The sequence below is a fragment of the Acanthopagrus latus genome, chromosome 13, assembly GCF_904848185.1.
Source record: "Acanthopagrus latus isolate v.2019 chromosome 13, fAcaLat1.1, whole genome shotgun sequence".
In the NCBI taxonomy this organism is placed as follows: domain Eukaryota; kingdom Metazoa; phylum Chordata; class Actinopteri; order Spariformes; family Sparidae; genus Acanthopagrus; species Acanthopagrus latus.
In genome coordinates this window covers 2,067,944-2,126,184 of record NC_051051.1, presented here as the reverse complement: position 1 = coordinate 2,126,184, position 58,241 = coordinate 2,067,944, and the positions used below count along the sequence as shown (strand labels likewise).

At 43.1% G+C, this 58,241-nt stretch overlaps 1 protein-coding gene across 1 annotated transcript; it reads left to right on the top strand.

Moving 5' to 3' along the window:
* Positions 1–2,424: 2,424 nt before the first annotated feature.
* nsg2 (neuronal vesicle trafficking associated 2) lies at positions 2,425–41,788 on the top strand. Its single transcript, XM_037120236.1, has 5 exons — positions 2,425–2,765; positions 3,104–3,286; positions 14,337–14,447; positions 37,122–37,232; positions 40,372–41,788. Exons 2-5 carry the CDS (start codon positions 3,158–3,160, stop codon positions 40,567–40,569), a joined length of 549 nt encoding a protein of 182 aa, XP_036976131.1. The 5' UTR covers positions 2,425–2,765; positions 3,104–3,157; the 3' UTR covers positions 40,570–41,788.
* The last annotated feature ends 16,453 nt before the right edge of the window (positions 41,789–58,241 follow it).

The window sequence follows — 58,241 nt, the reverse complement described above, 5'->3', positions numbered from 1 at the left end:
AGTTACTCTGTAAGGTGGAGCAGATATACACAGGAGCCTCTGATGGCTCTGATAAATAATTATGGACTAACTGAACAGAAGGGTGGAGACCACAGAGTGATGCGGAGGTCACATGACAAACTCAGCCAGCAGTTACTCTTTAACATTATCTACACTTTCTCAAGTTAGTGAATGAAAAGTTCAGACACTTAATCATTCAATCAATTAATTCTGGTCCCATTGTTACAGAGAAAATCCTGTAAATGTGTCAGCTGAACTGAAGGAAAGTCTTTGGAATAACTCTGATGTAGCTCCAGATCTTAAAGAGGCAGTAAAAGAAAATAAACACTCACTTTCATCCTGATTCACATTCAATAAGAGAAATTAACTTTTAGTGACATGAGAGGTTAGAACAGCTTCAGTGTCAGTGAGCTGCTGGGTCGGGAGCGGAGGTGTCGACTGTTTGAGAAGATGTGCTTGTTTCTATCACAGACTGGGAGCGTTTTGTTAAACAGCAGGTGGCGCAGTACAGGCGGGTGGGGTCAGTGGATGAGGTTTGACAGAGATAGACAAAAGTTTGTGGACGGCTGAGAGTGTTTGTTAGCAGCGCGTCTGGATATCTGTGGTGATTAAAGCTCAGTTTATTGTCCGAGGAACTTAAAGTTCTCTTAACTATTAGCTTGTTTTTGTATTTGATTCTGTCTTTGTATTCCAACATTAATGGAAAGTTCTCCTGCCATTGAGGAAACAGCACATCACTGACTAGTTGTGGCTCTGATCGACACTTTAATTGACACTTTCTAGAGTCTAAGGATTGAAATAAACAGCTGACGTTACCAAACACACCTCAGCATTTCACTTTTCACACTCTTCAACATGTATTCTGTAAAAAATGGTGTAGCTCACTGAGAAAGATGTGTGCATCTCACGATGAGCTCTTCATTTAAAGGTTTTCACTTTGCAGAGTCATTCACTGTGTGGATCCATAAAAACATGTCATGCTATCTTCTGAGTAAAGCAACAGTGCTGACTGGGGTCATGTGCTGTTTTCTCAAATTCCAGGAAAAACTGAGCAAACAGCCGGATGGCTCAGTAACACCACCAGCTGGTGGCGCCTTGTACTGTTGAGGGTGAGTTCAAGGAAGTGTGATCAGTATGAGTCACTGAAACATTCGTCAGTCTGTTGGCAAGACGTGTTACATTTATTTATCAGAGTAATCCTGAAAAACGGAGTCAGATTTATTAAATGTGAAGATTTTAATCGTCTTACAGTAAACTGATTATATCACACCCAGTAATGTGAACGCAACCATGACACCTCTTGCCAGAAGACAGAACTTCATGCTTAATGTCCACTTCAAGGTTCATCAGCATAATGTTCATAAGGAAACAAAAGCCTGTGGCAGGAAATGAAGGACATCAGGTGCTTTAAAGAACAAAATAACCAGAGGAGGATGTTTCTCCACCGCAGAGATGCAGATTGATCAGGCTGCCTGGAGGAAACTGTTAAAAAAATAAAAATTCAGTCATCATGTATTCGACCTCGTGTGTCCACAAAACATTTCTGGAGCTTAACAACAAAACAGAGTTGCAGCGTTCTGCTAAACAACTGAAGCAGATGGAGACTTGATTTAAAACAGAGAAACAAGCAAAACTAACTTACAAACAAACAAAAGAAGGACGGAGACATGGATTGTATGGAAACACGTCCCCATCAGCTCCAAGTTAAAACAGCAGAAGACAACATGAGGAGTGAAATGTCACTGGACTGAGAGAGAAAACGACAACAGATTCCTCTGATCTTCATCATGTGACTCACAGAAACCTCATCAGGTGAAAAAGAAAGAACAACTACAAGCGTTCAGCAGAGAACATGCTGATTTCTCAGGTACTTTATAGAACTGTATTTCTATTGTTTCTGCCTCAATCACTTGGACGGATGATTGTATATTAGACAGATTTATCTGATCACTGATTCATTCAGAGAAGCAGTTTATCCCACACAGACCTCACCATTCAAACACCTCAGCATCTGGATTATTGATGTCATTTCCTTTATTTTACTGGTAAATCTGAGTGGGTGCGAGTCGCTGATCGGACCACCAGATGGCGCTGCAGGACCAAAAGAGACAATCTGGCTGGCACATGGTAAATGCTGCGTTCAAGTGCTGTGAAATCCACGGATTTCCTTTATCTGTCAAACTTCCTGCAGGAAAAGTTTGAGTTTTCAGCTACAGGAGGCAGAAATAATCATTGGCCTCATTGTTTGGGATGGTTTTCTTTATTACCAAATTACAACATCAAGCTGCTCTCCTGGTGACACTGCAATACAAGAACTCACACTAAAAACGGATATGATTCCGCCCTCTCGCGTCAGCTTTGGATTTTCCGAGCAGCTCTCAAAGGCATCATTAATTCGTCTCCCACTTTAGCCCAAACAAACGAGACTCCCTGAGAGGACAGAGCCCCCCTAGTGGCAGCTCCGGCGGCTGGTGTAGCAGCAGCGGCGGGCGGAGGAAGAAGAAGAGGCTGTGTCTGGATTAGGGGGTTGGGCTGCCTGCTGGAAGGAAACCTGCCGCCAGACATCCGCTTCTGTCTCCGGCGGTGCAGCGTTGCTTTCCCGCATCAGCATCATCATCAGCATCAGCAGCAGCAGCGACACCGCAGCGCAGCCTCCAGCCAGCCTCACCTGCTCCTCATCATCTGCGCTCCCTCCGCCTCTGTGACCAGCCTCAGACACTGCAGCAGCACGGAGGCATCGGACGGACGGACAAGGACGAGCAGCTGTAAGTTGTAAATGCATCATGTTGCTGTGCATGTTTGTGTTGTTGTGATGGAGACAGATGAGGCGGTGCTGCTGCTGGTGGTCCAGGCTTCTGATCTGAGATTCATGTTGAGTGTGATGCTCTGCTGATCATTCTTAATCCCACGTTTTTCAGTGTTATTGCCATGTCTCTGAAGTGAACAGTCATGTTTTTTACTTTAAAAGCTACAGTCAAGTTATATATATATATAAAAAATCTCATCAATACTCCATCTAAAAATCATCTCCATCACATAATCTGCCAGCTTGCATTGACCTGAACTGCTGCGAGGTGAAACACATCCTCTCCCTCTCATCCAGGAGCAGCAGCAGTCTTCAGGGAAATAAGGGAATATAACGCACGGCCGGTGAAAGATGGTGAAACTAGGGAGTAATCTTCAAGACAAAGGGGCCAAACCTGTGAGCGTGGAGGACGGCTTCCAGAACGTGCCCCTCATCACTCCGCTGGATGTTGGCAGCCTCCAGAGCCAAGCACCTGACAAGGTGAGAGACGAGCTCAGAGCCGACGGCTGCTGAGTGTTTGTGGGAGAGTTTCACCGCTTGTTTGTGCATCTTTAATCTCCTCCTGCCTCTATTAACTCACTGCTGTTGACCTACAATGTCCTCACACCCTCTTATGCTGAATAACACACACACACACACACACACACACACACACACACACACACGCTTGCCCTTTCATTCATTCACATGTTCATTCATCTCAGCTGTCTCCCAGACACGTCCTTTGTTTTCCAGCTGAGATTAGGAGACAGATTTGGTGCCAGACAGACTGTCATTTATCATCCCGACATCCCATAGTAACTGCACTGCTGCTCGTTAATCCAGTTACCATGGTGGCAGGGCAACGTGGCGAGCCCATTGGTGTTTCTGCAGGGTTCGGGACAGAGAGCTGCCCTGATTGAACGTGATGACAATGAACAGAATTGCACTGATTGTGGGGCTCAGTGAGCTGATGCTGATCAGTGAGGTACTGTAGAAGCCCACCATCAGTCAGAAGGATGACATCATTATCACAACCAGTTTCAAACAGCAGCAATGTTTAAAAGCTTCATTTCATTGGATGGAAAAAGCAATTTCCAACCCTTTTGTTAAATAATCAATTGTTTGAACCATTTTCAAAAAAAATAAAAATTTTTCCCTGATTCTAGTGACTTAAAGGAGACCTGTCGTGCTTTTGAATATTATATTTTGTGCACATTAACAATCTTAAAAGTTTGCACCAATTGAAGCTCCTCTTTCCCACAGGAAACACTGCTCCTTAAATGCCTCGTCAGTAGTCCCGCCTTTGATTCCGTGACTTTGTGACATCACACTATGTCACTGAAAAATTGCCCGATCTCGCCTAGATGTTAGATTGGCATGTAAGAATTGATGTAGCACAGCTGCACTGTTGCTGTTAGCGGTGCTGGCTCAGGCGTGTGTGTGCTGACCAATCAGAGCAGACTGGTTATCTAGGAGGAGGGGCCTTAAAGAGACAGGAGCTCAAACTGAGCGTTTCAGACAGAGCGCAAACACAGAGCTGCAGCGCTGCACAGAATCAAGAAACTGATGTGATTATTGAACATTAGAGCTTGTAAACCTGTTCTAGTAGTGACCCAAAATAAAATGATGAGCCGGAACCTGAGCAGAACATGTTGTCTTTAGGTACGAGTCTCTTTGTAAATTTAAAGGAATAGTTACAAATCTTGGCAGATAAGCTCACTTAGCTTCTTGGTGAGAGTTGGATGAGGAATAGACATGGAGAGTTTTTTTTTTAATCTCTCTCATGCTGCAGTAGTGACAGTAGTTTCAATAATTACTCTAGTTAGAGGAGTTACAGTAGTTGGCTTTGTGGTGTGTTCAAGTGCAGACGCAGACAACTGGAGATGACACAACAGCTTCCTGTAGTGCTATAAGAAGGTGAATTATAATGACAACTGCTGCATGTTGATTTTGCATTATAGATATGAGCTTCATAGAAAATGTTTACATTCATTGGTAATGAATAAAACAATAAATACAGAGACAAAGTAAAATATAATATCAACTAATGCATTATAAAATTGATTCATGTCTACATCAATTTTCACTATTCCTTTTAAAGCTTTAAATGTCTTTTGATTTATTTATTGGGACATGTATGTTATTTCTTTATTCATTTCTGATGTTGGTAGCTTCAGTCTGAGTCCTCACTGTGTTCTGCTGATGGAGGCACAACTTCTTCTTCTTCTTAACTGGACCTGTCATTCACACAGGAAGACAATCACTGCACTTTGATTCACGATGTGCATCCTGAACATGTGAGTGAGAGTGTGTTAGTCCCAGTAGACTGGAGAACGTGGCTACACACTGTTTGTGCTCTAAGCTAACTCACATGCTGTATGTCGTCACTGCACTGTGTGGCTGCTGAGTTGTACTGCTCACCTGAACAGGTAGAGCGACAGGGAGGATGACCTCAGAGGAGTGTGAGATGTTCTGCTGTGTGTTTTGTTGTTGGCATTTGAAAGGAAAGCAGGTCAGAGAAGACGACTGGCTGTTTGGTCGACTATCAGTGGATTCTTTCATGCCCGGGAGACGCAGACACAAAGACTTCTGTTGCCTGTTGCTCTCGCTGACAGCTGATGCAGATTTGTTTTTTTTGGGTTATGCTGTTCACTTGTAAACAGCTCTGAGAGATTCTCAGCCCAGCTGCTGCAGAACCGCTGGTGGAAGCTGTCTCCACCCTCACGGACATTAAGCACAATCGTCTTTCTTATATATCGTTATGCAAATGAGACGTGTGCATTTGTTTGTACATGGGACGGTTTGGTTTTAGTTTTAAAGGTCAATTTGCTGCTAAATCCGTGATTGTGTCTCCGGCTGTAAGTGTGGGGATCCGTCTTCATGGCAAGTGATGCATGAACACAAGCGAGGCCGAGAGGAATAATAATGAAAACTGTAATTAGACGTCAGCGTGCGGGAAGTGTTGATGATGGCTATTACGGTTCTTTTAATGGAAATCTGAACACTGTATTTAACAGACTTCTTCACTGTATGATCACGCTGCTCTGTCCTCCTGTCGCTCGTGGCCTCATCAGGCCCGCTTCCTCTACTGTAATCCTGCTTTAATATATAATCCTCAAAAACGGACTTTTTATGATATGGTGAGCGCTGATGGAATGTAAATAAGTACGTCATCAGAGCCAAAGTAGCACATTTTTGAATTAATTCCAGATCAGATTAAAGAAACTCTGACTCTGATTTGCAGAGAAATGCTGAATATAAGTTCCAATAATTGTTTTCTCTTTACCAGGTCCAATACCAATACTGGTACCAGAGAGTAAAAACATCCGATATTAATATGTTCTTTATATTAATTTACAATTTTGCAATGATCCCTACAAAACGGTTATCAAATACTTGTGACAGAGACTTGAGGCAGCATGTTTTACCATTTAGTAATTAATTGAATTGTCTGAAATTACATCAGTGCGGCGAAACTATAAAATTCACTGGGGAGTTAATAATTATAAATATCACAAACATACTTTCAGCATTATGTTCCGTAAACAAACATTTTAGATATCGGTGGGTAAATGACAACATGCTGGCTCTAATTTTTAATCTGCAGCTCTGTTTTTAGTCTCTGATTCCTCTGAGATGTTTTGGCTAAGTAGCTGCTAGACGCTCCCTTTGTTCACAGTTAGACACTGAATGTGTCGTCTGTTCGGTGACGAGTCTGATGTTTACAGTCTGCAGGTCAAAACCACCTGGTCAGGTGTGAGTGACTCAGAACAGCAAACAGCGAGCTGAACGTGTCCACAGAGCTCCATCACACCGAGTGCAGCCGCAGATTCACATGATGAATGTTTTTACATTGTAGTTTGAAAAATAATTTCAACGAAGTGTTGATTAAAACCACTTGAAGGCCGGCGACTGTGATGCAGGATGTGATACCTTTGTGTGGCTCCATCTCTGAACCTGAAGATACGGAACAGCGATCAAACCTTTGTGAGGAAAATCTCTGTAATCTCACTGAATTCAAGGTTGTTGTTGTTTTTGCTAGCCGCCACGCCCAGAAGGAGTTCACTGTTAATCAGCTTTCATCTACCTCTGAGTCTGATCTGAGACCAGTTCTGCTCTTTCAGTCCTTTAAAGCTGAAGCGAGGTTTAGCGGGTCACGTGACCCGACTCGTACCCCAGATCAGCCTCAGAGTTCTGAGCAGCTTTACGAACTCGACCCCAGCTGTTGTCACCCTGATCCTGCCTGATGACTGTGTGACCTCCCCGACTGCAGGGTTACCCTGCGACACACAACTACACACACACATAACAATGCTGCCGTGGCCCACAGAGGCTGAGGCATTAGAGAGGTATTAGATTTGATTCCATCTGGGCAGCGACGCGACACAACCACCGCTGGGTCACCAATATCTTGATTGGATCGCTGGTAGAAAAAACAAGTGGAGGAGAGTGGAGAGACGTGGAACCACAGACGGATCTGTTCTGTCTTTTGTCGTCTCTGTGAGATCAGAGCTCAGGTACACCTGCTGCAGACCTGCTGCAGAGGCTGCGACGCCTCCTGCCCGTCACGTCTCCTCCCATCCTCTCCTGGGAGGAGACGCTCGTAAGGCTCATTCAGTCTTCACGCCTGCGTCTTCTTATCCTCATAAATTAGGGAGGAATCCCTCAGAGCAGGAACCCTCAGTCAGCATGTTAAATCAGTAATGGATCGATGAATGATTTCTTACGTGCAGCGAGAACTCGTAACCAGACGAGCCATCACCATCCAAGTTTAATTTTACAAATGATCACAAATTATACATAATGTTTTCTGTCCTATCCGTCTGGCGGTGCACAGAGACAGCGAGAGCAGCTACGACTTCTCAGGGAAAATAAATGTATTATAGTCGTGACTCAGTATCGTGTTGTCATGAAGAGGAGAAGCTGCACACTGAAAGAGCCCGTTAGCTCCCGAGATGTCATTTGCCAAAGGTGTCTGGTGTTCAGCACAGTCAGGATGTGACAGCACACATGCAACACACTGCACACTGATCAGTGCTGAGGTGAGTCACACATGAGGCTTTTTATACTGTAGACTGTTGTAGTCTGGCTTTCAAATGACTTTCTAAATTAAAGTAGACCACAGGTTTATCTCATAACATGATGAACAAGTTGAATGGAAAGATCCACAGCTCTATGTCAGATGAAGATACACACAAACCTTTTACCATATTATCACAAACAGACACAACTGAAACACTTCTAATAAAATTGAAAAACTCAACAATTTAGTTGAGTTTAACTGACATAAAATGCTGCTTGTTCACTCTAATATAGGTAAGTTTTTATTCAGTGGCTCTGGGTTTGTTATTTGACTGAATTCCTATTTAAATGGGCTGAAAATTGACCTGTAGATGTATTGAAAGTGGCTGAATGCAGTGTAATCACCAAACTCCAGCTACATCTCAACACATATTTTTGATTGGCTGTCCATTTATTGGTCTATGTGATGCCATGACATATGAAAAAGAAATTAGAAATACAAAGTCTCCAGCTACATCGAGCCCAACATGTTTGCAACTGAACATTTGTAGGAAACATAAAATAGATCAGTAGGACTCAGTAACATCATAACTTCATATTTCTCCTCTCCATGCCGCTCTGTATCCAACACACTGTGTGATCCAACAACACTGCAGAGGTGCCTGTCGGCTGGTTTTCAGGTCTCTCCTCAGGACTCTGAGCCCTGCTGGTTTTTATTCTGGCTGTGTACTGGCTGGATATCGATTTACACCGCAGATGTCAGGAGAATGCAAATAAACGCTCGTACTTACCTGGATGAAGAGAGAGCCAACAGTGGGCTTGAGCCCAGTGATTATGTTTATTTTTAATGGTATAAAGCTTTTATTTATATTTTTAAGCTCCTATCATCTTTTTTTTAGATATATATTTATATCTCAGCTCATAGTTTGGTTTTAATTCATTTTCAGAAGCAGCAGGCTGCTGCTTTTAGAAAAAAAGGCTCTTACAGACACATTAGTTGGGGAACACAGCCGAGAATTATCAGCTTAAGAGCCAGAAATTGTTGGTGAGGCCAAAAGAAAAATATTGTGAACGTAGGGTTCGTCAGGTGGGCGAAAGCACGACTCCAAACAATTCCTATTGTTGTTAATTGATGTGTAAGTTGGCATGTGGGTGGTGCTGGGTGGTGGGTGGTTGCTACATCACACAGTGTTGCTTTAATTGTCCATGTTACAGGTACATTCAGACCAAAACAGGCAGCGTGTCACTCCACGGTCCGTGTGTGTGACGTGTTGTTGTGCTACTGGCTGGTTGTACTAGTGATTGTTTGTCCTCATCAACAGATTAAAAACAACAGGGAGTGAAAACACAAGACTGATCACCAGCTGATGTGATTGGCCAACACATCGTGACATCAGGCTGTGTTTCTCCAGAAGTTGAAGTCCGTTTCATCTTTTTCACAGCAGCTGGCTATGTTTTTTTTTGGGGGGGGGGGGAGACTCCCTGCAGTTAGCACCACTGCAGCTAAAATGGAATACTTTCAACTGAATTGCATCTGAAGACCACTGTTTACACTGCACCGCCTGATGTGATCTGAGTGTAGCCTCGTTCTCACCATCTCGCCTCCCCTTTCTGTTTCTTTCTCCAGACAACATCATCTGCTTCCTCGGTCAGAATTAAACTGAATTGCGAGGTGCCCTCAGATGCCCACGCCAGTGTTATTGGATAATTATATCCTCTGAAATAATAATATTCATAAATAAAAGTCTACATTTTATATTTCTAACCAGATCCATGAGACAACAGGACTCTGATTTCCAAATAGTGCCCATCTCTCTCTTTTTTAAAATCAATTTTCATTTCTGTTCAGTCTCCGCAGGGGTGCCTGATTTAAATCAACCAAATATCGAAGCACTTGACGATGAGTCGACTGAACAGCTCTCACCTTTGATCATATCATCGCTTCATCCTGTTAGATCTCATGTTGTACCAATCGAGCTGCCACAGAGATGGATTCCCCCTGCTTTTTAATTTTTTTTTTTTTTTTGTGGAATTCATTCACTGTTATTTTCACAAGGAAAAAAAAACGAGAATCAGATGTGTCAAAAAAAATGTCTGCAGCTGCCTTCAAGGCGGAAACTGCACCAAAGCCCAACTCTCTCGCAGCTCAGTCTTTGGGGATTAAAAAATGAAACAACAATCATCGTGATAACAGGTCTGAAGAATAACATCATGGGGAGGAAGGGGCGGGGAAGAAAAGTTTTGACAGATCTTCTGTAGGGAATATCAAATCAAAAAATTAAAAAAAAACCCTACAGTGACTGAAGACAGACGGAGAGATAGTAGCAAACTAAAACGGACTTTTCTGAAATTTGCTTTTCTGCATCATGCAAACTGTTGCTCATTCACTCTGATATACAACTGAAAAAGCTCTGAAGTGCTTTATACATCGAGTCCATTAGATTTAAACATCCAGCGTCACAGTGCTCACAGCTGTTATCACAGCACACAGAAGTAAATTGTGGATTTCGATTCCAGATCTAAAAGTGACTCTGCATCAGTTATGACGATATTAAAAGGTCACAGTGAATCAAGACGTCTCGTTAAAATACACATGACTAACTGAATATCTTTGAATAAATTTTCACAGGAAATTGAGGCGGTGCTTTTATTGTGTGTACTGGACACATTTAACTTCCTGTTACTGATGTAGAAGTCGCTGTCAGTCTTGATGACATATTAAAAGGTCACAGTGAGAGAGGAAATTAATTAATTCATTCAAGTCAGTAGTCATGATATGAGGCTGTTAAAAGAAAAGCAAATTGCAAGATGGATAAAAGTGGAAATCAAAGAGTCAGAAGATAACTTGTTATAATACAGTCAGCCGTCATTGTGTTGTATTATCAGGGAGCAATAAAATAAAACTGCTTCGTGCTGGTTCTAAAATGCAGGTATAGTAGAAGAAAACAAGACTATGAGGTAATAGTCACAGTGAAACTGGACATTTTAATGATATTCTCTGAGAGAAATTATGGTTGAATGTATTTCACAGTTACAGTATAAAGTATGAAGAAACAGTAAGTTCCTGGAAAATATCTTGAAATCCGTCAACGTGGTCACTAACCAACGCTGGAGTTTTGGGGGAAGAACTCAGGATTTCTGAGGTTCAGCACCGTCCTGCTGCAGATGATTTATCCTGCCATTAACCATCTCATGTTCTCTGGGTGGACTCAGTGTTTGTGCTGTTCCTCGTAGTGATGGATCAAGTACAATAAAAACAAAATGCTTCTGTCCTTTGCTCATGGAAGCACCGGGACAAACTGTAAGGACCAAACTGTGGACAACTAAGACCTTGGTAACCTGCCATAGTCGAGGTAGTTAACAGGAGACAGTGACATCACACCCGTGGTGGACATGAATGTAAAACATTTCAAAACCATCCTTCCAAAAGCTGCCAAACGGACTGTTATTTTCATCAGTGAGTAAATGGATGATTGTTTTCATGATTAATAGCAGGGAAACAAACAAAGACAGGAAGTGGAGAGTAAAACATGACGCACAAGGATATAATCTACAAAATGAATCACAAAGTGACAAACTCAGATCATTTCTTTGAACCAAAAGACTTTTCATCTACTGTCGTACAGTGAACGACAAACAAAAGCATCAAATCCTCACATTTAATAAACTGGAACCGAGATCATTAAATCACTAAAATAATCGATGGATCAACATCTTGATGACAGAAAAGTCAGATTGATCCTCGTGGCAATCCAGAGGTGTGAGATGTCAGTCCGGACCGACGTCGTGGGCTGAACACCTGATGATGATATCTCTAAAGTCACGCTGCGCAGAAAACAAACTAATAGATTGTCACGAGAAATCACAAGTGAAAAATGAAGTGCGACCTCGGTGGAATAATAAGAAAGCCGGTTCTAATTATATTTTCATTGATTCTGTCACGACTGTTGATGGCTTCATCATTTATATGATGTTTTCTTTTTGGTTTTTTTTCACACCAGGCTTTGTTAAACAAGATTTAATTGTCCACATATTAATGGTTTCTCACAAAGTATTCGGACCTGTCTAATCAGAGAAGGTGGCACTTTGTCCAGTAGATTTCTATGAGCTGCTGATCGCTAAGGGGCCGTGTAAATGAGGCAGCGTTGATTGATCGGCCCTTCATTGGGTAATATGGAATAAAGGAGCGAGAGGTACGAGAGGGAGGAGAGTAATGAAGCAACATAAAGCGCCGCAGTGTTTGAAGCTAGAGGCCCCTCAGCAGCACGCTGTTGTGAAATGAGTCAGAGAAAGAGAAAGTTGAGGCGAAATGAAGACATTAGTTACGACTATGACAAGCCTGACGCCGGGTGCTGCTGCACCGAACGCCGCGAGGCTCCGGAAGCCTCAGGGGTCCAATCAAACGCACCGTAGTCAGTACACCTACTGCGGCCTTCAACGCTTAGATAAGAGCTCTCTACAGTCAGCTGACAGCGTTGTTATTCAGATAGTGGAGCCCATTTGTGTGCACAGCAGTTCCTGGCTTTGTCTCAAAGCGACAGAGAGCTGCTCAGAGGCAGAGCAATTAGCCACAAGGACACTGAGACATTGTTCTCTCTCTCCATTCAACCTCTCCTCAGACTTGTCATTTGTACACCTTCCTCTGTATCCGCGCCGTCCGCCGGCCTGCGTTAATATACAGTCAACGCACAAAACAGCAGGGACGCTTTCTTCTTTAGGCAAGAGCAGTGACGAGATGAAACCTGGTGACTAGCAGCTGTTCAGTTAAGTCAGAGCCAAAGAAAATGAGGAAGAGTTAATAAAGGTTGTAAATGTTACGGCACAATCTACATATATTCATGAGTCAGGTTTAAAACAGTCTTCATCTCTGCACCACATGTCCATAACTCAGCAGTGTTCAGCCTCAGAAGCTTGAAGCTGGCGAGGATGCTAACCTAAGAAAATGCAGTTAACCACAGCAGGACACTGGGTCTTCTCCCAACACTTCAGAGTTTTGGTCTTGTCACTGTCTTGTCCTGCTTTGGTCTTGACTTGGTCTCAACCTCTTAAAGTCTTGACCTGGTCTCGGTTTAGGTGTTCTTGACTACAGCTGGTCTGGAGGAGTACTCAGTTTTCATAACCTCTAGATTATTGTGTTACTGACATCCACACTGATTGATTGAAGCCCTTCTCTGACGTGACTCCCTCATCGGCAGCACATAATTTGTCTACACCTATCAAACAAAATTATGAATCACCGTTGGAAAATTAGATCCATTTTATGATCTGGCAACAGATTTGGTTAGTTTGGGCTCATAATGACAAGGAAAATATCATGTTTGGGATAGAATTACTGCTGATTAAGGGTTAGTGGACAGTCTGGTAGGAGACGGTGATCTCTCACCTCTGTCCATCGTTCTGTTGAACCACCAGTTCACCCCGACTGTCCCGTGCTTCTGACCGACGGCGGTCAGAACGCTTACAGCTGCTTGAGATCTTTGTCAGAGTTTAGGAGTTTCTGTCTCTTTTCCCCGTGTCCCTCCTCGCCCTCTAAACCTGTTTGCTTGAGGAGTGTTAGACTGACAGTACTGGGGCAGAGCCGGAGCGCCCTGCCTTTGTTTTTCCATCTAGCTGCCGGCACAAAGCCCAGTGTTTTCCCCTCGGATCGAGGCTCTCGGATTCTGAGCAGCGGACCTTATTAAAGTACAGCCGAGCTCTCACAGATTCGGTCCTGGTGTTTGCTGCAGGACAGTTTGTAGCCGTGTTGGATGTGATTTATCTTTGTTTGATCTTACACCAAAACAAAAAGAGAGTCCATGAACTCACAGTAAACTCACTGATACTGTATATTTACAGTTCTGGTTTTATATGAGCACCTTATGTTTCATCCAATAAAAAACTTATGGCAGAAATATTAATAGTCCACCAACGGACAAATCAAACACCGACTCTTTCTTGTTTATTGTGTTGAGGATGAGTTGAGGGAGGGTTAGTTGGTCACAATCAAGGCTGGGTGCCACTAAAACTTCCACACTTTGAACAGTGCAAAGTGCAATATCTGTAAATATAAAACCACACTGAATAAGTCCATACAGTCAAACACTACATCAGACATGCAGAGAGCACTTAAACTTTGCATTTTAATCATTTACCTGGAATTTGTCACATTACAACATTCTCATTTTGACTGAGACGGGAAAAAACAAGACTGATGTTGAGTTATTAAAGTTGTGATTTGCATTTGGACCTGCAGGCTCGTTGTGTTGGCTTCATACTGCACATCGTATTTCATTTATTGACGACGGTATCTAATAAAACCTGTGACTGACGGAACTCGCACTGGCCCTGTTCACTCAGCTTTCTCGTCTTCATGTTTGATTTGTCTTGCTTTATCTTTTACATGCCTTTACATCTTGTTGTCCAGATCCCTGACACTACTGTCTGTTGTTGTGAGGTGTATTAACAGTTAACAAATCCATCCATCCACCGTTCGCTGCCGTCAGATTCCCCGACGATGTGACTGATCTAATGGTTTCTCTTCCTCCAGGTGGTGGTGAAAACTCGTACAGAGTACCAGACAGAGAAGAAGAGGCTGAAGGTTCCCAAGGTGGAGGAGTTCACCATCAGCTTTACTGACGGGGTGTCAGAGAGACTCAAGGTAAGAATGTGTCCAGCGCTCTCTCCAGCACTAGTACTGGATCGGAACATGCTACCGGCTGGTAACCGGACCTCTGTTGGATCATTGTTTTCCTCCAGAAAACCTTCTGCACTCGATCTGCAGTTTGAAAGTACGACAGCTCTGCAGGCGGAACATTTCCTGCATGTGGGTTGAGGAAATACTTGGCTCCAATTAGAAGCAAGATATTTATTCATCTAACATTTCCACTCGGCTCACCAAAATTAAATCAGTTTGACCAGGCTGAACTGACAGTCTGGTTTAGAAATGCACCTACAATTGACTTAGAAATGTCCTTCAGAGGGCTACTTTTCATGTTTATACTCAGACTACATTTCAATCAATACTTCTACTTTTGCCAACGTCTTTGTACACACAAGTATCTGAACTTCTACTTGACTAAAGAGTGTGTGTACTTTTGCCACCTCTGTCTCAAAGCAGGGACACTGTTAGGACAGATGAAGACAGATTGGACCAAGTTGTCCCGGTTCCTTTCCAGTCTTGGTCTGCTTACCCAACTAGGATCTTGAATGCAGGACTTGGACTTGGAGTATTTTTATTATAGTACTGAATTCTCCTTCCACCACTAATCCTCCCTGGCAAAACAGTAACTGTGTGTGTGAATCACCGAGTTACCTCTCCAAAAACATCGACATCGTCCAGGTGTCGCATGTCAGAGGAGACCAAAGAGAAATCACATGACGGCAGCAAAGAAAACCTCCGTCCATGGAAACCGAGAAAGAGACCGAGTGCTGAAGCAGAGGTGTGTTCGTGTGTGCAAACGAGAAGTGTAGCGGTGTCTGGAAAGATCCCTCAAAGTGAAGGAGAGCAGAATAAGATATCAGACACCAGAGGAGGCTGTGAAATCTGTCTGGATGACACACTGTGTTTACATGCTCACATATTCACACACCGCTACGCTGAAGCTGTGCCAGAGCGAGTCACAAAGGTTAAGTGGAAAGCTGCATCACTCGGGCCTCAAAAGCGAAGTGACGAGCTCGGTGTCTTTGAAATGTAAACAGAGTGTACAAACATTTGAGGAATCTGAGGAATATGAGGGGAAAGAACCTGAGCAGGACGTGTGCCAGCGTCATTTGAGCCAAGTCTGAAATCACAAGGACTCCACTCCTTCTCCTGCCTCTTCTGCCAAGGTGTGTGATATGAATTCTTCTGAAATACGTGATACGTGTGATAATCAGATGACAATGTGTGTTTCTGACTAGGGGCACAAAGTCCTAATCTAACTACAGTATTGTTTGAATAAGAGTTAGCACTTGTGAGACGTCAGGTCTGTGTGCTCTGTGCTGAGGTTAGCTGCTGCAGGAGTCTGATGCTGCAGCAGTGGTTCTGCTCTTTGGCTCGGCCGCTGAGTGCTTTGTGGTACCTGGTTAGCAGCTGAACGACAGTCCGTCTCTGCTCACTTGTTCTTTGGTTCTGTGTGTTTTGTGCTACTGAGTTAGCAAACAGCTGAACAACAGACTCGGCTGCTGTGGCGCATCGTTGTCGTCGCTAACTGTATCCAACTACCTCATGTCTCAATCACGTGATATTATCATCATGATCGTGAACAATGAGCATGGCTATTGTTAGCTGCTGTTAACCTAGCATGTTAGTAGGAGGGAGTTTTTGGCACGCTTTCTTTGAATTTCTCTCTTGTGTGACTATAATATCTTTTAGAAACACATCCACCGGCCCTGTGAAAGACTCACACACACACTGAGTGCTCAGTGTGAAGAGCAGTGTGTGTGCAGGCAGGTCGGCAGGTGTGTAGTGAGATAGACAGGTAGCCTGTCCATCTTCTCATACGGGGTGAAGGAGGCGAGTGGATACTGACACAAGATCTTTTTTCTTTTACTTGTCAGAAAATGGGATTTATTGATCGATGTTTCTTTTTTTGTTTTGTTTCTAGAATAACTCACCAGCTTTAGCTTAGGTTCAGTGGTTGAGTTGCATTGTGGGTAATGTTGGAGCCAGGTTTTTGACGACAAAGAAGGCAACAAAAAAGACCATGTCCTCTCCTCACAGTGTTGTACAGTAGGACTGCGATGTTAAATCAGCAAAGAAACACTTGACATGTGTTTTGGAGACGTGCAGGAGGGGAAACATATCAGGAAACATTCTTAAAACACACACACACCACTCTGCAGCAAGGCTTGGATAACTGGTCGGAGATTGCTGCTCACCAGCGCCGGCCCAAAATGTTGCCGCAGTTGACTTTGCTGTCATCTCCGGCTCGCCACACCGTGTCAGCTTTTGTTAGGCAGAAATGCATTTCAGTCTGTGTGCGATTTTGTGTGATGTTGGTTGGTTTTGGGTGCCTGACTGAACCGCTTGCTTTGCTTGACTGACAGAGCTGATTCTGCAGGCGAGCACACACACACACACACGCACACACACACACTCAGAGTGCTGTGCAGTACCGAGCAAACATTTCTGGATGAAACGCTTGCATATCTCTTCTCTCTTCAAAGCTTTGCAGATTGTGTTGATGGATGAAGAGCTCAGAGTGTAAAACGCTCTCTAATCTGCCCTCCCTCACCGCCTTGCTCCTGCTTACCAGCTCTCCATCCTTTTCTCCACCTCTCATCTCCTCTCCTCTCCTTCCCTTCCCTTCCTCTCCTGCATGGTTTTGCTTACTGCATTGCTTTTTTTCCTCCCCCGTTTTATTTTGAAACGCTGCGCAGCTTGTTTTTGTCAAAGACAGGAGTTTAGTTGCAGCTTTTAATCCGACACACACGTCCTTGACGGTGTTACTGTGAACACAGAATGATCCTTCTGCAGGGAGAAGGCAGAAATAAAGGGAGCAAATGGGGAAAAAGGAAAAATAGGTGATTTTCTTTAGAGACATGTTAATACCCACAATGCATTAGGGATACAGATTATGACCATCATATGTCTGCATGTAGGAAAACTCATTTTGTAAAACCGACTTCAGGAGAGACTTGATGTTCATTTACTTACATGGAAATACTGAAAATCTGTGCATGTATCCACAAAAAAATCCAATATCACATCATAAAAATGAAACAAAGAATATGAAATACAGTTATAATGTGTAAGTAGGGCGGATATGATGATGGATTCTCAGGAGAGATCCCTCCTCCCTCTCTGTTTCCCTAGTTCAGGTTCACGTGTCGTTGCTTCCCCGTGTCCTGGTCCCCTACTTCTTCCTTCCCTCCTCCTCTTCTGTTCTGTCCCCCGCCGCCTCCCTCCTCCTCCTCCTCCTCCTCCTCCTCCTCCTCCTCCTCCTCCTCCTCCTCCCTCACCCTCCTCCTCCTCCTCCTCCTCCTCCTCCTCCTCCTCTGTCTTTATGATTACTCGAAGCAGAACTGAAAAGCGGTCCTTGTTTTGTTCCATGAACAAACCGAGGAGTGCTGGTTTCATTAACTGGCTAAAGTAAAGTCAGACTGAAGCTCCTGAATGTTCACAGGTCTCAGTGAGACTGTTGACAGATAAAATGTCCGTCTCATGTCGCTGGTTTTACATTGAGAGAAACAAAAGATTACAGTAAATTAGGAATGCATTAAATTCATTCTGCAGAGATGAATTAGTCCCTGGTGACAGTTGATTTTAAATATAAAATGATATCAGGTCCACACGTCACACAATCTCATCTCAGCGATTTTCTGTTTTATTGGTCCCTTTTTTAATGTCAGTTATATTGTTAACAATGTTGCTGTTGTATTGACTTTAAATGTTTTTACAAGATTGTTTTTTAATTGAAAAATGTCCTGCTGTCGGGTTCTTTGGACCCAAATCATAAACCCTTTTTACTCCCTGTCACATAAACACTATGTTTTTATATGATGGGAAAGAAAATCGGTTCACAGTGGAATAGTCTCTTAGCAGACCACACGTTTGTTCATGTCATCACGAGACGATACAACACTAACGGAGCGGAGCAGCAACAACTGATGGAAGCAGCACGTTCATCTGCTGCACCTCTGTGACGGGGTGACGGTCAAGGCGGATGGTGGGCGTAGAAAGTCTGTCTGTGGCTCCATTTAGGCAACAAAAGCACTTTGGTTCCGGCTCGGAAAGCTTCTGTCACACTGTCACTGCTCTGAACTAAACTGGACCGTGACGTCTCCTTAAACTTACCCTGGTTAACATCAACATAAAAAAGATGTGAATGTTAAAAGTCAAATGTTGAAATGACTCATCTCATTATGTTTCCTTTCAATGGAAAAACAGATGATCTGACTCATTGTTACAGCTGATTCAGACATCAGAATGTGAGTAACCCCCCAAAATCAGAATATCAGATGTAGGATGAAATGAAAGGTTTGTGCAACGTTTTCCATTTAAATTAATCTCGTGACCTTTTCTGAGAACCATCTGTTCTCTTCCTCCTCCATTTTTTGCCACAATAAGAAACGGCAAGAAAGAGCATCTCTGAGATGAAGACGTGGACGAGGAAGGACTAGTTTGCAAAGAACTGGATCAGTCTGGGCGCAGTAGGATGGAGAGATGCAGGTGTGTGAGATTGATGAAAGGGAAATTTAATTTGCGTCGTCCTGCTTGGCTTCTGGCACGATCGCCGTCCAGAAAACATGGTGTAACTTGGCCGCCTCTCGCCCAAACGCACGCACTCCAAACCCACGTGCACACGCCCACTCCTGCAGGAGGGACTCGCTCACACAGCCGGACGAAATGCCAACACAAACACACACACACACACACACTCACACACACAGTCAAACACACACACATGCTGACTACATGACAGCGCCGTGGCTGCCAAGCCGAGCCCGCCTGATGCCAGCAGAAGTTAGCAGGTAACAACGGGAGAGGCAGCCATCGGCCAAAACAATTATCCCATTATTACCTTCACTTCCCCGTCTGATAAAAGCTTTGCTGCAATCTGCCGCCTCCACAGACGGCCTCCTCTGTTTGTCAGGTTGGAGGTAATTACGGCTGTGATTCGAGAACCTTGCAAGGCCTCCTGTTCCACGTATTGTTCTTCCCTGTTTTGTACGGATGACTAATAGTACGGTGATTGTAGGGAGTGTTCATGGCTGTCGTCTGCTCTCTGTTAAACACCCACACTGATGCACACACACACACACACACACACACACACACACACACACACACACACACACACACCGACATTCAAGTGAGCAGTGTGGGGAACAATCGATTTACCTTCACTAGTATTATGCTCTGAACTCTGTGAGCTGCTGAAGGCGGGGGAACATCAGAGGGACTGAAGGGGAGCGCGGCGCTTTGTTTTGCTGATCTGGGAGCAGCTGCAGCATCCAAACCGCTCCGCTGCACTCAGACTACAGCAGGTGTCGTGAAAACAGAGATGATAATGTGTTTGTCAGTGAGCGTCGACTCGGGCTGTCGCCATGGGTTTTTAAAGAAAATCTTTACTTTTTAAACTGCTGCGTGTTTCATTCTGATTGTTTCAGTTTTTTTTGACTTTCCTTGATAATTGGGACACTTTGGCTCCTCTTAATGTTTTTGTTATTCAGGCATCAAGTTCATAATTACTGTGTATTTAATCAAACATCTTGTCTTTGTACTCTGTTCAGTTGAACAGCGGTCTAAATGGATTTGAACATCTTTGAACTGCATTCTGTCTTTGTTTACATCTCACAGCAGCCCTCAGCTTTGGGAATCTGAGTTGTCCCCTGTTTGAATTTTCAAATGCCAAATGCATCCAAACAGCTTTCGTTGTTTGAAGAAAACTCTGATGAGTTTACTCTAATCAGCCGGCTGTGATGAATTTGGGTCCGGCAAAAGTAAGAGAGGTAACAAAAACATTATCAGTCAAATTACTGAACATTTGTGCTTTAAGTGCTACTTTAAAGGTGCGACATGTAAGAATCGGCTATATGAGCCATATGATAACGTCAGCATGCTAACTCATGATAGCAATGCTAACATGCTGAGTGCCTGATAGCAGGTTTACTGTGTTTCCATTTCAGTTTAGTGAGTTCACACATTAATTAGTGTTAAACACAAAGGTCGGTTGAGGCCGACTTCATTATTATAAACCTGTTTTCCACCAAGTTAGTTCTGCCTCATAAGTTCTGTTTCAGATCACGTGATCCTTGATGAAGTCTGAGCCCACGATACCAACAGTTCTGAGTCATTGTAATTAGAAACGGAGAGCAAAATGCTTCAGATCCTGTAGAAGATAAGATGCCAACTTTACAGGTTTCAAGTTCTCCAAAAGGTAAAAAATGAGGTGCTTGAACAAGAACCAGAAACCAGAACCAGGGACCAGAAACGTCTGGAAGAAAATCCATGACAATCCATCCAGAAGCGACTGAGATGTTTCTCTCTCTTGCCGTCACACTCAGATGTAGAATAAAGACTAAATCTTTTTGCTGGAGGTTACCTTCATACACTCACGTAACTGTGGACATGAGCTGCAGACCTCAGAGGCTTCAGTCAGAAGACAAACAGTCATAAATAAAACCTACAAGAAACTAAGTTTTCCTTTTGGGAGTGTGAGAAGTGTTCACGCCTCTGTGAACTTCTGGCCGATCCTTCACTTACACACTACAGAAGCTGCATTACATCACTACATTTATGGACAGTCAGCCTGCGGGCTATACTTTTATTTCACATATTGAACAAATTTTAAGGTCCTGAGCTGACTGGAACGCAGTAATCGTTGTTGCAGTATTATTATCTGCAGCTCAGCAGCTGTGGTTTTGCCCAAAGGCAGCTTGAGAGTAATTGATAACCGCAGTGAGGGTTTGTTTTTTAACCTGTTCAGGGATTCAACCTGGCAACTGTCCTGACTGCTTATCATCCTTCCCTCCTCCGCCTTCTCGTCCTCTCATCATCTGTCCAGCTCACAGGCTTCATCATCTTCTCCTTCTTCTTCTCTTTCTCTCCATCGTGTCCTAACAGGCCATCAGCCGGCGGCAGCACGTTCGCACTCTCTCATCAAATTCGGCTCTGGGAAACATTTTACAACACTTTCAACACACACTCACAGTTCCTGTTACAGAGCCGTGCCAGCTCCTATTGGCTGACAGTCACAGACATCTTATTGTTCAAAAACTGGCCTCTGAACGAGCCAGATGTGATCCCCAGATCCTGCAGCTTTGGCGTGTGCACAAACACACACTTAGAGGATGTAACTGGCCGTCCTAGTTAAACTGATAATCAGTTTTGGCCTCGTCTTAATATGATAGTTGAATTGGCTCCATACGGGCGAGAACCAGTTATCAGTGTAACACAGAGATGGAGAGGAGGCTGCTAACAGGCTGAATGTTGAGAGGATCTGAACCAGCGTACAGCCTGATGGTCCCGTACGTCTGTCTTCACGCTCCACTGAACCACAAACAGTCCTGGTCAGGTCAGTCCGCCGTCCCAGAGGCCTCGGTGCCGACTCGATTCTGAGTCATTTGTCGCTGCAAAGAGGTGCCGCTGTGTCAGCTGCCATACGAGACACACAGACAGACAGTGAGACGGGCCGGACGTACAGACAGATCCTGTCCATCAGACCCAACAGAGACGGACGTCGCTGCTGTATGAGTGATACTGGCAACGAGTCCAGATGGCTCCGTTCTGCTTTACCTCTAGTTTCAGATCCAGTATCAGGCGGCACCTCACAGGACGGCAGAATTCAATCACCGTCCGTCAATATCAGCAGATGTGACACATGAACATAAATCATCTCTCGCACCCGTTCAGCATGTGAGGGAGACGTGAATAAAGTTTGGGACGTGTGCAGCTTCTTCAGACGGGATGTTACCACTTTGTCGAAACTTTCCCCTCGACTGCTGCAGCTTCACATTAAAAGTGATTAACTGGCAGAACTTGAGGTTTTGAGTTGAGTTTCTGCCGTCTTTAATCAAAAATTCATCTACAGAGCAAAACATGATTTTCAGAATTTGTTGACTTGTCAGCTAACGTGGCTAAACTAGAGGGTGCAAACATGTATTTATATCGCTGGTGTGGTCGAGAAACTTTTTGAAACCGGAAGAGGAAAAAACTGTATCTGTAGACGAGGTCTGAAGGTCCACGTCTTCTTCAGATGTCTGAGAGCTCTGCAACGCCTTTTCTGCCGCGAAGCTCAAGAAATGTTTTGTTAACTGCAAACCTTCATCTAACTCTCCATCAGCATGGAGGGGCGAGTAGATAAGGACTGATTTTTATTCTTAAGCAAAGACAAACCCTGAATTGTGATTACAGAAAGTCTGAGACTGACGATCCTGTCTTCTTTTATATGACATCACAGCGGCGGCTGCATCAAAACTCTATTGTTGGACTCAGTAAGTCAGTTGTCACGCGTTCGCCAAGGCTGGAAGGCATTTCTGAGCCTGACTGATGGCAAAGCGGTCTGACAGCATTACATCTCTTGGCACACATATTCACACGCAGGCTGATTTGTTTCAGTTTTCATATTTCTGCCTCAGAAATCCGTCTCGTCTCAGAGCAGGAGAGGAAACAGCCCAGCAGGTCTTGTAGCGATGGGATCCGATCAAATCGCAGCTTCTGTTGGTCGGAAACATAATTATCACTCACATCTTTTGTTTTTCACAGCCGGCCGGATATTTCAGAAACTTTTAAGCATATTTCAGGAAAATTTGGTGGAAAATTAGGCCATCGCCCGAGGAAAAAGTAATTAGTGTCGGGTGCTGATCAAGCAATATTCAAAGGATTTCTCAAGATTGCAGGAAAGAGGATTTCTTTTAAATTATTTAAATGATTTTTAGTGATTAATGCAGACTGCTGTTCATCTGAGTTGTGTGTTCACAGTTTTTCTGGTAAAAGCATCACAAAAAGCAAACCTGGAGCCGATCAGACAAATAATCAAGGTTAAAACCAAGCAGTCTGTAACAGAACCAGAGTTTATCCACAGCATTTTTCATTTTGAAATGTAATCTTTTTATTAAAGTCCTGTGCAGATTTGATCAATTTAAGGCCGTTAAGACTCAAAGAAACAACTTCCTGCAGCTGCGTCTCACGTGGCCGGTAAATATCTGTTCATCCTTGTTTGATGTTTCCAGAAGGATAAAAAGTGAAGACAGAGAGCGAGTGAGTGTCCTCAGACGGAGTCCTTCCTCTCTCGGCTGCTGCCGCTCTGACAAGCTGAGCCATGGGAGCAATTAGGAGACAGACAGACTGCGGACGGCCAGTCTGACCCTCCACTTCTCACTCGTCTGTTGGTTCCTCTCACTTTAACATTTGTCCTCGCCATCGATCCGCCTCTCTGTGTCACTCACGCTGTGTTCGCTGTCCGTACAGCAGCAGTATCGCTCGTTTAATTTACTGTTAGTGTCATTGACCGTCTCCTCCATCAAGGCTGATAAAAAGACATATTCTGGACATCAAACAGTCACAGTCCTCCCTCCCCACTGAATCGTATAGCTCTCCAAAGTCTTCCATCTGCTCACTCAAGTAGAAAAATCATTTTTATCCGTCTGCTCGACTCTGGTTTCTTTGATTTTCTCTCTGAACACTTTTCTCTTGGGATTATTCTGTTGTAACAGCAGGTGCTGCTGACGGGCTGCATGGACATGTGACGTGGGAACATTTCAGTATTAATATTTTTCCACTGCTGACTGGGAGACGACGGGACGCTGTTGTCTCACTGCAGTAGACTATAGCATGTTAGCACTGTAGAAACAAAGGCTGATGCTCTGTTGGTCCGTCATACCAACCAAACGATTTACAGAATGAATATCGGCTGATAATAATCAGAACTGAAGCTCCTGTAAACTCCATCGGACGCTTCTCAGTTGTGTTGCATTAGTAAAATGGCCACTGGAGCTGGATGATGCTCCACGTTTTAACAAGCGTCCGTGAAGCGAGTCTATTTTTGATGGAAGCGCAGATCGAGTCAGACTGAAGTTGGAACGTGAAGTGCATCACATCTTTTTTTTAATAAAACAGCCTGTGCAGACTCGGGATACAATGCCGCTGGAAATATTAACAATATAAACACACTTAAAACAGACAAATGATGAAACTATCTAATCACGTAGCCTAAAAAAACAGGGTGAAATGACGAAATGAACCCAATCTGAGCAGCTCAGCAGCATCAGACCAACCTGACAGCCGAATACGAAGCGGACAGAACAAAACAGTGTCGCACACGTCAGGTAACACAATCCCGGTGGAATCACACAGTTTGGTTTACATGACAACAGTTTAGCTAAACAGGAAATTTCTTCCTTTGCGTTGTAAAAAAATGAGACAACCTTTTCAAAAGATAATCCACTGGAAAGCCCATTTCAAAACGTTGTTCTTTCACTTCCTCAAAATACCGTTAATGTGTAAAACAAAAGTTTACATTTTATGCAAAAACTTTTGTGAACGTTGACTGGAAACCAAACATCAATACTGCAGGTCACGTCAAATTATCTGGATGAAATGAAGTTTAGCAGAACCGCGAACATAAAATTAATAAATTGAGGAAGACTCGAATTTAAAGTCATCCATCAACATGACGTGCTAACCTGCAGCAACACACACACACACACACACACACACACACACACACACACACACACACACACACACACACACACACACACACACACACACACACACACACACACACAGCTGTCTGCATACACAGGAACATAAAGAATGCCAGGAGACTGAGAGCTGTGGATACATTAGAGTAATGAACCTTGTCTTGTGATGTAAACAACTGTTTCGAGGTGTGCTAAGTGTGTGTGTGTGTGTGTGTGTGTGTGTGTGTGTGTGTGTGTGTGCTGAGAGGCGGGTCCCGTCATTAATAATATTTCCTCTCTTGAAACATCTTCATCTCGCAGAGTTTGAGCTGATTAGCAAATCTAATCCAGATGTTTAGTGTCTCCTCAGAGACGTATTACTGATTCATAATGAGTCTGCCTGTGTGTGTGTGTGTGTGTGTGTGTGTGTGTGTGTGTGTGCGTGCGTGCGTGTGTGTGTGTGTGTGTGTGTGTGTGTGCGTGCTGAGAGGCGGGTCCCGTCATTAATAATATTTCCTCTCTTGAAACATCTTCATCTCGCAGAGTTCGAGCTGATTAGCAAATCTAATCCAGATGTTTAGTGTCTCCTCAGAGACGTATTACTGATTCATAATGAGTCTGCCTGTGTGTGTGTGTGTGTGTGTGTGTGTGTGTGTGTTTGTGTGTGGACGCTCGTGTGTTCACATTATCCATTCAGATTTGTCGTCTTCATTGATTGGTTATTGTCTGATTCGTAGGATCGGGTTTCGCGGGTCGCAGCTCCCGTGATGTTTATTCATTTCGCTGCTGTTGAAGCATTTTTCCATCTCTTCACCCACCTGATATTTGACTTGAGTCTGCGCCCTGAGAGCACTTTCTCCTCCGGGCGGCGTCTCTAACCAACATGACAGCGTGCTCCGACAAAACCTTTGAAGTTTTGTCTCCATAGAGACCTTCCTTAATTGGGCTACATTAGCATAATTAGCATCTATCTCCTGCTGAACACGCGTCGTCTCTCTGGCTGCTGAGCTGGTGGAGCGTGTTCACGGGAAAGAAAAAAGACTTTTGATGCTATTTAATCACATTTCCAGTAATCAGCAGAGGGAGTAAAAATTCAAGCTTACACTATCTCTACATACAGAAGACACCTTTATTGTGACGGTCACACCCTTTAGCCTCACGAAGCCCCCCAGATGTTTCTAAAAAGCATAATTCCTGAGAGAAGGCCTGATCTTCACTAAAGCTGGAAACACAATACATGACATGGAGGCCGATTATCATCCCGACTTTCCCATGAAGAATGTTTTTTGTGATTGTAAGGAGCCCGCGCCTCTGAAAAATAGGCCAAGTCACCATGGAGACTCTCACGTTATCTCACAGCGTGCAGGATTTAAATCTCTCGTCTCCAAATGAAGCATCCGAGCGGTCTGATCCGCCGCGATTACATGGGAAACGTTTCATTTTAACCAGTCGAATCGGCTGACACGGGTGTGATCCTGTGGTTTGAGATGATCGTTTGGAAGTAAGATGACGCTAATCTGCACAAATCAGTCGTTACATGTGTGATGTTTGTACTGAAACTCGTCCTGTAACTCGTCTCTGGCTGGTATTTCTTCCTTTTAGTGCACAGAGTGCTCACTTTGTTACTGCAAGTCGGTGCAATTTTCAACCCGGTAAAGAGAAAATTCAGCAACTCTTGCTGGGCTTTCATGCAGGAGGCTGCAGAGGACGCTCAGGTACAAAGTGTTTGGAACTCATTCACCTCTGGATGAGTTCAGAGAGCGAGAGGGAGGTTGTGTTTGTTCAGACCAGACAGATTCTGTCTTTTGCTTTGTGCATTTCTGTATTTTTTTTCTGTATGTGCAGCATAAAAAACTCAAACATAATAATTGGAAGACATGTCTGGGTGCTTTTTTTTTTGCCCTTGTCACTCATTTTTGAAGTCCAGCGCATCGATGGAAGCAGCACGATCACGTCTCGACGAAGGGAAAACTCAAGATATCAGCAAAAAACAGTTATTCACTCATAAAACCATCAATTATAAAAAGAACACAAACACCATATATTGAATTTCAATGACAGCTTTCAAGAAGAAGGAGAATTTTACATCTTTAAGAAGATCCAGTTAATGTTAAAGATTTATGGTGGTAAAAGTTGTTGTCGTGTGAGTCGACTTTACCATTCAATACAGAAAGCACTGTGATGTCAGCGGCCTGTTGGACCCCACAGATCAGAGAGAGCTCACAAAAATGATTTGTATAAAATCTAGAAAACCATGAAGATGAACAATGACACTGAAGACGTCAAATCATCCGTCAACATGACTTGATAACTTTAATCCAATAAGAATCATCAAAAAAGATTATGATGTTCTGGGACCATTGGACAAAAATGCCAGTGTTTATTTCTGAAGTTATGTTTATAGTAACTTATGTCATTTTGGTGATTATTAAAAAATGAACTGTGCCTCAAACCAGCTGACAGTTTACAGAGTTGTGTTCAGTGATCCATGACGGTGTCGTCGACGTACACGACACCTGAATGAGTCGCTCTCGTCGTCCCATCTGAGCGACCTTTATGTAAAATAGTAGATCTGTAATGAAATCTATTCTCTCATACAAACAAACGCAGCATGAGCGCGGCACACAGTCCTCTGAGTCTCTTGTTCTGTTCTTTGTTCCTGGGAAATATGGAACAATGCAGCTCGTTGACCTCAGCAGACGAAACCTCTCAGAACCTCCTGCACCGCTCGGAGGGAGCCGGGCTCCGGTGTGCACACCTCAGCTGACCTGAGAGGAAACGCTCGTGTTGTCTCAGGTTTGCATTTTAACAGTTTGTGTTTCCATCCGAGATGCGATGCATGTCGACAGCCGAGTGTTTGTGCTGTGTTGCCACACTACTGTAGCTGCGCTCGTCTCAACCGGAAAGCCAGTCCTCAAGAGCCCGAATCCCCTGAACACGGTCTCCTTGACATCCTGCCCCGTCTCAGATGCTCCGCTCGGAGGGAGCTCACTCCCCAAAGATCACGGCTACGAGAGGTTTCTTTGTTCCACGAAAAAAAAGAGAATTTTGCAGTGAGATGCTTTTAGAGGAAGAAGACTGACTGCAGGTCAGGGAAGTACTGTACGTTTATGTAACAGCTACAGTTTATAGATAAGATTCAGAGTTAGACTTTATAAAAGCAACACGCACATTTGTACCATATGTGGAGACATTTCAAGCTGTTTTAGTGGCAAAAAAGCCAAACTATGGTGTTTTCCTCATCCTAACCAAGTGTTGCCTGAACCTAACCAGAGCATCAGCACAGCGTTAACGTAAAGTTGCAACACACAGAAACATTAAGTTTGAACTTTTCTGTGTTTTTGTTGAAACGTCTTTCTGGCGATCATGTTGATCATTTTATAATTTTAGCAAATTTTACCTGTAATACTTCTGTAGGTTGTCATGTTTTATTTTGTAGATTACATCCTTATTCTAGTTTTCCTTTCCACTTCCTGTCTTTGTGTTTTTCCTCTCCCTCTGTCTGTGCTCACCTGTCCTCCATCAGTTCATCATTCCTCTGTGTTTAAGTCTTCTCTGTTGTTTAACCTGCCTCTATATGATGAACTGTGATACATATTTTTTCTACTGTTATGTTTTTCTTGAAGACTCTGGTTGTCTCGTCCACCACGCGGTGAAACATGAGGTTTAAAAATCTCTTCTGGAGACCAAATGTTCCCTTCTGTCTTGTGCTGTCTTATACTTGCTTCAGTGTTTGACTTTATAATAATTAATATTCCATGTACTGTACGGTGACAGAGAAGCTCCGTGTTTTGCTCACGGACACGTGGGGATCAAACCGGTGACCTTTCCAGTTCTCGGTTGTGGTTTCCCTAACAGGTACGCCATCACCCACCTCATTAATTTCATCATTACAAAAGTGCCTGAAGAGGATAAGAGAATATTTCATTTACATTTTTATGTAGCGGGCCGATCTCTGACTCGGACGCCGCTACATGCGATGAAAAGTGGAGGGCTGCGTGCGGATTAGACACTTCAGCAGGACACATTTCCATCTGCGCTCGAGGCTCGAGGTTGTTTGGTCTCAGAGAGAATGAATTTATTTTTAAATGTAATGTCTGACTTTATGGCTGCAACACATATCTTCATTATCTGCCGTTTGCTCTGTACAGTGAAGGAAAAGTGTTTTTTAAAAGAACACAATTCTCACCACGAGTCAGAAGTTGCCAGACTCCTGCGGTGATGTATTCAAACGACTTGTTTTGTCGGGTCCAGATGTCTGAACTCTGCAGATATGCAATTTACTATCTTACAAAAAAAGAGAGAAAAGCTGCAAATCTTCAAGATGTAAGCAGAGAATGTTTTCCACTCTTGTTTGACAAATTGGCCCTTTTCAGAGAAGACGTTTTGACGTGTCACAGCAGGAAAAGCACAGCGGTGAATAATACATTCCCATGGTTTGATTTTTGTTTTTGATCGATGTCTTATCCACTCAGGGAGGGAGAGGAAGCAGATGATGTCATATTAAACACTGATGAACAAGAGTACCGTGCTTGTACGGGTCAAAATGATCAATGTCAAGTGTTAAGGCTGATGTTTTATATGATATGATGTGATATGTATCTTTATGTGGCAGCCTTTTATCTAAGACAAAATCTCCTGCGGGAAAATTAAATCGATCTTGAATCTAAAACACTTTTACAGTCAAGGACGCCGTGAGCCAACAACAGCTGGAGTCAGAGTCCCTGTCGTCCGGACACACAGGTCCAGGTCCTGGTTCTGATTCTAACGTGCTGCCGGGAAAACAACTGTTCAATGAAAATTACAGTCAACTTCAAAATGTTGTGTCCTTGAGAAAGACGCTCACTGACAGACTGAAAACAAGACAACAGTTTGAATATCACATTATTATTTATGCTAATAAAATCTTATCAAACAAGAAATCTGTGCAAAGAAGAAAGACAGAAAGAAACAAAGGTCAAAAACAAACCAGGTAAAACAGTTAATTTAACATTTTTTCTATAACTAATTCAGGATGATACATTCTTGAGGTTTCTTCTGTGATTTTTTCTGCCATGTTTTGCAGCCCTATAGTTTAGATTCACACTTTAGAGATCTTTGATTTACCTTTAAGGCGCCACTTGAGTTTAATTAATTAATGATTAATGATTTGATGATAATGACTTTTTTATCGGCCACATGTGAGTGGATGGTAACGTGATGTGAAAAATGAAAAACGTCTCTCTCGGTTGACTCTGTGAGCCTGTGGACGTTGGTTGAAGTTGTTTCACGCCGCTGGATCTTCTGCCCCCGTCTGAAGGACGCGCCTCGTCTCCTCTCTGCTAACAGAGAGCAACAGCAGCTAACGTTAGTTCAGAAATCGAGTCGCTAACATAAACTGAGGACCGTCTTCCAGCACGATACTGAAGATCCACAGAGTCTGTTTAATGATGTCGCCACTTAATTAACTTGCAGCTCACAAACGTTTTTATAATAGACAGAATTGATGGAGAGCGTTCGATGGTTAAACGATCCTTTACGGCCGGACGTGGACACGTAATGGCTCCCGCAGCGATCTGACCGCTGACCTTTAAGCCTCTGTGTGTTTCTGTGATGAGACTTTCTCTGCGCCGCCTCACCCTGTCACCAAGTTCATTAATTTCATTAATCAACAAACTGCCCTCAAGGCATTACACGTTATTACAGCCGAGATAAGATATATTTAATATTAGAACTTTTTCTCATTTGATATTAATAGCTCTTTTTAATGCGTGTAGCTGGAGCGCGAGGCGTCGGCGTAGACGGAGCAGATGATAATCTTTAAAACCAGAAGGGACGGAGCTTTGTGCCGCGGGTCAGACGGAGCCAGAGGGCTAACAGGAGGATGAATGAAAAATAGTTGTGTGTGCTTCCTTTAGTGGGGTATTGATTGATGCATCAACTGATATCTCATTGTGTTTGCTGCCTGTCTGTCTCTCTGCCTGCCTGTCTGTCTGCCTCCATCTGCCCCTTGATCTCCATCGCTCGCTCTCCGTCTGCCTTTCGCTTGCTGCTTTATTGTCTCTGTCACCGCCTCCTTTTATTTCTCACTCTGCTCCCTCCTGTCACTCTGTTATCTGCTTTTATCAGCATCATTTTTCTCTCCTGTCACACCCACCTTCCCCCCTTTTTTCCTCGCTTACACATCCTCCCCTCTTTTTTTTTTTTTTTTTTTCCTGGAGTGAATGTGAGGAGGTGTCGGCTCTGCAGCCCTCATCAGGCTCATGGAGCTCCGGCAGTAAGAGTGTGGGCGGTGTGATTCGTTCCAACATATTGTGGTGTTAAAAAAGAAAAAGGGGGGAGGAATGGTTCGTTGAACTGCAGTGAAACAGGGTGTGAAGAAGCACATCCACTTAGGAAACCGCCTTTGAACTTACGATGCACTGTGCAGCCATACATAATTAAAGCGAAGTGGATTTTGTGGAAGAAATCCACCTCATGAATCAGTTATTTTCTTCCATCCAGAAGCATTTTTTAGGGAAAACAAGCAAGTGGTGTGTGTGTGTGTGTGTGTGTGTGTGTGTGTGTGTGTGATGAAGGATGGAGGGAAACATAAACAATAGGTAGACGGATGCTTCATCTGAATGCTGGAGAACAGAGGAACAATCCTGCTGGATCTTTTATAATCTGGTTTGATTGTTTGTTTCTCCTCCGTAACACACGACGGTCGGCAGCTGCGTTCAACAGAAACAACAGACACCAGATCCATATTTACAGTCTGCGCATCAGAATATGAAGAATATTAATAAGTTAATCAACAGAAGAATAGTCGCCAACATGTTTGTTAATCACTTCACAGTTCCAGCTTTTCACTTGCAGAGATTATCTGCGCTTCATTTCGGCGAGTGAGCTTTGATTAGATGTCAGATGAAATCACAACAATCACGCTTCACCGTTTCTGGCATTTTAACTCAAACTCTTCATCCATTAACCAACAAACTCTAGATTAAAGTTTAGATTAAAGATTCAGATGAATTGAAATATGATCGAAATCACTGTGTGACCGAGTGCGATATTCAGATTGCAAGGAGCTGCAAAGTTATGATGAAGCTAAAATAGGCGACAAACAGCATCATAACGAGGAGCTGCAGAGATCCAGCACACAGATCTGTTTCTCCTGAGGTCAAACAAACAAGTGTCACATCATCATGAGTTGTGATGCAAAGATGATGATTCTCACTGATCATGAATCATGTCGCGACGGTAGCATCTGTCGAAACAAACATCTGGCAGCGTTAGTTTAGATAAATGTTTTCTTTAACGCTGCTGTAAATCATACAGATATCTTCATCTTCCAACAGTGAGCACAGTTACAGAGTGTTTGTGTCTAAAGAAGAGAAGAGAAATGTTCTGGTATCCCTGCAAACTTCATCCAATCAGGACAGAGACCTCCTGTTTTCTGCAGAGCGGATGAATCACTGTTTTCTCTGATGATCATCATCTGTGGATTCTTGTCTGAATGAATCTGCTTGTTGTTGTTGTTGTTGTTTGTCTTCAGAATGTCAGAAAGTTGTGAAAAATGTCAGTCAGTGTTTTTCCACAACACAAGTTGACGTCCTGAAACGCCTCTTTTGTCCACAACAAGGAAGATTTTCAGTTCACCGTCACAGAGGAGAAGAAACCAAAATGACTGTTAACAACTAGCCGATCAGTCGTTGCAGCTCTTTTTAATGTCGCCAGTCTGAACTTTTTTGTTGTTGCTTTAATCACGACTCTGTTGAAAACGTCGGTTTGTTATTTCTGGACGATTAATCCATCAGTGTGTTCCTGCAGGGAACCTGTGTGTGATCACTTTATATGATACGTATGCCATCGAGATGAAAGAGGCCGGAGATGATTCACTTTTGTTTGGTACGGTGAGTGTTTAGTAGTTATATTTCCCTTAAGCTTGTTCGTATTAGTTCCTGTGTGATCACAGACGATGATCTCGATGCCAGTAAAATGTTTCTTTGCTCGGTGCAGATTTAAATCCAACCTGTGAGTTTGTACCCATACGAACTGAAACATGCTGGCCTGGTTAGAGGCTGTTACAGCTCCTGCAGTCGGTCCAGTCTTCACTGATGGAGCCGGTCCTTGTTAAGGACACGTTGCTTTTAGTCCAAATTATACCAGCATGCTGTTCACCTGCCTGCATCCAAGAAGAACAAGCGTCCGCCTGTTATCTGCGCCGCACAGCGAGCAGGGTGGTGGTTGTGTCGGAGGTGATAGTGGTGTAGGATGGCACACACCGGAGCGCTAATGACAGAACAGCCGTATCGACTGTGTTGCACAGGAAACAGGATGATGTTGATGTGTGCGTGGGAGGCTGCCACGCCGGGAGATGCAGCCTTGAGTCGACTAAACATGCACCATTTTTTATTTATTGTATTCTGCTGCATTTCTCTCTCTCTGTTCTATTAATGTGACCGAGGCCTTGGCACAGACTCAGCTGATCAGATGAATGAGAGCATCATCTCTTCAGAAGTGAATATGGAGGTCCAGGCAGATAAACGCATGACTCCACTCCATGCGTAGAGCAGGAAGTCTTCATCCTCGAGCTGTAGGAAGACCTCCTAAGGTTTACTGCCGAGTTCAGCCAGATTATGAATAATGGAGAAAGGTCAGGATGGATTTTTAATGGATTTATACACCACCTGGTCGCGGCCGCGTCAACAGGGATTTATAAAGCGATGGTTTCTATTACAAAGGTCGGGCTGTGTTTCTGCTCCGGCTGCTGCTGCTCTTCTGTTCAATCTACGGTGAAAGATTAACGGAGCCTTAATGTCCGTCGACTGTACGACTCACGCCGCCGTTAATACGACTCATCTGTAATGTTGAGCGCCATTAAAGGGTCTGATGGTATGTAGGACACGGATTCATTCAGTAAATAAGCAGCTGAATTGCAGATGCAGTACCATGCTCGCATATTATATTAACATTATTATTTCATAAGTGCAGTTTGATGACAAATGTAAATTGCTAAATATGGACCGCACAGCTCAGCAGTTTCTTCTGCTTTAATCATTTTCAAGGGAGATATCCCACATTTAGACCCGTCATTGAACCTGTCACGGTCTGTTTCTCCGCCTGTCATTAATAAACGGTTAATTTAAAGTTAATTAAGCTTCGAATTAAAAGGTTTATAGACGTCAGTTGAAACTTTACAATGAACAACTGCTCACTCAGTGGTTTGTAAAGCATTCCATTGTTTGATAACAGTCAGATAACTATTAAATAAAGTTTAATTAACCACAAATTCACCATTATTATTAATTATTAATGATGGTTTTTAGACGTGTGACCCTGCTGTGTTCCTGTATGAATGATGGAAGTGAACAAAGGACGGAGTTAATGAGGAGCCAGACAAGTCACCATCACTTCGAGACTTTTTTTAAACTTCTTCCACACATTAAAATGAATGAATCATGTTTGGAATCGATATGAAGTATCTTCATCTTTAACTGGAGATTGCTGCTTTATTTCATCATTCCAGGCACCCGAGCTGCCGTCACTGTCACCAGCAGTTATTTCACATGTCAGCACAGCGAGAAGACAGAAACTTAACTAAGCAAACATCTCTGCGTCCGAGCCAGAGTTGTTATGTGATGTTATGTTCGACGTCTCACCACTTCACTCCCATGCTGAGTGTATTTTCGTGAATGTCGTGAGGAAGAATTTGGTGTCTCGGCTGCGTTGACAAAGAATTCACAGCAGCAGTTTGGTTGAGCAAAAGCACAAATCTCTTCAGTGTTTAGCGACTTAAGTCTCTGTTTCATGTTTCAAAGTGTCCAAGCAAAGTTGGCTCTCTACATGCATGAAACTCCAACAGCTCGCTCCGTGAGACGAGGAGTTTTGTAGTAATCCCTTCTCTTAATAAGCTGTTTCACACGCATCGCTATTCAAAAAGGGGGTCAGGGTGGGTCTTAATCAGTCATTCGACGTCTGTCGCCGCTCCTAAAGGCGGGTCGCCGTGACTTTAAATGCGTCCTTTTAATGCATCGCTGTGTGTGATGTGGGAGATGTAATTTATGGTGAGTGTCAGCGGCGACCAAGGCTAAGAGTCGTGTCCCCCGGTTGACACCGAGTAAACAGTCACTTAGCTCGCGTGTCCCTGTCCACCCCCACAACGCTGATGGAGACCGATGATCACGCCCATGTGTAATTGCGCTGACATCCCTGTGACAGATCATATAGAGAGCAGTAAATCGAGAAGGGCTCTGATGTCGCTCTGGAAATGGAAACAGGACGTTGGGAATATTCATCCGTTCAGGAAGGTTCCGTTTTGTTTTGGCCCGCCGGGATGAATCTGACTTTTTCATGACAACATTTTAATTTTGATCATGTGTCGGGGAAACACAGACGCGTGCACCACACAACATTTTATGATTTAGCAGACAGAAGCATTTTATAACGCAGCTATCCTTTGCACATGTTTTGCATAATTCTAATTAAATGCTCAGTCAAAAGCACCCAATCGGGCTGTCAAGTAGAAAGTAGGAGGAAACAAATCCTTTTATATGTTAATCTGCTTTACTACGACATTGTCTGGCCTGCCAGGGGAATGAATATTTCACACCTCAAACGACACAGAGGCGTTCTTATTTGCATCAGCACGGCAAAATAAATGTGTTATTTCCATCATTTTAGATTAGCTCTGCTTTTCTGCTGCTATTAAACATTTCTCACGCCACAGATGCATTTTGATTCTGTCCAAGCGAATCCTGATAACATTTCACAGTCGCTCGTTGTACAAAAACTGACCAGGACATTTTAATATGTTCCGGTTCTTCTTCTTTTGCGCACTTGAACACCTCAGAGCCGCTCGAGGTTTCAGGAAAATGCAATTGCTGAATGTGTTTGTCGCCTCCGAGCTGTGGACGGCCGGACACATTCAGAAAGAAGACGAAGTGCTAATTGATTTCTGTCGCTGACTTGAGTGCACCGACATTCAACGCAGGACGGATGCTGATTGATTCACGATTCACTGATTCAAGAACAAGATACTGGTTGAATTAAAATCTATTAAAGGGTAATTACACCAATTGCACACATTCAAGTGTGTTCACAGGTCTCAGGGAGTAAAACTGCACATGTGAGAAAAGTCTGATAAACTGTCTCCAGTGATGTCACTCGCAGGTTCAGTTGCATTGTGGGTAACGTAGGCACTAAGTTTTTGAAAATCAGTCCACTGGTCCACCAATATAACACTGTTGGACTCATTATGGACATGATCTAAAACGATACAGCAGAACCAGAGATATCACACAGTCACACTGATCCAATCACAAGTGAACGAGTCCAGGTGGACGTTTGTGAAACAGCTATGAAAAACTCTGAATCATTCACACCTTCTTGTGAATTCTGCAGCTCCATCAGCTCGACTGCTTCGGTGTCTGAAGTGCTTCTTGCCTGCGGACACGTAGTAGTTTCACCATTTATGTTTAAAGCTCAAGAAAGAACATTTTATTAACAGTAAACATGTCAAATATTACACAGATAACTTAGTTTGTGGGCTGTGGAGAATTTCCCCAGAAACGCTTAATTTTATGAGTTGTTGCGTTGGAAGGAACTTTATAAAGTTTGTGCGACGCCGTCCACAACAAAATCTTGATTATTTAAGCCTTTTTTGTTAATTCAGCAAACGTTATGCATGAGGATATTGTCTTTGTTTGTGTGAAAAAGCCGTGTGTGTGTTTGTCTTGGTGTTCATTTGCATAAAGAGCGGGGAGGTCTGCCGTGTCTTTTATGCTGAAAGGACAAATGTCTTTGTGCTGAAAATGCATATTTAGAGATAAATTCTGTCGCAACACAAACACACAGAATACAGAAAGAAAACAAGAACACAGCAAATCTTCCTCGTGTTCTCCTGATTAACGCCTCCGACTTCATGTCTTATATTTATCCACACACAGTGTCACAACCTGAGTCATTCGTCACGTAGCTCAACAGGAACACCTTGCCTTGAGGAGCCATTGACCTCCGTCAGCAGTGTCTCACTGTCCCATTTATTATGACTGCACACACACACACACACACACACACACACACACACACACACACACACACACACACCGGTGCACACACTCCATCTTTCTCACTGCGTAACCCTAACCCTGTCTCTCGTATATAAACCACATATTCACAGTCCTTGTTTATGGCTCTGACACACACACACACACACACACACACTCTCACACACACTGACCGGTGTTTGTCCTCCCTCCAGGTGACGATCCTGATCATCCTGGCTCTGGCCTTCCTCGCCTGCATCGTGTTCCTGGTGGTTTATAAAGCCTTCACCTACGACCACGCCTGCCCGGATGGATTCATTTATAAGGTAAGAGCAATAATTGGCCTGTATTTCATTTCACACAGCCGTCACTCGGCCCAGGAGGTCGTCAGGAGGTGAACAGGGCAGCTCGAATGTCAGCTGGGTTTCACATTAGCCTTCACAGGAGGATTTCATTATCGACATTTTATTTTGATAGTTTCTTTATTTGAGTAATCGACAGAATATCTAAAAATAGGTTAAAATGCCCGTCACAAGTTCACTGGTTACATCGTCAGTTCACCAATATTCAATTTATACTGATGATGAAAATGGATGAAATTGGCACTTTTTTCTTGAGAAATTAATTAAAGATGAGATCAGATAAGATAATCCAACGCTGATCCCACAGAGGGGAAAATCTGGTGTTTCAACAGCACATGGACAGAAAACAGAACAGTCAAGAAAGAAACTGAGAGAATGTATAAATATTAAGCACATGCAGCACGTGAGATGAGGTGAGAACGCTCTGAACTGTCTGTTGAATATGAAGTCAGAAGACTCCAGTCAGCTGGAATGATTGGAAACTGAGACAGAATCCACCCACACGGCTCCGGACTTACTTCTTCCACTAGCTGCTCCGTACTGAACATTTTAGGATCGCCACTTAAATCGTCAGTACATTCATATTTGTTCCATCTTAACTGAATAAATATTTTGGTATTAAATGGACGAGGGCTCCAGACTAACTTCTTTCACAGGTGTTTTTAATAATACTTTTGAATTTAACTCCAAACTCATTATGTTAATGATTGTAGCATGTTTCAGGTTAATGTTTGTTAAACGACGGCTGTCTACACGTCCAGTTAGCGTTCGTTTGGTCGCACCTGACGTGTATAAAACAGTCGCACCCTGCAGCCTTGTAGACAATATAGCTAAATAACAATGTGGTGTTTTATTTTAAAAGAAAAGGTTTTCGAGAGACGTTCACACAAACTGAGACCAGATATCATAAAATCAGTTGAAGCAGGCGGCACTGTGTTTGAGTTCCTCCTGTCTCAAACTTGAAAGAGAGTCTGCTTTCTTTTTATCCATTTATCATCAAATGTATTAGTCCATTAAAAGACCTTATTATAAGACCATGCTAGCTGTTCCCACCCGTCTCCAGTCTTTATGCTATGCTACGCTAACCTCCTGCCGGCTGAAATGATCCCAACTGGACTCATATATTCTCTCCTCCTAAAACACGAGACGATCTCTCCTTCACCGTCTCTGTCTGCTCTAAATAAAGAATTAAAGGTGAGTGCACTGTTCAGCCTCCAGCGGGAGAGGGAAAAAATAAAATACTCCCGTCCTACTTTTACTAATGTCCGAGGTCATCTTACAGGAAGAGGCTAACGAGGGTTATTACACTGGCAATCATCAATTAACCATATCAGTGATTTTGTTATGACGAGTGTAATCAAATGTAATTTCAAGCTTTTTCTTTTTCTCCAAGCCAAAGAAAGACATTGAGATATGTAATTAGCTGTTTCGGCTATTAAATGAGAATTAGACCTACTGCCTATTTTACAGTAATTACCACATGATGATCACTAACTCGTGATCCATACGACCGAGGTCGTCCATCCTTATCCGCCAATCTGCTGCCCGATGTGCCCAGTATCAGTGTTTAATCTCTTTCCAGGAGGTGGATGCAGACTTCCTCTCCTCCCAGGTACTTATAGATTTCCACCGCACTGCACTTATAAGTTTTCGTAGCAGTTTGCGTGAGGTCACCTTGGAAGTCTGTGTCTCTGGACGAATCTGGTCTTTTAGGTGGAATAAATCTAGTTTGAGGGCCGCAGCCTCTGCAGGGGCTCTCTGACTGCAGTCTGCAGAGGTATTATTAGAAGTGTCACATGCACGTTGGCCAGGTGCAAATGTGTCGATAGAAGAACACGCGCACGACACAACCGCACACAGGGCTGTTCATGTATGCACACTCAAACACATTTTAATGCTATACGGGCGCAAAATGCAGTAACATAAGCCTGCACTCTGTGTGGTATTATGAGCCCACTCTCCCTCGAAATAGAGCCGCACTCTTCGCTTCAGAAATGCAAAATGGCTTCTCTCATCTGCTCCCCATCCACTGATGAAACACAGGTAAATATAAATGCAGATTATGACTCTTGGATGTTTTGATCAGTGGGCGAGCAGACGATAAACACAGTTCTTCTCATCACAGCTCATCAAGCCGTATTCCATTTTCGACATCTTTCTGAGAGACATATTCAGTTGCGCTCCATGATTTTGCATCATTAATAAAAACAGTAAAAACACGTATTGTGTTTTCTTTCTGCGTAAGTTTTATTCAACACAAATGTGCTGAATATAAATATAAATGAGTATGTTTGCAAACACAAGCAGCAGTGGAAGTCTGAAAAGCTCATTTTAACGTTGGCTTCTTGAACGTAGCACTTTTAAATGTCTAAATTCAGAATTAGTCTGAGAAATTGCAAAACGATTTTGCTCAAACCAGACAAACATATCAGACACGTCGTGAACCAGCATCCCGGACCAAAACAAATGGGCTCACACAGAATCTGTCTGTCTTCAAAGCTGCCAGACTCCACAGAGAAAAACTGAGATTTTAACATTCAGCTCAGCATAAAACACACGACAGAAACCTAATATCACTCACCAAAACACTTAATTCACAGAGTTAGATGTGAAACGACTCTGCACGCTGTTTCACCCGGCTGTACTTCAGTAACATGAGGAGACATTTCTTCAGTCTGCTGAGTGACCTAGATCCATAGTAGTGTCCGAAGTCACCCACTCATTCCTTTCTCACTACCTGGGGAGGTTTTATATAGAGGAGTGTATCGTGAGCTCATCTGTCAAATGAAAAACTCTTTAGAGATTAACAGTTGTACTACCACACTACTGTTTATGATGCACTGTGGGATGAGTAAACTGCAGCAGCACAAAATGGTAAACTCACTATAAAGTCTACAATTTAATGGGTCGTGATTTTGGACACGGCCGATGTTAAATTATAATTGTTCTCTTAGCTGTCCTGCTGAGCTGGCTACCTAAAACACCAACTACAATGTGCTTCATGCAGCGAAGGTTTGGTCACACATGCCACCAACATGTGCACATGAAAAATATTTTATTTACTGCTCCGTGTTCTGACCCTCTGTGTTCCCTCTCTCCTCAGCACAAGCGGTGTATCCCAGCCTCTCTGGAGGCGTACTACGCCGCCCAGGACGCCAACTCGAGGGGCCGTTTCTACACAGTGATCAGCCACTACAGCATGGCCAAGCAGACCACCTCGCACTCCGTCTCCCCCTGGCTGCCTGGAGGGGCGGGAGGGCAGCAGCACGACGCGAAGCCCCCGAGCGGCGAGGGCCACTGAGCCGCCCGGCGGGTCCGAGGGTGTCGCAGACACGTACAGACAACACATGCAGACACGCAGACACGCAGACACACGAGAACAAGTAGGTGAATATGTAGAAATATAGACAAAAAGAGACGCACACAAACACGACAGCTGCATATATAATGCCAATATAGAGTGAAAACATGCATGCAGACATTAAACCACACAAGCACATCACAGCGAGATCATACTCTGATTCACCTTGACTGCATCTGAACCATTTCTCTTTGCTGACACACACACACACACACACACACACACTCTGCTCTCTCGTTACCATGTCGACTCCCTTCCTTATTTATTATTTATCGACTTGTCATGATATATTTATTTTTTAACCGTAACGTACGGATGATTTCTGTGTGATTACCAGGCAACTCTTTGTACAAAGACAAGCGCCAGTGCTGAACTGCAGCCTTCCTTCCCGTTTGTAGAGATTCTTTTACTTTTTATTTTCAAGTGTGTTTACTGGCGTTACTGTAGAATCAGACACACACACACACACACACACACACACACACACACACACACACACACACACACACACACACACACACACACACACACACACACACTCTAGTATTGCTGTAACACATTTACAAAACAAAGTTCTCTCTCTGAGGAAGGTTTGACGGCAGTGAGACACGTCCTGAGTTGATTGAATGAATCTTTTCCATCATGGCTGTTTGATGGCTCATCTTCAGACATTTCAATGTGCTGTGCTATAACATTTTAAATCCTGAGACCCCCCTCGCCCTCCCTGGTGACCCGAGCTGTACATACACCTGTGCGTTCAGGCTAGTTTTCTGTGTGTGTTTGCATCGTAGTAGCTTTAATTAGCAGATTTTTCCTTTTCTGTTTTTCTTCTTTGGTTACATATTGCTTCTGCGGCCGGTCTTGTAGCTCCCTCGAACACGATGTTGCAGATGGAAAAGGAAATACTGTGCATATCACCGTCTCTTGCCAAAACTCTTTGTTGTGTTTTGGTATGTTTTATCAATGGGCTTCGACTGCAGCCGGGTTCTGTTACTCTACAGTCATTTTTTCATTTTGTAACGTTGGATCTGTTGTCAAGAGCGCTTTTATGAGATATTGTGATGTTGTTAGTTGATATGTAGCGATACTTGATGTAATTTATCAGTGTGCATCCTTGTCTCTTGGTTTGAATTCAAAATAAAAACAAGCTGTGACCTGTGCCGAGTGTGTCTGTCTGTCAGTCCTGCTCACCGCCGCGTCTCTTTGGCGCTAACGCGGCGCCTAATTCAGCCCCGAGGCGCTGCAGTGCGAGCGACAGTGACGGCTTCTCATTCAGCACGTTATATTATTCACATGTTCCTTCTCCCACTCAGATTCATACTACATCAGATATGAATTCTGCTGTCTGTGTGTGGAGCTGCAGAGAGCAGGTCTGTTGATGAGCAGCTGTGACTGACAGCAGCAGCAGCAGCACCTGTATCTGTAATGACCACTGGATATATGATTCATCAACAGAGTCGTGTGTGGACGCAGATAAAGCTTTTGTTTTTCTCATGTGCAGCACTAATAACGGTGTCTTCAGTGAGTGACAGGTAGAGCTCGCGTTTCTAATTAGAGTTTGTATTCTAATGAATCTGTCTGCTGTCGGTGTGTTTTCACTCGGAGTAAAACATCTGCTGAATGCAACAGAGACGAAAAGTCAAAGAGAAGAAGACAAAAATAAACCCTGCGTGTGATTAAATAAGAATATAAACAGTCAATTTAGCATTTAAACTTTCCAGAAATGTCTGTGTTTGACTGGAGATCCACAATAAGTATTAGTCTGGGAAATGTACATGGTTATCTGCTGATAATGAATGTAAATAATCTGAATCTGAAGCCACATTACTGCTTTCACACCCTGCAGTACAGTAAATGATGACCAGAGAGTTGAAGCTGGTGTGGATGTTTCCATCAGAGCAGGAGCTCAGAGAGGAAACACGTCTGCAAGTTTATCTTCAAAAGAATCTTATGAGAGCTGCAGAAAACCTTCAGGTTCACATAAGCAACAGGAAAGGAACTTCTTTTATTTTCAGAAGTGTCAAATTATTGATGTTCTGATCGGTATTGGCCACAAGCGACGTGATTTATTAATTATCGGTTATACAGCAGAAAAACATCCACACGCTGCATCTCTAGTTTCATCCTCGTGTTGACGCATTTCAGCCAAATCAGAGTTCAAACTCTCGTCGTGTCTGCTGTGCAAAAAACAACAAATAACTGTAATTTATATCTCTAGGATGTGACAGCAGCAATAACACAAAGCTTTGTTTATTCTTTAATTGTCTCGTCCTGTTTTAATACCAGAAACTGTGTTATTACTCTGGTTCCTCCTTCATCCAGCCGCTGCACACAAACACTAACAGTTTGTCTTCAGCTCGTGTAAAAAAAACAAAGTCTGATCGTCTTTTAAAACTGTTTGTTTTCACAATGAGACCCAGGAAACCCAGCGAACATCAGGCAGGTCTTTGTTCTTCCCTCACCACCATGTTTCTTCATAATGAGCCTGTAATAGCTTCATAAACGGTTTCTCCTCCTCCTCTCATAGAATCTCCTGCTTCTCTAGCTTAACAGTAATGTTTTTAATGTGGTTCTTGCTGCGAGGGGACGATACCGGTGAAGTCCCTCACTGTGTTCATCAGCAAAATATATGTTCATACACATTTTCTGGAAAATGTAATGAGAAATAAGATAGAAATGTTCTTTTATTCTTGGGCAAAAATCCAACAAAAAGTGAGAATACTCCATCACAATGATCATTAGAATCAAATTTTGACACCACACAGTCCTAATCTCTGATTTACAGCATCGTCAGTGCAGACAACTTCCCCTCGTGGTGTTGATGAGATCGCTCTGTCGCAGCAGACACACACAGTATCTGTTGTTTCATTACACACTGTACTTGTTGCTCATTCAGAGGTTGTCCCACTGGGTTCTGAAAACGGTAAAACATAAAGGATACGTTTTAAATATGATTAGCTCTCCTGTGTGGTTATAAACAAAAGATGAAGGCTGTTTACAGAGTTTCTCTTAAGATCTTGACCAGTCGCTCACTCAACAACGGTGACGTAAATGTTGATAACTGATAATAAAAGAAGATTTTCCTCCTGTTTGCCGTTTTCTTTACTCCCATGAGGATGCAAAACAGAACTGACTCAGAGTCTGAAGTGTCCAGATGGTTGCTTGTGCAGCGCTTACACAATAAGAAACACAACGCTGACATGTTGTGTACGGAGGGGTCGGGTGCACGGAAGCAGCCGGTGGCTTCATACGGGCAAGAGAAGGTACGTGATCGTCTTTCTCCAACAAGGACGGCCACAAGAAGACCGAGGCAAATGTTAAAAGTCAACAGCGAGTCAATGGAGGAGAAACTGGTTCAAGTCATTTGTGAAAAAAGGATCCAAAAAATAAACAACATCACTTGCAAACGCTTGAGATGACGTTCCATGTATGAATTTTTAAGCGGCTCTGCAAAGATCCATTTCTTCTTTTCAAACTGCGGAAGCTTACAATCTTCTCCAAGCTTATTAGACCATTCATTTAAAAGACCTTATGGCCCTGATTACTTACGAGGGACAATTGGCAATCAGATATGGGATGAACTGTGGCTTAATCCTCTCTCTGGCTCTCTAATTATAACGGCAAATAGCTTCCAGCAGTATAATTCATGCTAAATTCCTGCCAGTGCAGGATATTAGATATTGATGTGAAGAAGGACTGATTGTAGCAGACAGGTCGCTGGTGTTTTCTAAAAGTAGAGAGCGATGTTGGAAGAAGGCGGGGTTGGGAAAGTAGAAGCGGAGGGAGCGAGAGAGGAGAAAGCCTCGGTGTTGATTGGCACGGAGGGAAATTAAGTCTGACATCTGGAAGTGAACAGCCATGTATGTCCATCCTGTTGTCTCACAACACAGGAAGAGACACGATAGAATCGGAAATCCACTGTTGATCTGGAGGTGCTGTGTTTGTCTACAGAGGGAGAACAGCTGCTTCTCATTATCTCCCATATATATTTATTTATATATATTCTATGGCTTTGTATTCTGAGTCTCTCTCCTCCAGCCGTCATGTAGGTTTTCTCTTCACTCACATGTTGTCGTCTTTGTTTTATATTCCAGCTCTCTCTCTCTCTCTCTCTCTCTGTGTCTCGCTGCCTGTCTCTCCCTTCCCGTCTTCCTGACTGTGTTTCAACACACACTTCGCTGCTGTCACATCCCATCTCCCTCGGCTCTCAGCTTCCACCAACAGGCAGCACTGTTTTGATCTCTTGAATCGGGGAGAACGAGTCTTAATACCGAGGGTGACAAAGATATCAGCTGCTGTTATTGTTTGTATTTAAATGAACAACTTGAGACTGTTTTGTTCTTTTTTTGCTCTCATTTCAAACAACAGAAACCAATAGAGGGAAGTATTTGTTCTGAGGTGAATGCTTTAATAAAAAAAGCTGCCATTCATTAAAATGGTTTGAATCAAAGAATGGATTCATATCATAATGAACAGAAGGCTGGAACATTTTGCAGATTCCCTCAGACCACTTCATAGTGTAAGGCTGGTATTATGAGGGATCATTAGTTCCTCATACATACTTTATTTTACAAGGTTATGTCTCTTCATGTCTGCTTCATGTCTTTATGTCTAGGTCTGGTTAGGTTAGGCACAAAAACAACTTTGTCAGAGTTGGGAAACAATAAAGTTTTGGTCGATTATATCAGCACAAACACAACTGGAAATAGTCCTGAAGTGTCCACACAATCTCCACCACAATCACCTCCGCCTCCTGATACCACGGTCAGGTCGTCAACATGTGAACGTGATATGAAACGCTTGTAGAAATGTCAGTGTGGTAAGTACAAGTGTGAACATGTCAGTTTCCCTGGATTTGGGATAAAATTTGGGATCATAATTTGACAAAGCGAGCTAGCTCCCTCGCGACATCCATGAAAAAAATGTGACAGGAAATGGCAACAAAAATGACAGCGAGCGTTGTTGACTGACAGAAATAACAGCTCTGAAATCTTTGACAGGACGAATGCAACAAAAATACCAACAGCATCCAAATATGGTGACAATGTAAGAATGAAAATACTCCACTTTATTTAAAATATGGGGCTGTTTGCCATCAGATTGCTGAACGTCTTCCGAGCAATCAGAACGGAGGATTCCCAGCGGCTGTAATAAAACAGTGTTTAAATCACAAATCACTGAACAAACTCAGCGTACGTCACCAATTAATCTTTAGTCTCTATTCTACATCCAGAACCTTCAGATCTTCTGATTAATACGCCTGTAATTCCCACACAGTTACACTTTCGTACCCAGTATAAAATGTTCTAAGTATAAAATTGACCAAAATTAAACCCTCAAAACTGAACTAAAAATGAACTTACCCAGTCTGTCTCTCCTCCCTCCTCCCACACACACACACACACACACACACACACACAATCCACAATGCACTCAAACATACACACAAATGGCCATCTGTGTAATTTGTGCTCCACACCTCCGTCTCTCCCCTGCTGTCAGAGAAAGGCTGCCTCTCAGCAGTTGGTCCTCGTAGGTGTGGAGGAGGAAAACAGACGGAAGAGAAGAAGATAAATAGCCGAGGAGGTGTGTGTTGGGGGAGGAAGTCAGGTAAATGGCAGAGAAGCGGCGAGCAGGAGTTGGTCGTAGCTTCTGCCGGCCGACACACATCGATTTGTCCCTTTTTGTGCTCAGTGTTCCTGTCAGTGCACAAACACGATGAAATGATTCGTCGAGAATGGAAAGGGCAGGATTCACCGACATCATTGGATTTTTATTTCAAGTTTGTCAAACTTCGACACACAACTTGAACAGCTGGCTAACGGCAAGACATCTCGACAGCGCTGACCTTTGAGAGAACGGAGAGCTGGAGAGCTTCAAAACGGAGGAATGATGTTTAGCTTATTAGCCGTTTTTGCACCGTCCACTTTTATGTGAATCTCGTTTGTTGGGGTTTAAAATACTGACAGGCTCGCAGACTGATCATCAGGGTTAGCAACTGGTCAGTGTTAAGAAGTAAATGTGTGTTTGCTCACGTGGTTTAGGTAAAAACGAGCATGGCTGCAAACTGACGTCTCGTAAAACAATATCCAGCGGTTTCAAGCTCACAATTGTCTGAATGCTCTTGTTTTGCAAACGTCTGTCTTGGTTTAGACTTAACTGGTTCTGTTTAAAACAAACATGGCAGGAAAATGTCCTGACTGGATTTGAGCTTACAGCTGTTGAAACACTGCAAACAGCGAGGCAGAGTTTCCTCCTGTAGACAGCTGATGTGCCTCTTCACCTCAGAGGATTAAAGACGACTGCAGAGGAGGGAAAGAGTTTGTTAGTTCAAAACACAGGAATAAAAAAAAAAAAAAACGCAACAAAAAGCACACAACGGATGCTGCTTCATGTCTGCTGAGTCTTTGTAGTCCGGACCTGCACCGTCTGATTCTCTGTCCTCTCTGAACTTGTTGGTTTTCAGACCCAACTGACACTCAAGTGACATTTCTTGAGGCATTTTATCAGACTGAGCCACTTTCTGGAAACCCAAGACCTTAAAACGAGGCACTCGTCCTCCCCCAAGACCTAAAAACAGGATCTGATGCGTGAAAATCTAAAAATCAGTCGTTCCTCTAAACTCAGCTGCAGGTTTTTTTTTTTTTAATGTATTCATGGAAAACAACCAAGAAACCAAACAAAGACAACACAGACTCTGAGGGAAGGTTTTACCTGACAGATACAGTCAACATGTTCGCCTAAATGTCTGAAAGTTACATTTCTGCAAATATTGTTGCTGAACATTTCTCCAGTGTGACACCACTGTGCTCGGGGTCTAGTTAGGTTTACGCAGAAAAAAACACTGATGGTTTTAGGAAAACACAACAGAAGATCTCCCCGAGCTACAACCCGTCCACCCTTTACCTTTGTGCAAACTCCTTACATCGACGTGTTGCTCACTGAAGGGAACTTTAATCGTGTCGGTGTCAGGGTCAGTCTCGCTCTTCATCACAGCTGATGGTAACAACTGTAACGTATCAGCTCCAGATGTTCTCTCACAACACAACACTCCTCATCTTAAATCCCACTGCTGTGCTCGCTCACCTGCCCGCTGGATTACAGCTGAGCAGCATGTTTCCAACGTCCAGCCACAACATACTCAAAGAATCATACGGTACTTAAGAGGAGCATAAAATATTCAACACAATCCACACTTTGCATTAAAAATGGAGGGCTCCTCGACACTAACATTACAGGTGATGTACCACTGCAGGTGTGTTAAGAAAGTATATTTCTCAAAGAAACTGTTTAATTAGCCTCCGTAAATTCACTGCAAGATCATTTGACTTGATGAATGAATTTGATATAATATATACATCATGTTTAATGTACTTTGCCATAATGACGCTGTAATTCTTTCAGCTATATTAGCATGCACATGTTAAAAGGTTAATGCATCCAAGTGTTGGTGCCCCAGTGAGTTTGTACTTTCTGGCCTAGTTTCTCCAACCCATTAAGGAGGATGTCAGTCAAGACCATGAACCCTCAGCGCTGCGGGGGCACTCCCGCTGAGTTGGCCGCATGTAATATTCAAAATACCGAGCGCAAGTTCAATTATTTAGAAAAAAACGTCTGCGTTAGGGGATGTTTGTCGGGTCCCTCTCTCAGGGGAGCGGCTACAGAGCAAGATAATCTGGCCGTCTGCAGCATTCGTTATTGCACAAAACAACACAACATGTGGCTCGACGGCCGGCTGTAAATAAGACTCATTAAATTTGTCATGTGTGTTTATTAACTACCTTAAAATGGTAAACACGCAGGCTGACAGCAGACGTGGGGGTTCGCTTCTAAGCAGATAAACATATGCTCACACAGGCTGAAGTGAACACACACACACACACACACACACACACAGAGCAGTGTAACTCACTGGTCCCGGGGAAACTGGGGCAATGGGATAATCCCTGGTCAGATGTCAGTCATATTTACGAATGGATGCCAAGACCCGGTGAGCAGCAGACAACAAACTGTGCCTCGTGAGAGAACGGATTACTAAGAGCTGATGTTAAAGCCTGGACACATTTTATGTACATTTGCTGGCAACAAGTGTGTTCATTTTATAACGCCTGTGATTAATTTCCTTCTAATGAGTCCAGACCTGGAAACACAGGCTGGATCCTGTTTAACTGCAGTCATAAGACCAGAACAATGAATCAATGAATCTGTGAAATGAGCGGTAGCTGTTTCCATCCAAGAATCCAATTAGCATTTTATAGGTTATTTAGACCTTTAGCTGATAAATACATGCTGGCAATGATTCACTGAACTTTGCATGTCATGATGTTGCAACCAATTCTTGGTCCAAGGTCAGAGGTTAGGTTTAGACACCGAAACACTTGGTCAGGGAAAAGATCATGTTTTAGCTTCAAATACCACAAACACGGAGGGAGAAGTCTTGACTTCCGGTCAGAAATATTCAGATTTTGTCACAAATATGCGTCGTCATGCTTACAGATGACGAAACACAGTATTGAACAGTGGTCACCGGCTTGGCAGCCCTGTTGCCTGTTACTTCACACAATCCGGCTCCCGACCATGATTCAAACACAAATTCGGAGAGATGGAACCTACTGGATGGCTGATTGTGTTGACTGAGCTGGTCTGTTTGAATACAGGAAAGAAATATTTTGCAATATAAGGGTCAAATTACAGCTGTTTTATAAGAACGAGGTTAAGGCTGATGATAAAATGATTAACAGCAGAATCCCTCAGATTATTGACAAGGACACATAAAACTGAAACATTAATACATAAATATTCAACTTGCAATTATATAAACCACATTTCTGGAGTTTTATTGGAGCAAATGTTGTTTGTTTTTCAGTCAATCAACTAATTAATCAGCTAATCCTTTCACTGAATGGAAAATTACCTGGTTCATCATACAACTGGTATTCTGTGCTGAATGAAAACTAACCAGGCGTAAATTAACATGACGTATTGATTTATGCAACAACCACAATAAGTCAGTATCTGTGTGCAGTCATTATCAGGAGTCTTGCACAGTTCTGCTGCTCATTAAAAGTCAGATGGAGCACTTTTTATTCTGAATTAATATTCACAACTTCCCTCTCCTCTGCTCTGTCCTCTATTCTCTTTACTTCACCCTCTAATTGTCCTGTAATTGGGCTTCGTTCACCAGAATATCTGTCTCATCACATCGTCACCTGAAATCTAATCAGAAAGAAAGAGACAGACAGAAATAACCCGATCTGCTGTGTTCTCCCCACTGATTTGCTGCTGATCTTCAATAACAAACTCATGAAACTCTCTTCTTCCACACACACACACACACTGTTGATATTTCCCACGAATCATTGCTCCCACTGCCGCAGGAAACAGGGATGAATTCAGTCGAAAGAAGACGCCAGAAGGAATCTGGGTGAGTGAAGGTGAGTCATAAAAAATACAGAGTCACCACAGAGGAAGAGACAATTACAGAGTCAGAGGGCGCTCGAGTTTGAGCTGAAGACAAAGGAGAGAGGAGACGGTGATCACATGAAGAGGAGGCAGAGTTTCCTCCTGTAGACAGCTGATGGGTCTCCTCAGCTCAGAGGGTTAAAGACGACTGCAGAGGAGGAGGAGGAGGAGGAGGAGGAGGAGGAGGAGGAGGAAGGAGAGAGGAGAGAGGACCGTTTGTTAGTTCAATAAAAAACGCAACAAAAACTCCTGGCAGCCTGATCAACACAGCGGCTGCTGCTTCATGTCTGCTGAGTCTTTGTAGTCCGGACCTGCACCGTCTGATTCTCTGTCCTCTCTGAACTTGTTGGTTTTCAGACCCAACTGACACTCAAGTGACATTTCTTGAGGCATTTTATCAGACTGAGCCACTTTCTGGAAACCCAAGACCTTAAAACGAGGCACTCGTCCTCCCCCAAGACCTAAAAACAGGATCTGATGCGTGAAAATCTAAAAATCAGTCGTTCCTCTAAACTCAGCTGCAGGTTTTTTTTTTTTTTTTTTTAAACAACCAAGAAACCAAACAAAGACAGCACAGAGTCTGAGGGAAGGTTTTACCTGACAGATACAGTCAACATGTTCGCCTAAATGTCCGAAAGTTACATTTCTGCAAACCATGAATATGCTGTTACTTGACATTTCTCTAGCGTGACATGATTTTAGGAAAACAATCTGTAACGGTCACCATAAACAGAAGATCACACCGAGGTCTCCTTCACACTATCCTGTGGTTACACCGTCTCTGTCCTGACTCCTCACCTGTAACTCCACCTCAGATATGTAGAAAATTAAAAGTCCGGCCATAAAAACTTCCCAGAGTTGTAAAACTAACTAAGATACTGAGAGGAGACGACAGGATGTTGATATTCGACACACACATATAGAAAGAAGAGGAGTATCCATCCAATTTTTCAAGAATCCAGAGGAGACTTGACTTGGTGACCTCAGAAAACATATTAGCATACGTTGTCTTCCGGTGACTGACTCCGACTGTCAGAGGAGAACAGAAGCAGCTGCTCAGAGAAAACTGTGATGCATTTATGGTGAAACAGTTTCAAACCCTGGTCAGGATTTAAATTGTTTTTATTATGTGACTCAGATTTAAAGCAGAAGTAATGAACAGTATACTGCAGCCTGCGTTCTCTCCACTTGAAGGGCACCTGGAGGACACTTCTGTAGCTGCAGAAAACATGAAGACGACATCAAGTTTCAACTCAGACTCAGATTATAAGTAGAAATTCTCTTATGACAGAGTTCAGACTTCCACTCTGATTATAAACAATAATGTAAGTTTTATTTCCTTCCGTTTTTAAAATTTTTATTTTGTATTGTTGTACATTAGTGTCATTGCTTGGTTGTTTGTGTGTCCAACCAAGCAAGAACACACCTGATCCAACAAATCATCTGTGCAAAGACACTTCAGTTGATTGAATAAGTCAAGTCAGGTGTGTTCTTGCTTGGTTGGAATGAAAACCTGCAGCCACAGCAGCACTTTACTGTGTTAAACAGACGTATTTCAGCCATTAAACCAAACATTGAAAAACACGTTGACTTTCCAGACAAGTGAACCAGAGGCAGAAAACACTGACTTACTTCTGGGTTTATGTCCCCGTCCTGTGGCACTAAATATATACGTATGATCACAAATGAGACTCTTTAGCTCCTTAGTTCAAAGATTATGATTTAAATTCAGCATATTGAAACAGTTCTCTGGTGTCTGTCTCACCTGACTGTCACTAAGGAAACATATCGCTTTTGCTGCTGTGAGCAACCAAATTTCTTTTTTCAGTTCCAACCTGAAACAAACGGTTCTGACATTTACATTCAGGAGGGAAAAATAAAGATGTCTGGAGCTTTTTCATTAAACCCCGACAGTCACTGATGAAATGAAAGGTATTGTGTATTAATACGACTCCTAGCATCGTTTTCTTGGCATCAATCACGAGCCAGACATGAATTAGCCACTGTGAAAAATGTTCATCCTGCAGTTGAACGCAGCTAAACTGCACCTTGAGCAGAGCTGACAGTTCTGGTCCTGCTGCTGCTCGACAGCTGCTAAATATATCAAATTATTTGTGGCATTTAATCACATCTGCCTCGGGGAGCTCGGCACCGTCTTTTTCTCTTTCGGTCCAGTTGCTTGATTCGTAAAGTAAGCCTAAACTCACACAAACGCTTCAGTGTGACTTCGAGAGGAAAAGCTGAACCAGTGACGATGATGGTTAGAGCCACATGGTGACCAAACATAGAAAGTGCGATATATTCATGACGCTGGCAGACGTCACGTTCATATGGCACAACAGCTTACGTTGAATCATGAACCATATGTGATGATACAAGCAGCTCTAAATATGTCTTCACCAGTCATGCCTGTGACATCTATGCATCCAGGGAACAGTATCTCTGCTGTCTCGCGGCCCGTCCGTTTGATTTCATACTCCCTGCATGACAGCTTTGCTCCATCGAATCAAGATCTGACCCTGACAGCCACAGCAACATGCAGAGGATTCAGATATGTTCTGATCTGCACATAGAAAAACACACATGAGGTACTGTTGTCCGTCTCACGGGCCCGAGGCTGACGTGCCCGACTCGATGGGTTCATCCAAGGGAAAACTTAAACAAACGCACTCCTGAGCTGGAGCGACCGAGGCGTCGAGAAGAAGACGAGAAAAATCAATGTTCACTCTTTCTTCAGCCTGCAAACTGTTATTTTTTAACCATTTCTCCATCAATCAAACTGTGACCTGGAATAATTCATTCAGTTTTACTCATTTACGGTTTCATGCATGCTTATTTTTATGTATCCTCTGTTATACATCATTCATCCCTTCACCGGCTCCATAACAAACACTTGGTCTGTGATGGTGCTCCGGGATCTGAGAGGTGAAAGACAACCTGACTGCTGTCGAGTCTTCTGGCCGGTGAGAGTTGCATCTCAAATCAGACTGAACGGGCCTGTGGAGGGAATCTGTCCTGCGACCTTCTACAGGTCTGGGGGCGGCCCTGAAGTGGGGGAATGTAAATGTTGCAAGGACAAAGTCAGAGGGAAAAATAAAATAACACGCTGAAATAAAATACAAACACAGCCAAATAAAAGGATTGAATGAAGTGCAAATAAATGAGTTAAACCCTCTGCCTGATGTCACGACACATCCCAAGTGTTCTTTGTCTAAATGTAAAATCTTTGATTTACTCAGGTAGCTCAGGTTAAAGGGTAAGATCACCTAAAATCAAATAAAGTTAATTGGGACTCGCTGTAAAAAACCCCAACAAACTGATGTGAAAAGACGTCTGAAAACACACGATCCAGCTCCTGAACCCGCCCATTTGCGCTAACAGTTTTAGCTTAGCATCATTGTACTAGAGGGAAGATTTGAGCTTATAAAGGGTGCAAGTAACATCTCAGAGCTACCACAGACTTAATTTGTAAGTTTTAATATCTATTCCTGTCTACTTCATGTTTTGGAGAATGCTGCAACGATGTTCTGCTGTAAAGCTCCAGAAATATTTTGCCGAATACAAAACTTCTCACAACTTTCCATCAGTGTGAGGGTGAACTGATTATCACTGAACCATAGTTTTGCGTGAACTCTTCCTTTAACAACTCAAGCTCATCTGTAGTTCTTGACGTTTTGGATTTGTAGTTTTCGTCACAGTGTCTCATGATACGTGACGTGTTGTTGATCCCTCAGCTGCACCATCAAATAAACTCCAGCCCAGAAACAAACAAACAGCCAGACGAAACCAAACATATCATCTTGCTGATTAAAACAAAGCGGCGCAGTGAGAAGACGAAGCGTTCCGTCTGTGCCTCGTGTGCTCTCCACACTCAGACTTGTTCACCGAGCGCGACGTCTTGTCATGTCACTAGAAATGTTATAAAATGGAGGACAGACAATCTCACAGAGGTCAAGACATTTTTGAGACTAATACTTCATATCACTCCTGCTGCCACGGGACCAGATCTCTTGTTATGCCTCTGAAAATGTCAAGACGGTGGAAGATATGAAGTGTTTACACTCGTCTGTGAAAGGAGCATGAAGGTACTGAGGAGGAGTATTTCATATCTTTATCTTTATATAACATTTCCAGGCTATTTTTAGATATATGTGTTTTTTTTTAAGTATTGCATGACTGTAAACATGCATCTGAGAACTCAGGTACTCAGGGTATGTCCTGATTCCACACACACACACACACACACACACACACACACACACACACACACACACACACACACACACACACACACACACAGAGGACTCCTGTGTCTGCCTGACATCCTGAGGCTGACATAGTTGGCAGATTCTGAGCCGGATGGGTGCATCCAAGGAGAAACTGCTCAACAAACCGTCCTCTGCTGACACGTCCAACACAGAGGGAGGGACCCCGGAGAGAAATCACTGTCCGTACATTCATTCATTCATTCATTCATTCATTCATTCACTGAACCACAGTGAAAGTGTCATTTAAAGCACAAACAGTGATGAACCTCCAGATTTTCTTTAAAATGTTTCATTGTCCGGTTGGATTTTCAAAATAAAGCTTGTTCACAAACATTTCATGTATACTGAAATATTTCTGACTGACTTTCAAACAAAACTGGTTTAAACTGATCCTCAGTTCTCATCTGTCACTAGTTATTAGCGAATGGAGCATCATTCATCATAAGTCCCAACACATTATTGATGCAGGACGTTGTTCTTCCTCAGTGACCTCCGACTGACTCACTCAGTAATTCAGAAAACACTCTGACTGACCGACGTGCTGCAGGACGGTCAGCTCGTGTTTGTAGAAAGATAAAACAACCCTCATATTAATCAGCGTGAGGGTGTCTGCAGTTTAACAGCTGCTGTCTGTTCCAATTGTTTTATTTTAAATCCAGTTGTGCTTTTGCCAACAAATTATTCCAACACTTCTCCCCTAAGTGTGTCTTCAAAAGAAAGTCTAGACGGGTCCTTAAAGCGTAAAATTCAAAAACCACGGGTGGCGACGATGAAGGAATACAGATATGTTGAACTTCAACATTGAACTGAAGTGAAAAAAAAAACACGAGGGAAAAGAATAAAGAAGGTAAATTTACAGCATCTGCTTTACAAGTTCAAACAGGACAATCGAGACCGCTTGATGTTTGCGTGCACAGGTGGAGAATCTGCTTTTAAATGTGCTCGACTGCACTTTACTCTCTGTTAAAGGAAGTCAGGTACATTTGACATGAAAGGCTGAGAGCTGGCTCCATGTAGTTTAATCCAATCTGCACTAAAAAGTCAGTGGGGTCTGTTCTGGGTCGAGACTCGTCCTCCATCAAACCGTCATGGAAACACAGCCAGTAGTTTTTGTGTGATACGTATATATGATCTGAATAAAATCTGGTGATATCGAAGTCTTGAGAATCCCTGAGATTCCAACCTAATTTGGAAATATGTTTTTTATACCATTAACTCTGGCCGAGCTTGTGCACCGACCACTGATGGAGTGTGCTAATGTTGTTAGCTCGGCAGCTACAGTGAAGGTTTTATCATTAAAAAGAGTGTAAATAAAGTCTCATCAAGTCCGTTTGGGATCTCGGGGATTCTGGAGATTTGGATTACTTGAAACGAGCTGTATGGAGACATTTCACGGTTGGTTTGTCAACAGAATTACACAAAAAATACAGATTTCTACAAAACTTGTAGGGAGGACGAGTCTCGACCTAGAAGGTGTGGATCCTAAAAATATCCAGATGGATCCAGGAACCTTGTGCTGCTTTCTTTGCGTGATATTAAATTCTAAGTGATCAGTTATGGCTGGTTTGAGAATTAGAGTGACATCAGATTGAAGCCCAGATTCTGCATCAGCTGAATTCTGCGTTGCTGTTTTGTTGTGAAGCTCCAGAAATGTTTTGTGGACGACAAAACTTCATCTGACCTTCCATCGGCATGCACAGAGAGCAGACAATGACTGAATTTTCATTTTCTGGTTCAAAGATTTCCACATATAATAATAAACTAGTCATACTACACATTACATAGGCTAACTCTCCTTCCATTTCCTTTCTCTACACGTGATACTCGCTCATTGTGTCCTACCATTCAACACCCACTATAGCTGCAGCGCTGCGTTGCCATTGTGCCTTTCAGGAATTCGCAGCTAATCACCACAGAAATGAATGACACATTCAGGCACATTTCCAGACAATACATTAGGCTATGATTATTATGTCAGTCTGTGTACGTGCACCGCCGAGCGAAGAGAGCTTTTTAAAATCCCCCTAATCTGTTTACCGCTCTGTTGGAGTAAAATTCACAGGCAGAAATGTGGTATCAGAAGAATTCCCTCTCCCTTCATCCTTATGTTTAAAGACGACCACGGGCTCTTTTTAGAAATGGTAATTGCTCTGCTGATAAACCTAATCTCCCTCGAACAACCAAACTGAACGCGGGAATGAAATATCTGAGGGAGCGTCTGAGTCTGAGGCGGTGGATTGTGCTGGATGGTTAGCAAACGAAAACACAGTCTTTGTTATTTTGGCTATGAGACTCATTTAACTGTCGTCTGCTGTTTGTGTTGATGTTTAAATTGCTCCTGCGTTTCCATATTCCACATTTTAGATCCACACGCAGCCATACGTTAACACTGTAAAGTAAATGCACATGACACACACCTGGATTAACTTTCAGTAGAAAGCGAAGGTAACATTTCTACTACTTGCATATAAAATTAATCCGAGCCCCTCCGACCTCGGTGGCAGACGTAGATTTATGTAAACAGATGCGAATGAGGCATTTCCAGTCCATCGTCTTGAATTTTAACTATCACAATGCATTTTGCCATTTATTTGATGGACACAGAAAAGCAGGACACTTGGAATTAGTTCACAACTTCGCTCTATCTATCAAGTCATCAAGTAAAATAATAAAGCTTTGTTACCTGGCTGCTTTCCTTAGTGAATCACTCCCTCTCGTGTTTTTCTGGGTCCTGCCTTCTCGTTCTCATTCGCCTACATTTGCTGCTTGTGTTCCCTTTTATTCTGGTTTGTAATTTGTTTTTGGTTCATCCTTATTTTACCTGTTTGCTTGTGGATCACTCCTGTTCAGTTTCCAGCCTCAGTGTTCTGCTTTTGAAGCCAGTCAGCTAACGAGACATCAGCAAACTAGTAGCAGTAGTTTTGTGTTTGTTTTGTGCTTCGCAGGACAGATAATTCTTATATCCCTCAGTTTGAAATGTGCCTCTGGAAAACCTTTGCTTAGATGGCTGTGCAGCCTGAACACGTCACCCTTCCACAACCTCCAGCATGAACGTGAAAGAGTTGAGGCGTCGGGCTAAATGTTGGGGGCGAGGGGACAAGGGAGACTTCAACTATTACAACTTGTAACTCTGTTGTGACGGCAAGAGTGCACTGAAAACAAGGGGTAAGGGTGAACATGGAACATGGGATTGATCCTTAGAGAGATCTGATATTTCAAATGTAAGAAATAGACTTTGTTGAGATCTGTGTGAGTAGGTGTTTGACTTGAGATCAGATGCAGCACTACACAATCACAAGCATTAGCTCTGACATTGTAGACAGTGCAGAACCGGCTGTTCAGAGATTTCCTCTCTTCAAGATCCAGAGAGACCTATTTCCCCCATCGCTGTATTTGTGTTTATTATTTAAATTTTCTGTCATTGCATGTGTAGTTTGGGCCTCTGTTGACGTTTCATCCTCACCATCATATCTGCTCTGCGTGCCTCTTTCCATACATCAAAACACCTCGAACAACAGAACCGAACTCTGCCTTGCAAATTATCATATGAAAGCCAGTTTCTGAAAGACGACTGGGTTTTAGAGAAACTGTACTGACAGCTAGATACAGAGGCTAATACAAGCGCGCATACACTCACCCACAGAGGAGGGAAAATGGACTCAGGAGGAGGCAGCGAACGGCAGAGAGGAGCTCTGAGAACAGTTTGATTACGGGAAGTACTCGACGTGCAGGTAACGAGAATGCTGCAAGAGATGGGAGACGGATAAATGCATTGTGAAGAGCCAATAACGCTTCCAGGCTGTAGGATCTCTTCTCTGCTGTTTGTAATGTGTCTGACTCATCTGCAGCAGTGCCAGAAAACCTCTGGGAGAAGCCACATAA

Coding starts and splice junctions, on each gene's coding strand:
- nsg2 (XM_037120236.1), top strand. CDS start 3,158: ATGGTGAAACTAGGGAGTAATCTTCAAGACAAAGGGGCCAAACCTGTG. Junction 3,287..14,336: donor AGAGCCAAGCACCTGACAAG/GTGAGAGACGAG, acceptor CTCTTCCTCCAG/GTGGTGGTGAAAACTCGTAC. Junction 14,448..37,121: donor GGGTGTCAGAGAGACTCAAG/GTAAGAATGTGT, acceptor TCCTCCCTCCAG/GTGACGATCCTGATCATCCT.